The sequence below is a fragment of the Athene cunicularia genome (genome assembly GCF_003259725.1).
Source record: "Athene cunicularia isolate RWA chromosome 13 unlocalized genomic scaffold, athCun1 chr13_part1, whole genome shotgun sequence".
NCBI lineage: Eukaryota > Metazoa > Chordata > Aves > Strigiformes > Strigidae > Athene > Athene cunicularia.
Window position 1 is genome coordinate 2,026,528 of NW_020799117.1, and position 63,271 is coordinate 2,089,798.

At 45.8% G+C, this 63,271-nt stretch overlaps 1 protein-coding gene across 7 annotated transcripts; it reads left to right on the forward strand.

Annotated features, from left to right (window-relative positions):
* The first annotated feature begins 828 nt into the window (after positions 1-828).
* P4HA2 (prolyl 4-hydroxylase subunit alpha 2) lies at positions 829-37,796 on the forward strand. Of its 7 annotated transcripts, none has more exons than XR_003399373.1 (16): positions 829-934; positions 7,774-7,870; positions 9,587-9,683; positions 11,656-11,807; positions 13,358-13,495; positions 14,760-14,999; positions 16,729-16,940; positions 17,726-17,902; positions 21,763-21,833; positions 22,067-22,166; positions 23,306-23,359; positions 25,886-25,951; positions 28,078-28,146; positions 28,570-28,715; positions 28,796-29,186; positions 37,784-37,796. XR_003399373.1 is itself a non-coding variant. In XM_026858221.1 (16 exons), exons 2-16 carry the CDS (start codon positions 7,792-7,794, stop codon positions 29,461-29,463), a joined length of 1,683 nt encoding a protein of 560 aa, XP_026714022.1. In that variant the 5' UTR covers positions 829-934; positions 7,774-7,791; the 3' UTR covers positions 29,464-29,889. The 7 variants fall into 7 exon arrangements, 5 of the variants coding, with proteins under 5 accessions (XP_026714022.1, XP_026714019.1, XP_026714017.1 ...); XM_026858221.1 differs by lacking the exons at positions 28,796-29,186; positions 37,784-37,796 and adding exons at positions 25,758-25,817; positions 29,393-29,889 and having other exon boundaries at positions 28,570-28,666; XR_003399374.1 differs by lacking the exons at positions 28,796-29,186; positions 37,784-37,796 and adding an exon at positions 27,150-27,175 and having other exon boundaries at positions 28,570-28,604.
* The last annotated feature ends 25,475 nt before the right edge of the window (positions 37,797-63,271 follow it).

The window sequence follows — 63,271 nt, forward strand, 5'->3', positions numbered from 1 at the left end:
CCGGGGCAGCGCCGGGTTCCAGGCTCTGACGGCGGGCTGAGCCAATGGCTCCGGCCTGGCTCCCCGCTGCTGGGCGCTGGCGGGGGACTGAGGCTTTGCTGGGGGGGAAAAGCCGAAAATAACACTCCAAAAATATCACTGGGTCCTGGTAAACATGTTAGAAGTGTCATCGTTACAAAAAACCGTGGAAGCGCCGATTCCCCTTTTCCTTTGGGTTTAGAAACAGCTGATATTGCCACTTACTTTACTCTGTGTCAGCTGCTGTATGTATGTGCGCTTCCAGCCTGCTGGAGCCTCGGGATGGAGCCAGTCACGCCTTTAAGCTTCATAAAGGTGTGCAAAACCCCACTGGTTCTGTCTCATTTGGGTTTAACCTGAGATGTGTTTTCCAAAAAAAAAAAAACCCACCAAAAAAAAGAAACCTATTTGGTGAAATCCCGCAGCTGTGCGGCTGAGCTGGGGTGATAAGCCCGGAGAGCGCCGGTGTGCGGAGGCAGAGGAGGGCAGGCTGGTGTGAGAGCTGAAGGCACTCCCTGCAGGGTTACCGCAGCTCAGCTGGGAAACAGGAGCTTGCTGTGGCAGAGTAATGCAAAACATGCTTTTGACCAGACAGGGGTAATTTTATTTTAAGCAGCGAAGCATGTCCTTATAACCTGGCAGCAAGGAGGAGAGAGGCTGTGTGGATACAGGCTGTGTTCGGAGCTCTCTGCCTTTGTGGTGGTTGGTATTCCTGGCCAGTAATCGCCCCTTCCTCAGGGGTAAGTGCTGCAGGTAGGCTTTCCCAAAAGACATTTTTATAACAAAATTCTCTTGTCCCTTAATTTTATAGGCGCTCTGCGAGGCTGAAGCTGAGCTGAAAGGCCACCACAGCCGTGTTTACCAGATTAATACTTAAATTTTCTGGCTTTAAGGACCTAGGAAATAATCCCTGCAGGTATGTTGTAAATATAGCCACTAATAACTGCCACGCACATTTTACAGGCAGAGCATTATTCTACAGTTGTAAATTGGCATTCCTGTGACCCTAACAGACAGGAGTTTTTGCTTCTTTCTTATGCAATAATTTTTTGAGATTAATTTTTCTTAATGTAGCTCATCCCAGTGCAGGAAGTATGAGCCGAGTATGATTATGTATTTCAAAGACAGTAACAGCAGAGGGAGCATGATGTAGCATTTAGTATAAGAAGTTTTTCATTCTAGGTTTAAGTCAAGATTCCAGTCTGTTTATAATTTCCATGCTGTGCATGCTGGCAAACTTCCAAAGCAGCAAGCTGTAAACACAGATATTTTTCCTATGACTAGTTCTGATTTTTGTATATGGCTTTCTATATGTCTGAGAAATGAGACTGTGGAGTATGGTGAGGGGGCACATTCTAGGGTGATCTTAGAATAGAGTCAACCCCCGCACCTCCAAGATAATGTCTGATTTTAATTAAATTGATAATATTAATTGAAAGAAACAATTCACTGACAGTGGACCTTTTTTATACAAACCCGTTATTTTTGACTAGGAAGGTTTTTCAGTGCTGCACAAGCATTCAGAAGGTTATGTTAAGTGTTGTGATAATACTAAAATGATGGACTTTGCACAGTAAAATGCAGTCTAAATTTTGATGCTGAAAAAATAAGCTCTAGTGGAAAAAGAGCATGCAGTCTTGCTGTCTTGACTAACAGTGTGGGATTTGACTCCAGGCTGCTTCATATGGGATTAGTTTGCAGACGCTGCAGAGTAAGATGCAGACAGATTTGCTGTGCCTTAGACTAGCATGAATCTTCTTGCCTGTTGGAGTGCGGAAGAAATATTCTTTTCTATGGGTTTAAAAAAAGCCTGTTGAGAGCTAATCAAGATGATGACAGTTTCTAAGGTTTTTGTTATAATGAAAGATAACACAAGCCATTCTATAGTGGAAGAAACGCATGCAGTTTTGCATGAATGTACTGTGTCCGTGTTAATGTGTGCAAATGAACAGTTTTCCTCCTTTTCTTTTGCCTTGCCTTGAAAAATGCAAGGCAATCATGCTGTATTACTTGCTAGGCAATTATAATTGTTTTCAGATGCGCAGTAAACCCTTTGGCAAAAAAGGTAGTGATGTTGGCATAAGCTGTTTGAGCAGTAAATGCAGCGTGTGCTGGGGGAGGGAGCTGGGAAGCAGTTATTTGATGAGGGAGAGAACTCACTTGATGGAGAGCTTGCTGTTTGTAGTGAGGTAACTAACTGTGTGCTGCCCTGGCAGTGTGTGAGTCCTGTCGTGAGGTTCAGGGTACGACAGCGTGGGCTGTGGGGGGAATTGATAGGCCTTTAAATCCAAAGTTCCTCAAGTCAGAGGGGTGGTTGAACGTTGGAGCGTCTTGAGTTCATGTGGGTAATGAGTTTTGGCCCTGAATTATTGTTTCAGAGGTTTCAGCCAGTGGTGAAGGCTTGCTTTCTTAGGGTAAATGAATGTTTCCTTAATATTTAATCGTTTTTAAATAGTTTTATGGCTGCCACCAGGTGCCAGGCATTTCCTGGCTAATGTGTTAGGCTAATCTGCAGGACCTGAAATACTGCTACAAGCTGGATATTTATGGCTCCTTTTTCTTACAGAGGTATTGAGAGAAGCTGCTCTTGGCAACATCCTGAAAATCTGCTTACTGCTCAGCCCATCTTTTGGCTCTAAATAAGCATGTAAGCAATCTTGCAGGGTTTTTTTTTTTTGTACTCTTTACCACTTAAATATAATCAGCCTTATCCGCAGCCATCAACACTGATAGCAAGTTGTTACCTACTTTTAAAGCTCCATTGTTTATGGAGGGGAAAGGGGATAAAGCCAGCTGCACAGTCAGTTCACTGCTTCTTACTGTGCCTGCAAGCAGTAAGGCAGTGGGTGGAAAGCCCTGGTGTTTGGCAAAGCCCCAGGCACACCTGTCTCATCCAAGAGTCCAACCTCAAATTGCTGTTGGAGGATGGACCATTCTTCAGAGCCTGGCATGTGGGCCTCTCAGCTGTATATGCACCAAGAGCCCATGAGTGGCCTGGGATGACTTTGAAGTAGCGATTTGCTTGGTAGCTTTCACCGTGGTACTTCAAATTTAGGTACATGCAGCAGGGATTTTTCCAGGTGCCTTTAATAGCATAGACAAACACAGAAGAGGAGACGGGCTGTATCAGTTATTTCTGCCATCAGCTTATAAACTGTTGCATTGGGATGGTTCAGAAAAATGGTATATTAATCTGATTTTGACAGTGTCTAGTGATGATACTTTCTCACAAACTTTATTCCCTTGTAGCAAAGTGTGGGTATAGGTCTGTGAGAATGGAACCGAGCCAGGGAATGCCAGTCCATCCTAATTGCTTGGAAGAAAGCATTGCTGTATGTTCTGAACCTTCCCCCCAAAACCCAAATAAAAAAAATCCCAAAGCCCAAAGCAAAAATCTGGAGGAAATAGAAAAGTAGATTTGTTGGGAGTAATTAAAATTTGTCACGAAGGAAAACATGTTGCAGAGAATGTCTGATGACCCGAGCAGTGACTTCTGCTGTGATCTGTGCTCAGTATTGGCAACATTCTGAAGCAGTGAGTTGGCAGTCAGCTGAGCAGTGATGGTACACAAGTTTTCGACTAATTTTGTGTGTCTCAGTGAAGCATTGCACCCTTAGTGCTTTTTTTCTTCACTGTTATACCTGTTGTTATCCAGCTGCATTACTACCTTGGAGTGGCTGTGAGGTAATGTCAACTGAGCTTAGTGGATTGGAGACTGAAATATAGATTTAGAAAGAAATGTGTTCACAGGGGCTGAAAACAACCCCGTGAAACCTTTTCCCCCCCCCACTGAGTCTTTGGAAAGAGATGACCTTGCTGGGAGCAGCTAAATCAAACCCCAGTTCCATACCTCTCGTAGAGAAGCACTATATAGCAAATAGCACTCCCTACAGCAAAGGGAGTGCTGTCATGTTTAAGTGGTGCAGTGGAAGAGTACTGTGGGTTTTTCTGGAGTTCCTGTGATCAAAGTGAGTGTTCACAATACAGCGAGAGTCACATTCTGGCCTGATTTGCCATAATAAGCAATGATAAGGGGTGTGACTTCTTTAAATTACATGGACTGGTCTCCTGTTGGTTCCACTCAGTTTAATTCTATGTAAGAAGCTTGTAGAAATTCAGAGCCTGGATGAAGGACTCGCTTTTGTTGGTCCCTGTTTTTAGTTAGGCTGGTCAGCAATTGAAGGGTTTAGTTCTTCTGAGCACACCCTTATCTGGGAAGGAAAGCTGACAAGAATGAATGATGAGCTGTGAGATAGTGCAACTCGAATCTCCAGTTACCTATCCTGTGTGCTGCTACAGCTCGAATCAAGTCCCCTTGTACACAGTTGTGCCAGCTAAATGGTACTTGCTGAGACTTGTGGGGTGAAGGGGAGAGAGGGCTGCTTTTTTTGTCCTTCTAGCTTGAGCAGTTGTGGGTAGATGTGCTGCCTTCTGTCTAAAGGAAGGCTCTGTGAGGGTCGTGCTCTTGTTCTGTGGAGTGCAAGGCAAACTGCAGCCTATCAGTTTGCTCAGAAGTGGGAGTCCTAAAGGGACTGGATGAGTAATAGATATTTTTTCCCTCTTCTGACCTGAAAAAAGTCATCCCTTTGGCTCATGTGGGAGCTGGCTTGAATCCCCCATGATTAGATATGAAGGTCAGAGTGGGTGAGAAACTGGTAACCCTGGTTGATGTGCAAGCAACTTTTATTTTATAGTTCAGGTCCATGTGTTTATATTTATCTTCTTGATTAAGAATTTTTGGAAAGTTTATTTAATAAAGAATTCTGTTTAACTCGTGAAGAAAAATTCCATCCTGGTCTATTTTGTCTAGAAGAACCTTTTTTTCCTTCTGCCAGCACTCTCTGAAGTCTGACAGCACTCTTTCCAGTGGCAGCAATGATTCATTGAGGTCTTACACTCTAAAGAAAAGTGTTTGTACAATATCCATCTGCTCAGTGCTTCAGCTCTGCTGGCTGGGCATGTTTCAGGGAGTTTAGTTCTATCAATGTTGCTGGGGCAGCTTCTCCAGGTACGTGTGGCCTCCAGACCCCTGTGCTGATGCCACTTGACGTAGCCCAATGAGCCAGGGTGGGCTTGTGCTGGGCCATTGTAGAGCCCATGCTGAGGACAGGGTGAGCTGCCTGCTGCCCCTTCCTGCGCGGGGAGTTCTTGTAGCACAAGGCTGAGCTGAGCCCAGTGGTTCTGCTCAAGCCTTCTCAGTCTGTTGCAGAGGGATTTGCTACTCACTTAAATAAAAGGAGATCTGAAATTCACCTGTCTGGCATGATGTCATTTGAAGATGCTGTTGAAAAAAAGCCAGGAGTGTAGGCAGTATTTGTCCTACAGACTTCTTTTCTTATCTGGTATTTCTATGCAACGGAGTTCTTCCATCCTCTGACTAAAACACACTGGCTTTATAAACATTTGTCTCGGTTATTGAGGTGGGAGGTGCTATTGTCCCTTCTGCCTCTCTTACCCTCTTTGTTAGCAGATGGTTTAGCTGTGGTGGGGTGGGCATGCATACGTGTATGTACGCACACATGCGGGTGCTGTCCAAGAATGTGGTTATAACATTATGTTCAGCCTCCTGTAATTCATTATTTGTGCTGGTTTTCTGAGTAACAGCTGTGAAAAGAATGTGTACAAACACCCTGCAGCCAGGTGTCCTGCTTGTTCAAGCAAGAGCTGATTTCTCTGTTTACTGAGGTTTCTGTTTATTGACTTAAGTGAATCTGAGTAGGATGGCAAAGCTGTTAAAGATCTGCAATAAAGACAAGCTGCTAGCTGTAGTGTTTTTGGCAGATATCCTCAGCCATGAGAGAACATGGTGGGGAGGTGCAGGGCGGAGAATGTAGAGTTGTGTTGTTTTAACTGGAAAGTTCCCTTGTAATTGTTTTGCCAGGCTTTGTGTAGCACATCCAAAAAATCACTCCGTGAAAGAAAGACAGGCTATGCAGATGGACGGTTGTGGCTTAATATATCCAAATTAATGTGCTTCCCAAGTGCTTTTGACTTGCTGTGCTCTCTGCTGCATCGCTTACTGTGGCTTTTAGTATTGGCAGACCTCTGCATGGTACTATTCATTCAGCTTTGCTCAATTCTCAGATTACCCATGTACTAGGTCTGAACTAACTTAAAACAAGCAGTCTGGGAATATGTGGTTTGCAGGGGGGTGAGAAACAGAAGAGGGAAAGGAGAAGACTTATTATGATGCTGTGAGACATTTTCCTGCTTACTCATGCTTGCAAACTGTTGTGGTTAATGTTTCTGATTCCTCATGTAGTCTTTTAAAGTAATCAGAAGGATAATTTAAAACCAATCATCTTGCCATGTGATAATACACAGCAGAGAACAGAGCTACTTCTGATGTTCGTAGGGATGGCAGCATTACTGGCGGTGTGGTTGGTGTTTATGCCCCTGGCACCCGCTGGTGAGCTCAGCTGAGGGTTTCTGTCATGCTGTTCGCTTGAAAAAAACCCAGAAGGGAAAGGCAATACCCACCTTGTGTTGGGCAGGCAGGTATGTGGAGCTCAAGGGAGCAAGGAGCTAGAGTTGTTCCAGAATTATTTTATTAATACCTTCCCACTTGCTGTATTGCTTGAAATTTTAGGGTGTTCCATGTATTTTCCCTTCTCCCTTCTATCCCCCTTTCTTATCAGATTTAAGTGATTTTGTTTTGCCCCAAATAGCTGCATGGTATTTAATGTATTTGGTGTAAGAGTGAGTTGCAAGCGGTGACTTCCAGCCACCAATTTACCCAGTTAGAAGGGGTAGGAAAAAAGAATTGCTCCTTGGATTAAGGTGAGCAGTCATATTCCTTTTGACGCTGCGTGGGTGCTGAGCTCCGGGTCTGCTGAGCAGCAGTCCTTGTACGTGACAGCTCGGTGAACAGGCGGCTCTGGGGTGAGCTGTGGGCTGATCCCAGAGCAGCACAGGCTCCTCATAAATTTCCTGGAAGAGGCAGCCCTGGCTGTCAGATCTACCAGGAGAATTACAGCTCCCAGGAGGATCCTCTCTACAGACCTTGCCTCTCCTTGCTTATCTGTGGGCTCAGACTGGCTTTCCCCTCCGTGCCCCCGTTGGGCTGTGCCCTTAGAGATGTGACAGTCTGCCTTCAGCCTCCGTCTGGAGGAGCTGGGTCTCTAAGCTGTGGCAGCCTTTGAAATACAGAAGTCATACAGGCTGTGCCCGGAGGCATGGTGAATAAGCAGAGTTGGAAATTTCACTTTCAACTTTTCCAACCGTCGCTGCCACCTCCACGCTACAGAAATCTGTATTTCTCTATTTGGCTTTCTCACTATTTGTATTTCTAGACAGTTTTTATATAACTGAGTTTGACAAGTCTGACCATTTAATTTAGGCTTCTGTTATTATTGGAATATAATGCAGCTTTGTATACTCTCCTATTTTCCAGCTGTAATTATGCCTGAGGTGGAAGGCATTGAGCTGCCCTTGCAGAAGATCTTGTTCTCACTGTCTCTGTGGACAGATATGTTGCTTCCATTACTTCTGTCATCTGGGCCTTCCGTGGACTGCAGTGTCCTCCCTGTAAATCCCAAAGAATATACCAGATAGCATTTGAGACCGTTATATAACAGCTTCTGTGGTTGAAAAAGTCTTTTTTTTCAAGCTTTACTTATTAGAATTCAGTGTTTCAAGGATCTAAATAATTTTCATGAGGGTGGAATGACTGAAGATGAAGATTAATGACTTGAGTTTTTTTCCTCACAAATAAGTTAATATTTTTTTCCTCATTTTCCTTTTAATCTGTTACAGGTTTGAGCTATCTGGAAGATGAAGCCCTGGCTGCAGTTGTTCGTTACCTGTATTTTCTTGATCTGGCACACAGAAGCAGAGTTCTTCACCTCCATAGGTATGGAAGGAACCAGTGCATGGTGTTGTGATGGAGTTAATGTGATTGTAAACTGTTAAAGTTTACAGTTGAAGCATATGGCTTTCTTCATATGGCCCTTTCAATCACTGTCTGCAGTAGGAAGAGTTACTCCTCCATGTTCCTGATGCTCTTCTGCATTGCAAGTCTTGTGTCAGTGCAGTTTGTTGGGTGACTTGGTGCATTGTGAACAGCATGATACAAGTTTGGGGGCTCGGTCAGTAAAGTAAGACGGTGCCTGTGTTTTATTAAGAATTGTGCAACTGCTGTAGTCTTGAACACAACACAAACTTTATGCTTAAAAAATGTAGTCCTGACTTTATGATATATGAAGAGAATTTAAGTGATAAAAATGTGAAATATTTTCTTTCACAGAACCTGAAATCGCCTGTCTTAAAAACCTGGAGGTAGTTATCAGAAGGAACAATTAATATCCCCCTTACCTTATGTGTGTTTTGAAAGACCTGAGTAAATCCTGAAGAATTTACAGTGTTATAAATCCTGAAAATAGATTGATTTTTTTTTTTTAATGACAGTTTAATTCTTGTGTTCTAATAGCCATAATACAACCATGTATGATTGTGGCAGAGCCAAAAAAATAAGCACAAACCGAATTTTCTGCTCTGACTTGGTCTAATATTCTCCTGTGGAATAGTGTGAGGAATTTACCCCTGTAAGGATAACAGAGGCTGATTAGCTCTAACTGGCTGTTCTCCAGAACATGCCTCGAGCTCACTGGGGCTGTGTTTCTGAATGATAGACCTCGCAGTGGTTTATCTTGCACCACTGGAACTGCTCAGCCAGAGCAAGGCAGAGTGGTGTTTCACAACCAACCTCCAGCACGTGCTCCCGTGCTCTGGAGTTGGCTAAACAGTGTTTCAATACAGATGTATTATTTCGTTTCTTTTTCTGAAGTTAAACAGCTTTTTTGTGCAAGGTCACTGTGAAAGATCACCTTTTCTTTATGCTTACTTATTCCTGAACCTCTCCTGACTCTGAAAATAGCACAACCTGCTGACTTCCATCTACTTAATCATGCCTCATTAATAATTACTTTGGAATGCTGAAACTAAAGCTGTGGCTGTATTTGTAAAGTTCATCTGGTCTTTCAGTGTTTGGTCTTCGAAAAGTGAAGTTTGTCGCAGCAATTAGGACTGACATGCTAGCACAACTTCCACTAATGCTCATCAGGAAAGAGAGAGTGTGTGTGTCAGTCTATAAACATTTAGTCTGAAATTCCTCTGTAGTTAATAATAGGTTGTGTTTCCATGGTTACCCATATTGAAAAGCTGTAACTTTAAGTGATGCCAATGGTTAGGCCAGTAATTTCTTAGTGTGACCTAATCTGGATCCACATGCAGAACAGATGCTTTGGCAACTATCTGGATCTTTTTCTTGCTTTGACTCAATAGCTGTATTAATGTCGAACCCTTCTTCTGAGTGTCTTGCGTATAATTGTAATACTAAAAGTAATTCAGAGGCAACGGAGGGGTCACAGCAAAACTGAAGTGGGGATTTTAAAAGCCCCTTGAAGAGTCTGAATGCCAGGCCTGTATGTACGACAGCTTTTCTGGTTTACAGGCGTAGAAGTGTGTGCCCTTAATTGTTTTAATAGCCCCAGAGCATCTGAGGTCTGTCTGCTGTTGGAAACTGTTACTTTTTAAGGTCTGATTAACACTTGTCAAACTCTGTTTTTAGGTCAAATGACAGACCTGATTTACGCAGAGAAAGACTTGGTACAGTCTTTAAAGGAATATATCCGAGCAGAAGAGAGCAAGCTCGCTCAGATTAAAAGGTAGGGGGTGGGAGGAGAGGTTTGTATCACGAAGGGTGACAGAGCGGCTGATCTGTTGTGTTGAGTTACGCCACACCTTCCTGTCAAGGCTCTTTGCTGTTAGATCCTGGCAGCATTTCCTCAGTAGATAATCACCATGAGACCACAGGTACTAATGTGGTTGGAATTTGTTCTCATAAACCTGCGGAGAGCTGGCCCTGCTTGAGGCATTGTTCAGGTTTTCTCTGCTTGTTTAGAAACTGTTGTCTGCTGGGTGCTTCCCACTTTTCCCTGTCCTTACGCCATCCCTGTGCCTCTGTGGAGAAGACACTACTTGTGTCATAGGAGCCTTGTTCCTACGAGTGAAATGCCTCTGGGTGCCAGTGCTCTGTGCTACCCGTGCCACAGCACCAGGTCACTGTTTAGCAGAGCACACGCCAATCCCCAGCTTCCTTCTCATGTTGGCTCTGCCCTCAGGGACAGTTCTCCTTCCTCCTCTTCAGTTGTCAACCTGGCTACAGCACATCTCGGACCTTGTCCCAACAGCTTAGATCATTTGACAGGCTGACAACTGATGTTTTCTGTGTCCCTTAAGACTGTTAATACTTATCTAGATGGAAGTAATATCTAATAGGGTGTGACCCTAGAATAGTCTAAATGAAGTCCAGGTTCAGAAATGCTGAGTGCCTCTAAATGGAGCTATGCTTTCCAAAGAATTTCTTAACTCCAGGCTATATGTGGCAGCTTGATCTCCCTTTGGGGGTGTAGGATGCGGATGGGGCTGTGGAGTGGTGAAATAATAGGGATGCCTTGTCACTTCTATGCATAAATGTTCATTTCTTGAAAAGCTGCCCTTCAGAGGAAAAGCAGTCTCCAAGTATTGTTAGTGTGTCAGTTCAATCGATGTATGAACAAGTCTCTTTTTTTTATGGACTGACATGTGCAAGTGCTTTTTTAATTTGTTAAATTTTCACTTGACTCGTATTTTGCTGTATTTGTAAGCAAGAGTATTCTGCCACTGTGCCAGTATTTGAGCCCTCGTGTCCTGCTAGTGTATGAGGCATATGCTTTGCAGCAGAGGTGCCAAATGTTATCATTGGAATGTGGTAACACTTTTCAGTAGTTTGTCTCTTAGTTCTAGAGATATGTTTATGATTCGGAAGCACACTGTGATGTGCATAGAGTCTAGAACTTGACAGTATTTACTGCTTTGCAAAATAAATATTAGAAGTAGTGAAAGTCTCAATTAAAAAGGGAGTGCAGGTGAGACTGGTTTTAATGTATGTTGTTAATCTGATATCCCTGCAAAGGATCTCTGGAAAAGCCATATTATTGTAATTATTTTTATTATTAGTTTAGCTGAGTGCTTTCTTCCTGTTGAGTGCTGGAGAGAGGAACATGCAGTTGGGCCAGACGTTTGTGTCAAGGGATCATATGAAGGACAACAGAAGAAATTGTCACTGTAGCATCAACAGCGTAGCTGGCAGTTCAAATGCAGTGAACCAGAGGAGGAAGCTTCCCCCTGCTGCTGGGAAGCTGACTGGCTGCAGTCTGGGTGACTGAGAGCACTGCCATGGTACTGAGGGCTTCCAGTCTGAAAATCCAGGCTTATGCTTTAGTTACCCTAAAACTGAAAAACTCTTGGGTTATATTTATGCTTGTCTAAAAAGATAGATAAATGACACTCGCCGTGATTGTGCGCTATATATCATTATTTTCTGAAGTGCAGTATGCTGAAAATCTATGGCTAAGACTCGTTACAAGTGAGACGCATGCCTGCTGTCGTAAGGTTTAAAATAGAAAGCAGAGAAACAAAATCCATATAAAGACTATTAAAAAAAAATCAGTTGTACTTTATCCTTGAAGTTGAAAGCTGGTTATGATGGTGAAAGCAGCAATAAATTGATTCTAGCTGTGTCATTAGGGTGACTTAAGCAGGAAGACATGTGTTTGTAAACTGTTGTCAGACTGAGGCATATGCTTCTTGTTCCAGCTGGGCTGAAAAAATGGAGGTACTGACTAGCAAATCAACCTCTGATCCGGAAGGGTACCTAGCACATCCCGTAAATGCGTATAAGCTGGTGAAGCGCTTAAATACTGACTGGCTGGAATTGGAAAACCTGGTTCTTCAGGATACCACAAACGGTAAGGCGCTACAGGGGAGGAGAGAACAGGAGGTGGCCTTACAACACAGTTGCTTATCCTCCTTCTAGTCTGGAGAGTTGCACACTCAGCTGTGGTTTAAATATTATTGCCGAGTTTGTTTGAAAATTAAACCAATAGCTGACCTCTTGTTTACTGGTTACCCAAGTGACAGAAACTTGCTACTGAAACACATCTCAGTCAAGACTTAAGCTCTTGCCTGGCTTAGCCCTGTTATCTTTTGACTTGTCACTTTTGCCCCAAACAGCACAATAGGATATAAAGTTAGCAGCTGTGTTGGCAACTATTGTTTTAGGCTTGGTCTTGAGCTTTATGTTCCTTTCTATGAAAACTTACTTTTCTGCTTTCCCAGTCTGCTGCTTGTCTTGGTGATCATTGTTTTTTTGACCACGTTGATCAGCAGATAAGATTTAAGAGTCAAAATAAGACCCATACACAACTGGTGAGGGATTTGATACCAGCCCCAGCATGAACAGTTGGCAGATGTTGCAGTCAGTCTGATAACAGGGTAATACACAGTGGCTATCTGTAAATCTCTCTTTTTTTTAAAAAAATCAAATGTTTCCAGTACTAATCTTTGCTTTTGCGTCATTGTCAAAGTGTCTGCCCGAATTTGCTTCCATAGCTTAATTTTTTAAAAATGTAGGTTTATTTTTACTGGACCCTTTGAAAGTAAGGCAGAAGAGGCTGTGTTTTTCAGGCAGAACACTGCATGTTTTCCCTTTCTATTCTGCATATGCTGAAGCTTAGATACTTGGAAGCTTTTTCCAGCCAAGATTTTTATTACCTTTTGGAATAGTCATCACAGATGGAAATAAAATACTCAATTTTACTGAGTACTTTTGTCATTAATTCTTTTTCTAAAGGCTTCCTTTTCCAGTTCTGCTTGTGCAGGACGAGTTGGCTGGGTGGTTTGCCTTCAGTTGATTGCCCCTGCTTCTGCCTGACCAACCTGCTGTGTAACCTTGATATGTTTGTGTAGCGCATGTAACTTGATTTCTAGATGTCCCCTGATCTTACTTGTTGGGTTTAAAAGCCTCTTACTGAGGAAGGCCCTACACTTACTTAAGGGATCCTGGATCAGGGTCTCTGTCCTTGGGCTGGGATTTGAAAAGCTCTTACAGCTTCTCAGCTTGAAGTACAGAGTCTGAATTTGTTGTCCAGTGCTGTGATCTGCAGTTGTCTCTGGGGATATTGCAGGAGAACTGAAGAAAGCTTTAAAGTTTTCATGCTAGAAAGAGACATTGCAGGAGAACAAAGATCACTAGATTCACGTTGTACTTTAGTAATTGTTTGGCACAAGAAAACGGAGGGTTTTAATTATTTGTCCTGTATCTTTTGGTTTTGTGCAGCGTTCCTTAAAATGGGAGAAAACAATGTTTTTATAACTTGAGAGCCTAATAAGAGGCTTTAAATCTGGATCATTTGAATCTTAATTCCCAAAACAAAGCAGATGTTTCCTCTTCTGTGTTAATCTGGTACTGGTATTTATTCAAACTTTGGAAGTAACATCTTTCCCTTTTACTGCAAAGGCTTTATTGCAAATCTTACAATTCAGCGCCAGTTTTTTCCAACTGAAGAAGACGAGACTGGAGCTGCGAAGGCTCTGATGCGCCTGCAGGACACGTACAAACTGGATCCTGAAACTCTATCTCGAGGAGATTTACCTGGTAAGTGCACAAAGCTCTCCCGTCCTTTAAAAGGAAGGAGGTAGTAACGTCCTCAAACTCTCTCCAAAAGCCCTTTTCCAATAGCAGAGCAGGACCATGGTGCTGACAGTCTGTGCAGCTTAGATGCTCGAGGATATATTTACTTTGTCACTTTGAGAACAAATTTGAGGTTGTTCCCAACCAAGCCATGGCACTGTGGCCTGCAGTGGCCAGCTCAGTTAGCATTTTTAATTAGTATTAATTTAAAAGAAAATGCTGATTTTTTTAATTTTTTTTTTTTACAATCACTACACTAAAACCACAAAGGGCAACAGACTTCTTGTGCAGGTTCCTGTGTAAGCAAATACTCTGGGTACTTCTGTCCCTGATAAGTTATGGACCAAGGGAAGGAGCTGCTCCATAATTCTTTGCTGTGGTGGCTCTCACAAACCTTGACTTTTGTCTTGTTTGCTCTGGTCTTTCCACGAGGCTTTGGTTGAATCACTTTGCCCCTGTTCTTTCTCTGAAATGGGGACTAAGTTTTTGCCACAAATGTTTTGGTAAGTACATAGATATATTGGGATGCTTCAGTGTTTTGGCAGCTGAGTCCTGATAAATGTTTGCTGATACTTTTGTGAGACTTACTGACACTGGCTATGGTTGCTAGCAACACACTGTTTACAAACTGAATAGGCTTCATTAGAGTGTGAGTAGATGAGCTGATGAAACACTTTTCATTATTATATGTAGGTTATTGACAGTGAATTTAAAATTAAGTCTTATCTGTGCATCTGCTGAGCTGGAGTAAGTGGAAATCAGTGCACAGATAGTCAAATGGATGCCCAATTTGTCTAAATAACAATCAGCTTGCTTGCGTACAAATACACATCTCTAGTAAAGAGCAAACAAGCTAGCTCTGCGTAGTCAGGCTTCTCTGATCATTTAACAGTGTTAATTTGTAGGTTCAGGAAAATTTGTTAAGCTGTTAGCCTGCTCTGCCTTTGTCTGCAGCAGAAAACACAAGAGCTTAACACTGTAATTTCTATGTTGAACTTCTGTTGGTTTCCAAAGGAATTAATGCCGCAGAATTGGGATAGAGTTTAATCCTTAATTCTGAAGGTGATCAGTTTAGTACAGAACCTAAAATATTGTCAAAGCATTGTCTTTTAGAAACTTTTTTGGATGATAAAAGTGTGTATTTACACATACTCCTTACTGTGCCCTATGTATTTGAAGGCAAGGATGCTTCTGTGTGCATTGTTTAAAGCTTTTTTGTTTGTTTTAGGGACAAAATATAGATCCTCTTTGACAGTAGGTGACTGCTTTGGTATGGGGAAGACCGCTTACAATGATGGAGACTACTATCACACCGTGCTCTGGATGGAGCAAGCCTTAAAACAACACGACGAGGGGGAGGATACAACAGTCAGCAAAGTAGAGATCCTAGATTATCTCAGCTATGCTGTTTTCCAATTTGGGGATTTACACAGAGCCATGGAGCTTACCAGACGTCTGATATCCCTCGGTAAGAACAAAAACCCCACAATTCTAGCGCTGGGGAGTGTTGCAAGCAGCAGAGCCAGGAACAGTCATGGCCCGTACGTACTGTGAGCTGACTGGAAGGATCTCCTGCCAGGTGCCTTCCAATAAACATAGGTCCTGGAATAAAAACCTCTACTTATACATGAAATATCTTTAACAAGCTGTCTTACAGTCTGTGCTGTTACTACCCAAAGACCAAATGTGTGTCTGACTGCAGTACTTGTGTGCTTTGCTTCAGCCAGTGTAGATGTTGTGTTTGGTGATGGTTAAAGCTGGGTTGTCTCAGCTGGAGATCAAGGCTACCATGGACTTAGGCAGAGTGCTCTATCTTCTGTAGAGTCCTCCAGGCTTCATGTATTCCTCTTTACTCCTCAGTACAGGTACTCTGATGCCAGAAGAATACTTTGCCGGAGATTAAAGCATTTATTTCTGAATATTCAGAACAGATTGAGTTTCTTAAAAATCTGTTTATCTCTGATCTGTTTCTGACTTAAATGAATAAGCATAGCTTCCTGTGCAGCTTTGCCTACTTCCTGCATTGGAAAGGTTTATCCTCTCCAATTAGAATTAACATTTACTGTGTATGTATTTGTATGGTTTTTTTCAGTGTTGATAATTCTTAGATGTTAGCTGCATCCTGAGAGTGGGTGAAGCTTTTCCATTGAAAAATATGTATCAGTGTAGTTTCTGCAGATGTTAAAATTCATAGATTAAAAATTTTGACAATATGAATGTGTTGAATCTAGCTCCCTCTGCAATAACAGGGTTTAGTACTGATAGCAGAAGGCAGATCCTATCAGCACTAAGCAGTAGAACAGATTTGGCAGTTCCCTCTGGGAGCAGCAGCTTCCTCTGCTCTGGACTCAGGTTTCTTCTCTGGCCACTATTAGCCTGTGCTCTAATGACTTCTGTGGCCTTCTGGCTTGATTAAATAAGATAAGCACAATAAGCTTGGGAAGGTCAGAAGGGGAAGAAACTGCTCTAGGTGCTAGTGTCCAGGAACACTTTGGGGTGAACAGGAAACTGTTTCTGATTATGCTGGGTAGAGGTCTGTTGATGCTTATCAATTCATCATTAGTTTTGAGAATGGTCAGTGTTAGGTTAATGGTTGGACTAGATGATCTTCAAGGTCTTTTCCAACCAAGATGATTCTGGGATTAATAAATCACTAATGATAAGTCCAATGCCACTAGTGATCCAGGATACCTCTGTTCTAGATGTCTAGATGGGCTGTGAGGTAGTGACACACACCTCTGAGCTTCCCAACTTTGGAGAAAGCCTTTGGGACTGAAGTCTGTGGCTGGGACGTCACTGCAGCCCGTGGTTAAAGCGTGTGGATGAGGAGCATGGTGGAGAGGAGGGGTGCAACAGGTGGACTAACTGGATTTCTGCTGATGAGCTCTGTGATCTGCTTATCTTGGGTAGAGCTGGCTAGCAAAGTTGAGAGAAAAGGATGGATATGAAGACCAAAAACTCCTATGCTTTTTTTACTGAAAAACAAGTTTTGTGATGGGTCCTTCCAGAAACAATTCTGTCTTCCTGCAAAGACAAACTTCTCAGCACTGGTTTTCAGTGCGGACTAAAGCCGGTGCCTTTGGTTGCTGATAATGCTTTAGGAAAGGGAGGATTATTGCTGTGATACAAAGACTTGTCTGTATTAACAGTTCCTGCGATTGCATAAATCACTGGTTCTGTCTGTTCTTCTCTCAAAGACAGTGCTCATGAGAGAGCAGGCAGTAATCTGCGGTACTTTGAGAAGTTGGTGGAGAAGGAGAGAGAGGAAGAGGAGAAAGAGAAATCAGTGAACAAGACCAACACAACGACAGAACCAGTGGTGCAAAGTGGTGCCTACGAGAGGCCTCTTGACTATTTGCCAGAACGTGACATCTATGAGGCCCTTTGCAGAGGTGAAGGGGTAAAAATGGTAAGAGGAAGGCAAAGACTCTCCTGACTGTGCTGCCTTTATGTGAGGGTGATCAAGCTTGCTGGGAGGTGATAAGTTTTGCCTTCTGCAAAGATTTTTTTTTTTAAAGAAAAAATTTAAATGTAGGTCTGTCCAGGCTGAGATTTATACCCTTCTGTTCTGGCCTCTCCAGCTGTTAGTCCTAGACAGAAAACGAGCTCTCAACTATACTTCTTAAAAGTTGCTGAAAATTGATTCTCCTCAGCCATTTCAAATGCTGACTGTGCAGCTGTACTAGGAGGCTTTTTCCACTGGGAGCTGGTAATGCTTTGCCACGCTGCTGGAATTGCATTATTCCATCCCTTTTTGCAGTGTAGACATGTCCTTCTGAGGTGATTTTGACCAACCAGTCCCCAGTACCTCTCAACAAACATGGCTTTAATTATCAGTGCAGGGAAAGGAACACATTTGTTCCATCTGCATAGTCTTAATTATAACCACCAGACTTTTTTTTTTATGGCTTGCTGTTTGTGTAGTCACTTGCTTAATCTGTAACCTATTGTGATTTAATTCTTCTGAAGGTTAGTGTTTCAGATGTTGCTCAGTGGGATCTCGAGTGGCATACACTGAGGTGGTTCTATTTGCAGTAAATTGCAGAATCCCTCATGCTTACCTCTTAAACCTGCTAGTCAGCTGAGGGCTTTTCTGGTCTTTGTGGAATGAAGCCCATTTGGATTTTTGTCTTGCCTCTTAATTTCATGACAATTGGTTGAGCAAACGACGTTTTGTTTGGTGTTTTGTTTCAGACACCTCGAAGACAAAAAAGGCTGTTTTGTAGGTACCACGATGGAAACAGAAACCCTCATCTGCTCATAGCTCCCTTCAAGGAGGAAGATGAATGGGACAGCCCTCATATTGTACGATACTATGAAGTCATGTCTGATGAAGAAATTGAGAAAATTAAACAGCTAGCTAAGCCAAGGGTAAGCTTCCCCTCTTCCATCTCGCTAATGACTGCTAATTCCATGCTTTAATCTCTATTAGCAAAGACTAGGCGAAGGATTTGAAAGATCTGGTTTCATACTACAGATGATACACTGCAGCTGTGAGCCTCAGGGGAACGATTTCGAAACTGCCTGGTGATGTAGGACCATAAAGCCCAGGCTCCTGAAGGTATTTATGCATTGTTGCACTTAATTATGCAAAGTTCTCAGTAAATGGCTTAGAAACCTTCTAGGAAACTAGGGACTAGACCTGAAAAGGTAGATGACTGACTGGCTGAGTGATAGGAGTAGGTGTCCAATGTACTTTTAAGTCTGCCTTTTGAGATGGAGCTGAACTTTGAACCAAAATTTAAAAAGCCCAAATCACAACAGAAGTGTGAAGAAACAACGGGGTCTTTAAAGTTGGGCCAGCAGAATATCTTAGAGGTTTGTTTTTATTACTTTGGGTAACCTCGAATCCTCTGCTTCTGTTTTAAACTGTAGTCTAGACCTGCAGAGAGGTGCTTTAAGTGCCACAGTGCATCCTCGAGTGGAACCACGGTGTTCTCCTGCAGCCACGCACAGCTCCTTGGGAATAATGCGATGCAGTTAACACAGAGTGGAGAAATCATTTGTGCTCCGAAGTAATTCCCCATCTGGGACTGGGGAAGGTTGGAGGACTCGTAGGGATGAATGCACAATGCAGTCATTCTCCCAGAGCACTTTAGATCTGACTCTTCCACCTAGACAGCTGTCTAGCAGCAGAGAAACAGATGTGACGGCTTCAGTGTGCCGAGGGTGGATCCAGCTTGAAGGCAGCAGCTTTGAGTGAGAATTCTAGTCTTGGTGCGATACCTGTTGCCCATGGCGTCAATTCTAGTGACTCTGCACACAATAAAAAAGCAGCCACCTAATGTAAAGATAGTAATTATCTCATCTGATTTTTTTTTTCTGGAGGTAAAATTTCCTGTTCCTTTCTGCCAGAAGGATGGCAGTGTGAGGTCAGTAGTAAATGCTACACTTTTCTGTTAGGTCTGTCAAGCATGTAAAACCAAACCACTTCTGTTTTTATAGATGAATGGTTCATTTCAGCACTCTTCTTGCTACTACTATGAAATGTGGTACTAAAATTCCAGTCGGGAAGTACCCTTCTGTGTGTGTTTCCATTTAGAAGGATAAATAGTTAAAAACAGACTGAGAAACTGGTGCTTCCTGAGCACATTAATAATTGGGGATGTTTGTGCAACTGGACTTCTAGGATTTCCAGCCAGCTATGGGAGTGTTGGCAGAACACTCGTGTCTGAGAGGACTCCCACCTCCATAAATGGAGACTTTTCCCTATTACATCATACTATAAAACTTCAGGAGCTTCAGATAAAATGGAAACTTTCAAATAGAGCATATCACTTAATCTACTTTATCAAATCAAGCACATTCTGAATAAGGCAGCTTTCTTTTTTGCTTGGTTTTCCCTTTTTGTTCAGAGTTTTATGGAAAGTCTTAACTCTTGCTCACTGAGTTGTGTCTATTACTAATGTCAGAGGAATTCTTTGTATAATCTGTGGAGTGTAGAACTGGGATCTGTCCCTGTAAGAGGGTAAAAACTGTAGTCTTAAGATTCAGATGAAAGTTTTCAATTCAAAAAACCAACCACTTTCTTGTTTTTGCTAAACCTGTCTATAGCTCATCTGTAGGAACAGCTTTAAGTTCTACTGCGGTCCTACTGAAAGAATGGAAAATAAATCCTGTGATAAGATGGTCCTTAATAATTATAGCTTAATTTCAATCAGGAAATTCTAGTTTATAATCATGGAAGCTTTCAGAGAGAACTCTGAAGTTGTATGTTGGTTTTGGGCTCAAAGATGAGTGCTTCCTTTGTTCTAAAATGAATTTGCAAGAAATTTCTACTTTTGGGTCCAAGCACTTCAACATTATCTGCAGTTTACACTTGCCAATACTTTTTTGTTCTGTAGAGAAACAACATCTGTACGTGATTGAGAGGAGCTGTATTCAAGCTGCTTTTCATGCTTGTTTTGCAAAATGCAATCACTTTCACTCCTGTTCCAGAAAGTAGTTCCAACTTCTCAGGCAATACATCAGAGCTGACTGGGAAGGGGTCAAGATAACTTTTAGCTTTATTGGTGTGGATAGTATTGGGACAGGTCTACTGTGAAAGTAAGAGAAGCTTGTTCCCAAAATTCTGGATGTTACCTGTGATACAGGCATGCCTGAACAGGCAGAAATGTGGTGTGGAGGGGGACAAATTAGTGTCTTTGGATTCAGTGCTATAAGATTTCAGCAATGCAGAACTTCAGAAGGAAAAGCCAACTAAATGCAGGCTCTAAGAGGAAGACTGGAGGAAGCTTCTGACCAATGCAGTGTGTTAGGATTCTTCAAAGCCTAGCAAATGCCTATTATATGGCTGCCTTCTCACCCTGAGAGAGGGAGCCTCGTGTATCAGCTGCTTAGACCAAGTGGGGTATAGATTATATGTCTTAAATGAAGAAGCCTGTCTATCAGAAAGAGGAGTTATGGAATTATATGAATGTAGTCAGGCTTATTTTAGTTCAGATTTATTTAGCTCAAATGCTAGGTGCAGAAATCAAGCAAGCGTACACAAGCTTGAAAGTGGCAGCAGAATGAAAAGTTTGGGAAGCTAAATTATATCCCTAAAGCTATGCTTCATTGCACAAGTGAAGAACAACATCCAGTCAGCCTGGCTCTTCTGTCGTGATTTATGCAGGAGAAATCTAGAACAAAATAACAGTGAGTCAGAATTACAGCAACAGCTGTGCCAAGGACTCTTGTATAGGGACAAGACAGCTGACATGGATTGTAAAGCTGGCTGGAGACTTATTTGAGGAAAAATGAAGGAAATAATGACTGCATGCTCCGAAGAAAATGCAAATAAAAAGGCTTTCTGTGACCTGTAATTAAGTAGAAGGAAGGAGGCATGACTTGAAGTATTTGTGGTTTGTAGGAGTTAAATTTAAATGTGGTCTGAGTTTAGTCAAACAAAGGAGCATCCCAGTTCTTGTTCTCAGCCGCGTGTATAAAACCAAAGCGACCGGTTGTGCCACACTGGTAGGAGTCTATTGCTGACCCCACAGCAAACCTGAGCAGCTTTGCCAACTTCCAGATTTTTTCCAACAGATTTGGGGATGTGTTACTCGCTGTTTAAAATGTGTAGGTGAGCTGTGTTTTTGCAGAGTTACCTTCGTAAGGTAATAACATATCTCAAACTGTCTCTGAATTAGACGTTCCAGGCATCTTCCAACTGGAAAATCTGAGTATGGTAACGCTGAGAGTTGTCCTCAGGAGTTTTCTACCACTGCATTTGCCTGCCCTGTAATTTGTAACTCATCCTATAAAAGTTTTCACTTGTTTTTCATCTGAGAATGAGGTTGGGTTTTTTCAGTTCACATAAGGAGCAGGATGATTAAATTTACAGAGTATCCAATGATTTTTCTCTTTGCCAAGAACTTGGGCTTCATCAGTTGTTAACTTTTGTTTTTGTTCTCTCTTGCTAATGTTGACTCCAGCTGTTGAAAAAAAAAAAAAACCCAAACCTTTTTTCTAAACCTGTTCAGTAAGCAGTACTCATGGATTTAATAAATATCATGGCTTGTGCAGTCAGACTCTTTCCAGGATCAAATGTAGGTGATGGATTGCACTTGTATTTCTGCATGTACTGTTCTAGCATGAAACTGAAACGTGAGTTTGGAGCTGTAACTTTCATCCAGTGATATATCGAAGTTGGACAAATCAGGTGTTGATTTTGGTTAAGATGAGAGAAATTATTTTTTTTTTCTAACCTGTAGTTGATGTGTTTCTTCCCGCTTGGGATTTTTTTGACACAGCTGGCACGAGCCACAGTACGTGATCCCAAAACCGGTGTCCTTACAGTGGCTAGCTACAGGGTATCAAAAAGGTAAGCCCGGAGAAGAGTTTAGCTTTAAGGGTTTTGTGCTTAACAGCTGTCATCTGCTACCTACAACTGAAAACTTGGAACTGCTTTGCATGTAGCAAAAGCTTGCACAACAAATGCGTGATAAATGGCTTTTAGCCATCTGACTGAGGGCAGAACAATCCTTCTGCCTCGGGGTACGGGTGCTTGTGGTTGGTATTCTAAAATAACATGTTTCAATCCTTCCTTTCTGCCAGCTCATGGTTGGAGGAAGATGATGATCCTGTTGTAGCCAAGGTGAATCAACGAATGCAGCAGATCACTGGGTTAACAGTGAAAACAGCTGAACTATTGCAGGTTGGTGCACTTGTCTGAGTTCATCCTGGTAAAATAAGCTGCTGGTCAGGGTGATCTGGTGCTTATGCAGATATAAACCTAGTCTGGCTCTTAGGCAACCCCTCGTAGGGGTTCTGTTGTCTGACTCTGCACACAGGGTAGTTAACTTAAGATGTTTGAGGAGTGTGGGCTGTTCCCAGCTGCTGCTGGGAAGGATCTGGCAGGTAGATGCTTTCCCTTTATGCGCCAGGCAGAGAAGGGTGGAGATATCAAAGAAATAAAAGATAACTATTCAGGAATCTGATTTACCAGTTTATTTTGAGGGGAAATGCCCACTGCTTCTTTTCAAGTTTGCAAAACTTGAGCTTCCTTCCTAGCTGAACCTTTGAAAGACTCATACTTCTCATAGCCCTGCTGTATTCTCATGTGAATTCTGATCTTTGGCTGTCTGTTGGGGAGAGGCAGGTGAGTGGGACAGCACTGCCAGAATAGCTGTACTTTAGCCTATTTACTGCTTCTCTTCCTCCGTGCTCCTTGAATTCCTGTTTAGAGCCTGATTGAAGTACTGCTAGTACTGGCTATCCACAGAAACCAGGTGCAGTTATCTCGGAGACATGTTAAGTGCAGCCTCAGAGTAACTAAAATTGGATGTTATGTGATCCTCAGATTAAGCAAAGTGATGCTTTTAAGCTTCTTTGAGCCTTCCGTGTTCCGGGATGGACGTGTCTATAACGGATTGTACATATGTAACACAGAATCTGCGTCAGTCTCCTAGTTTGGACGCACGTACTAGAGAACTGTGTACACAGCTCCCTCTTCAGAGGAGGGAGCAAGAGTGGTAAATATATTGCTGCTAATTCATGTTAAACAGGGTTTTGTAGTGATCAGTAGAGTACTGCCCTTGAGAAACGTTTGGCCCCGAGAAATATTCTCAGCAAAACCCTTAAACTATGAAAAGAAAGGGGCACTTAATATTTTTTTTTTCTCCTCTGCATACCTCATTTCTGGCAATATAAAAAGAAATAAACTGTGCTGTAGATAAGTCTTGCCACAGAGTGCTGTTTCTCAAAGCACGTCTTGGATTTAAGAGTGAGCGTTACCTTCTGCAGCAGTCGCTTGCAGTTCAATGGATGCTTATGCTTTCTTCTTCCACACTGTAGGTGGCCAACTATGGAATGGGAGGGCAGTATGAGCCACACTTTGATTTTTCTAGGGTAAGATCACACTTTCAGTTGTTTCTCAGTGGGGTGGGGGGAACGGTTTGTTTTGAGAGAACTGTTTTCTATTAAAACACTTAACGTATAGCCCTGTTGCATGGGTGGATGATGACTTTTGAAAAGCCTTCGCGCTGCCTTCTCTGCTGAAAGTTCAAGAGAACAGTGGACAAACCTGCCTGCTTATCTTTGTCACCTTGGTTCTCTGCACAGCGTAGAGACACTAAAGGGTAGTCATGCAGAACTTGAATATGCTCTTTCCATTTCTTTCTTTGAAAATTGAGGTCTGCAAGCCCTGCGTTGTGAGTCTGTGTTGTTCTGTCCAGCTTTTGAGTTCAGCAAGGTTGTCCGAGTCCTCCTTTGGATATAGGAGCTGGTTGGGGAGGAGACATCCTTCCACCTCCCTCCAAAAACGTAGCCGTTATGGAAATTTTCGTGGATCATCCAGCCCTTCTGGCAAAAACCCTCGGTGTGGCTGTAGCTGTAGGGTCCAAAGAGGGTTTGGGTTGGTGTTTGGGAGGGCAGAACTTGCTGGTGGGTGCTGGATCCACACTAGGCACTAGAGGGCTCTACCTGGCAGATAACTGGGAGGAACAGAATCTTCACTTCTACCCTAACCCCGGGTTTATGAATGTGCTAATCCTACTGAAGAGCTATGGTGGCTGGTCATTTCAAATCTAAAATCCATCTGATGCCTTGGTTTTCAGTAGAACTGCAGCATTTCAGTGGAATCTGGCTTAATTCAGGCTGGTCCCGGTGGTTTTACCTGGTAGAAGGGATTGCCACAGCCGGAGTGCAACCCAATAATTGAGTGCAGAATTGGAGCCACCCAACTTAGCACTCTTTAAAAAAAAACAAAAACAAAAACAAAAAACAAACACAAACAACCAAAAAAACCCCAAAAACCAAAACCCAAGCCCTAAAAAAAAAAAATCCTGACCTTCCACACTGTGGAAGCTCATATTCGTTAGCTTTGGCCCGTTAAGAGAATTTTCCTGTTAACTTTAAGACTGCTTCGTTTCCTGAGTCAAGCAAATGCTCTTAAATTCTCTTCAGAGCCTTTGAACTCGAGGACTTGAGCCATCAGATTGGCCAGGGTGGACTTTACTTTTGGATCAGGCAGCTGGGGCAGAGCTCCACTTGGAACATAACCTTGGCTGCACTCACCAGTTAAGGCAAGGCAGTCGCAGGATTTGCCATGGGTTTGGACTGGTCCTCCAGGCTCTCTGTGCATCACAGATCTCAGTACTGAAATACAGGTTCTATCTCCCCATCTCCTGATCAGCCTCCCAGCTTTTTATTCCCCTCAGTTCTCAAATAGGGCCACAAAAATGGTTGCGTATTACAATTTTGAGGTTTTATTGGTTGCTCAGAAGTCAGAGAAATCTATTGATGTTCAGAAATGCTTGGCTGGACCTGGAGTTGACAGCGGGGGCAGAAACCAGGGAAAACCCCTCTCAGTGCTCTTACGGTGGCTCTTTTGGACTGATTTTGCATATGCGGACACAAGAGTTGTCTTTCCTGAAATGGGTTCATAAAAAGTATATTTCAAGAAATAAATTTTAAGTAGATTGAACGATAACGTCTTTGAGATGGTGGCTGTGGTTTTTCTTTTCTAATGCTGATTTTTTTTCTTTTCTTTCAAATGTTAAAGATTATTGGCTTTGTGTAGAAGAGTGCACCTTAATATCTCCTGGGTGAAATTACTTCCTGACAATTAGCAATGTAAATAAACTTTTAATTACATTTTTTTTTAAGGGAGGAGAGACATTAGTAATCTAGATGTTTTTTCCACTTCTAAACTGACACCAGTGCAATCTCATACTTCAACAAAACTCAGTGTTTCCTAGAGAGTAAAGGCAATTTGATCTTTTTGATGTGGTCCTTAGTCCTAGACAGGCAACCACCTGAAAGCAGTTGATTGTTGCTATTCTGCAATTTTGCCTGCTGGCAAAAATGGCATTATTTTTTTTTCTTTTCGGTATTTCTTTGAGTCAATAGTACATTTATGAGAATCTAATGTGTTATCCAAAGCCCACTGAAGACAAGTTGTTCGTATTTGCCCCAGCTGTTGACGTTGGATCAGTGTCTAGTATAGTAATAGTGCATTGTTAACTTTACTTGGACAACTTCAATGCCACAGGCCCTGAAAACATTGCTTCTACTCTGCACTACGAATTGCTTCAGTGCTCCTTCTCCTTATAGCCTCCGAGCGCTGTGTGCATGCAGTTATGCACCCTGGCTGCAACTTGTAATGGCTTCAATGTCACCCTGTATTGATGTGTCCCTTTTCTATCCCAACTCTTTAAATTGGGCTTAAGGATCTTTCTGCAGAGCTACACATCTGTAACTCTAGTGTGAGCCTGTTAACTTGGGTTAAAGTTGTTGTCTGTTACAGCGACCCTTTGACAGCACACTCAAATCGGAAGGAAATAGGCTAGCGACGTTTCTTAACTATGTAAGTACCTCTGTTTGTCTGCTGTCCGTGAGCTTGAAGTTTGCAGTTACTCTCATTTAATTTTATAGAAAGATGAGCCAGATGCTTTCAAGCGGTTAGGGACTGGAAATCGTGTGGCCACTTTTTTAAACTATGTAAGTATGATGATCCTTTATGCATTGAGTGTAACTTTAGCAGCATTTTGTTTACAGCTTGTGCAGTTGGTTATTTGTAGAGATTCCCTGGCATCTGGAAGTAGGGGTTTCATTATTCTTGCAGCATCAGGTGCTGTCCCATCTGAGTTGGCAGAATTCTGGTGGTATTTAACCTCAGAGCAGAAAATTGGAATGTAGGGCTCAGCTTCCCCTTTTGGCCACTCTACTATGAAATCTTTGACTTCATTGGATTCCTGTTGGTGGGAGAGGATAATTTGGCTTATTTCTCAAAGGCGAGTGCTTGGGGTACTCCTGTGGTACACTGAGAACTTGACTATCAGCCACGTACTGTCAGATAGTCATGTTCTTCCACCACTGTTTGACGGCACTTGATGTTGTGGTCTGTCAGCCTCCATTTACCTGTTTGTTGAAGCTAGAGTTACTCTGGCATAGCTGTTGCTTCAGCAGATGGAGGAGACATGGCTAATAAAGTTGGCACAACTGGGTTACGAATGGAGGATTGAAAAGATTCATTAGTTGCATGCGTTACACAGCCTACAGATCATGTACACTGGAATCGAACGTAACTGATACTAGTGGCCTATTGTTTCCACAGTGGTCTTCTGACAATATTTTATCTATCAGCCTATATATATATATATATATATATATATATATCTATCTCAGTAATTACCTAATCTGTGTTTAACTTTTGAGTGATACAACTTCAAATTTAAAACTCTGTGGTGAAATATTTCTGGCTGGGCTAGTATTCTGGGTGTGAGATGCGGCTCAAACCAGAACCAGAAATACTTTCCACTTGATACGGCAGGGGGAGGAAGCAATCTCCAAAACAAGAATCAAACTAAGAAAGGTAGCTGTGAAATAGTCTGCTCATAAGAGGCTTTAATTTTAAATTGTCTCAATCTGTATTTTGTTTTTCTCAGGCTTTTGGGCAAGCCTTGATTTAGAGCGAATGATATGCACCTTATTCTCTGCCAGCTGTACATGGTCAAAGGCAATTTCACCCTTGTATGTCCTGTGTAGAACACATACATGTACCAACACACTTACTAAAAAAAAAGTGGTGGTGTTGCTAAGACGTAGGTATTAACTTGAAAAGTTGCATGCACACGCTTTCTAGTTGGAAGGGGCAAAAACCTGTGCACCCGTGGCATCTTATGCCCTTTTATTGTACGTATCAAGCAAGAGGACACCAGAGGGGTAACAATATCTGCTTTAAACAGAAATCCAAGTTACAGTGGAGACTGTGGGGACTCGGGGAGTGTGTTAATAGTAGCTCTGCTGTTTAAATTTGGTGGGAGCTGGATCTGACTCTTTTAATTAGAATCTGATCAAAAACCTACTGAAATCAGTGGAAAGACTTTCTGTTCCTAACTGGGAGTGTTTCCAGTAATTTTGGTGGGTTTGGGATCAAGTCTAGAATTCATAGCGAATTTGTTGTTGCTGATGAATTCAGTGGGGTTAAATTCATTGCAGTGCAGAAAGGCAAAGCATAAAGACGCATGCTTTTCTCTAGAGCCACGTAGCTGTCTGTGTTAAAGCTTGAAGTGGCGTAACATCGCTGATGAACAGCTCAAACACTGCAGAAAGTGAGGGTTTTCTAATAGTTTGTATAGTGGTTTTTTTTTGAAGTGGTTGACCAAGATGCATAAACTAAATTACGAAAATCGGTTCCAAAGACATGGTTTCAATTTATGAGGAAACATGTGGTTTAACAAGACGCTTGTTTTCCTAATTGGATCATAAACTGGAATGAAATTCTTGAAACTGATTTTACTCTGAAGTCCTCTCCCTTGTTCTAGAGCACTGGCTTATTAACACTGCAGGTACGCAACTCTGTATGGCCAACTGTTTGTGCACTAGGTTGTATATAATCTAGATGAAGTGCTGAATAAAAGCCTTCAGCTAAAGTGAAAGCCTTCAGTAGCAGGTACTGTTACCCTGTGGTTTGTGCTGGCTGAAGTTGCACCTTTTCCTCCTCAGTGCCTCGTGCAGGGGTGCGAGGAGAAATCTCTGTTAGGGCTTGGGGCACTTCAGCTTGTGGGACTGCATGTACAAAATGTGTTGTGAAGGGACAGAGTTTGTGGACTTTGTTTTCTCAGATGAGTGATGTAGAAGCTGGAGGAGCTACAGTTTTCCCAGATTTCGGGGCAGCAATATGGCCCAAGAAGGTAAAGTCTGTTTTGCTTGATTTCTCCTCTCTACTGTTACTGTCTCTTCCTCAGTACACTCCTGCATCTCTTTCTGTCAGCTGAGGTGACAAAGTGCTGTTCATTGCAGCTTCATTATGTATCGGGGCAGCTGGGCCTGATCTTGTAGCCTGCAGGGCTGCTTCCTCGGTTTCACAGTGTGTAATGTGAATGGTTTCTGTGCCGAGCTCTTGTAACGTGTTCAGTTAGAACTCCTCTCTCCTCTGAACACAGCTGAATTAGAGTGGGACTGAGGTGTTTTTTTTTCCCATGCTGTCAGTGGTGGCCTATGTGTAAGTGCTTCAAAAGAGCCTGCAGCTAAATTCATAGACATTTCCCCCCTTACTCTAACCTGAATAACACTGCCTAGGTTCTGACTAACCCAGATCCAATTTCGCTTTTCAGGGAACAGCAGTGTTTTGGTACAATCTTTTCAGAAGTGGTGAGGGCGATTATAGAACGAGGCATGCAGCTTGTCCAGTACTAGTAGGATGTAAATGGGGTAAGTAATACTCCTTTAGGAACAAAACCTGAAGGAAGCTTCATGTGTGAGAGAACTGGTCATATACTGAACTCTTACAACAGCGTTTTAAAACCTGGTGTTATTTCAACTACTGGAGTCATTTGGCCTTAATAAAACCTCCCACCATCAACATTATGTAGTATTAAGCACCTGTGTTGTTCAGCTGTAGCTTTTCTAGTGGGTTTGGGTTTTTTGTCAATGACAGCACAAAATGTTTAAGAATGTCACCGGGTTTGTGTAGTGTATCAGCATCAGGGTGACTTGAATTATCACTCGACTAGAATCGGGTCTGTTCCTACAAAGACTTGTGCGTCATTTTAACTGCAGAAGGAGGGGAGCTCCTTGTAGGGTAAATGTGAATGTCTGGACACAGATTTCTGCTAACTGCTGAAAGCTGCTCAAGCTTTGTCCTTTCCCATAGCCACCTCCCCCAGGCTCCAAGGTGTTCCCTTGAAGCACCAGAGGGTGCTGATCTGTAAATGATCACTGCCCCATCACTGTTAGCCCCAGAACGATGCAACTTGAAAGATTCTTTCTTCCCTGGCCCTTTGCATCTTCCCATGTCTTTCCGACTGGATGGGTAGAGGTGTAAGCAGGGATGCTCAGACAGAGAGAAGAGATTTTACTTGAGGTGACCATCTGGGTTGTGGTGATACGTGCACTGGCTATGTGGCGGGTAACTAATTTCACATCCTTGTTCCACAGTTTCAAACAAATGGTTTCATGAAAGAGGAAATGAATTCTTAAGACCTTGTGGGAGAACAGAGGTTGACTGAAACCCAACCTGCTGCAGGCCTTTGTTTCTGTCTCCTTTTCTACTGTTGGTTGTTCCAGTTCATTTCTAAGAAATGATCCATCTTTTTCTCCAAGAGTCCTGGCACTTTATCATAAAAGGACAACGAAATATGTAACACTTGTGAAAGAAAGTAAATGGCATTGTACACATACTTGTGTTTTGGTTGCTGTTATTTCCATGGTCCCCACACACCTGCCATCCTCCTCTGACTTGCTTCCACCATCCCAACTTTCTCTGTACTAGTGGTGCAAACAGTGCTGTGGGTGATTCCGTATGTTTGGGTGCCTGGTCTTGTGCCTTCTGTACCTCAGAAGATTTAGATGTTAAATATTTCTTTGAACCAAAGTTTGTTGGTTTTAAAGTTTTGTGTACATGTTGATTTTTATTGTATTTCTATGGATCACAAGTTTTAAAACAAAAATAAATGTTCTTTCCATAAAGTGATTCTCTCTATTGTGTCCTTAACAGGTTTTAGGGAGCAGTGGGCCTTCACCTTTTTCTTTGTTGCAAGTCTGTTGCTTTGTTGCCCCTTTTTCTGTGGAAAATGTCATGGGTTTGGGCAGTGTTTTATTTAAGGCTCCAGCATGTGACACAGAGCTGTTGCCCTCTCTACTGAGGTTGGAAAGGTTTAATTTGTGTATTGAAACTCTAATATATCCTGGGAGCAGGCAGGCTGCACATCTTGCACCAGTAGCAACTGTGATCTCAGTATTGCACTTGAGAAGCCTTTCCTTGTGGTGGTAACTCTTCTCTTGTGGGGTACTATATCTGGTTTTGATGCAGTTAAAAAAAAAAAAATCGGAAGCCTTTCAAGGTTTTTGACAGTCTTGATTCTTAAAAGTAGACACCTTGGCTGATAAAACTGTGGTTTTACCACAGGAACACCTGATCTGGCAGAGCTCAACACCTACTGAAGTCAGGATGGCTCGCAAGGAAATCTTCATCTACTTTTGTGGACTGGAGAAGGGTTTTGTCTTGCCCTTCAGACAGGTGGGGTGAAATCGTGCCCCTTGAATGCAGGGGTTCAGATTCTCCTTTGTGTTTTTGCTTTGTTAGCATGTGCATAATGGCCACAAGCCAACACATGGAGGACAGTGTTGTCCACAGTCGAAAGGAAATCGTATTTCTGAGTTATGGTTCAGAAGAAATGACAGTTAATTGCTAAAAAAATTAAAATGAGTAAAGGTATGGAGAAATAGGCAAGCGTTTCAGAAATGTAGAGACCTGCTGTTAGTACCAAACTGTTGTATCGATATGCCCATGTGGAGGGAGGAGTGACTTCAGATCTCACTGGCCACTTTTGGTGTGGGCATGACTTTGTGGGAATAGGGGTGACTGCAGGGGAACCTAAAGCCAAAAATCATGGTAGTTTTACAGCCACGAGTTACTGCTTAAAGACCAGCTTGGGCAATTGTTAATATCCCAACATAGGAAACTGGCCTGAGAAAGTGAAAGAAACTTCAAGTACACTGAAATACCCAGTTGCAGTCATGACTGTCACGTGGCAAACGTTGGGTTCCTTGGCACTTGGCCATCGCCTGATGTTGTGTGAGGATGCTGGAGTGAGGCAGTGCTTAAACCTGCTGTCAGGCAGGACTAGAAGCAAGGCCCCTGCTGTCCTCCTAGGAAAGACTTGTGGAGCAGGAGGGGTTTACGTATGAGATACAGTAAACTGATGATGTCTGCTGTGTTGCTATAAAAGCAGTGGGACTTAGGTTCATGTGCTCCTGAATTTTACTTGTGAGGAGTTTATGGACTTAATGGTTATTGCTTTGTTTAGTTCTTTTTAGATGCAGCATCTAAGTACGCGTCTTCACTAAAGTCTTAATTTTTGTTAAACATACACAACTGCTTGGAGGAGAGGTCTTGAGTTGCCCAGACAGAGGCTTGTAGAGCTCCAGTTGTTGTTTATACCAAAATGAGAGGAGCATTTTGTCTGGTAAATCAGCTTTGTGTGAACAGTTACAGCAGGTAGCTACAGGAATTGTAAGGGATTTTTTTTTTTTCCCCTCTAAAAGCTTTAATGACCTAGCACAGCATAGCTCAATAGCTGCTCTCTAATCTCTCACAGGGCTCCTCCACTTGCCATGAATGTTGTGGTTGTTGGCTGGCTGTTCAGAATATTTCATTGTTGACCTCTAGTTTTCTTAGTAAAATCTCTCAGCGCAACATAAACTTAGGAAACAAGGAGGTTTGCTTTATAACAAAGCACTCGGCATATGACAGCCTCAACGATGTGAAGAACAACTGATGATGAGCCAAAGCCACAGTCTCTGGTTGGAACACTTTGGATTTCAGGGGGAGGAAGAGGAATCTACTTAGACTGTATGTTGACAGATAAAGTTCATATCAGGACTCTAGCCAAAAATCTCCACATCCCACTTCTGAAATAGAGTAGTTGGCTGGGAAATACCGTTGTGAGCTGTGTTATATCGTACTGAACTTCTAAGATAATTTTACTTGCTTGTTTTCTCTGGGAAAAACACCATCCCATTCTCTGAGTTGTTGTCTTCCACCTCGTTCCAGTCTATGCCTAAAGTAGGATGTGATGAGTGTGGTTGCAAAACTGCTCGAGTGGCTAAGCTGCTTCTTGCCCTGTGTGCAGGATTCACTTACTGTTAATCCGATATGAAGGATAATAGTTATTTTAGACAAAAGATAGTGTGGTTTATGGGCCTGCAAGTAACCTCCCGGGCGTGTTTGTGAAGTCTGGCAGATTATATTCTCTATTCTGCCTCCTGTCATTCTAGAGGATGAACACAATATGGCTATTCGTCTAAAATTAAGCCTATGGGATAGTTTTTAGACTTAAAAAGATTTTTATGCCTTCTGCCATCTAGGCATAGAGTTTCTGCCAGTGTATCACTGGTACTGTAAGTACTTACGCCTTGTTTAGACTGAAATGTTTTTTCAGATGCACTGCTGACTTATTTCACAGGCTTTAGGCACCGAGTTCGGATATTCATACACACCACAAAGGTTTACTGTGGACAAGTGGCTGCCAGACACTTCGAAGTGCTTTGGGACCTTTCAGAGGGGTCTTCAGGTCATGTCTGTTAGAGTCAGCCTGCTGATGGTCACTGAAGCACTGCTCTGCCTGCCAGCACTGCTGAAAGCAGGCGCTGTGTGAACTCTCATGGAAAGGTTAATCTCTTAGTGCGGCTTAGGTAGTCATAAGAAGAACAACCACCCCCAGCCCATGCCAGTAATCCACATCCAGTTTGAGCGTGTGGTTTCTTAACCCCTGGCCTGAATGCTGCTGGTTGGATGTGGTGAACGTGAAGGCCTCTTCCACCCCAAAGGGTTCTCTGGTTCTGTGCTGTGTCACCGAGCCGTTATCGCAGCCCTCCAACTGGGTTAGGAAATCACCTAAAGCATTGATGCTCGGCTGCCTGGTCTCTGAAGTACTTAATCCTCTTTCTGTCTGCATTACAAGTTACTTCTCTTTCCTGTTTCAGTGGAAAAAATGTGAGAAATCATCTATCTGATCACATTAGAGGGGAAAACTGGCATCCAGACTAAAAGGTGAAGTGTGAGTGGAGAAGTTTGGCCGCGATGGACAAGGGCCCCTGCACAAACCGTGGTGGAGAGCACTGGGGTGTTGTGCTGGGAGCAGGGCCATGTCTGTATTGTACAAGTGATGTGTGTACCTCAGCTGAGCTATAAAATCCCTAATGCGGGCAAGAGGAAGGGCCTGTTTTCAGTGATGCCAAGTTTTCTTTGAGGCGAGGACGGGGTGTGTGCGCTGGGGCACGGTTCAGCAGTACAGTGTGCTCCTTTGGCTCAGGACAGAGGGACCCCTCGCAGGGTCTCTGGAAAGAGCCAGAACCTGGCACCTGTGCGCTCTAGGTGATGGGAATTTAGGGGCTCATTTCACATGTTTAGTCCTGAATCTGTCTTGTGCTGCAGGGAAAACGCTACCTTAGCCTGTGTGTGTTGAGGATGCGTTTGTTTAACCCGAGGTCAGCAGTTGTCCTCTGTAGGGATTCAGATAATCCCTCGGCGCTCCGGTTGTGGCCTGTCCCGCCGAGCTGGAGGTGAACCAGAAAGGGAAGATGGTTCCAGTTAAGTGCTTCCAGACTGGTGCAGCCCCAGGAGCCCTTATGTTTGATGCAATTCCAGCTTCCCTTCTCCCTCTTTGCACCACCACCTTAACCCTGCAGAGGCCCTGAGCTGCCGGCAGCACGGGGTGGGGGTGGACACCTCCTGCGCTGCTTGTCACCATCTTTCTGGTGCCTGTCATGGGACACGCTGCCCAAGAAGAAAGCATGTTCTGGTGTCTGTGGGCAACAGCATGGAGGTCGCACAAGTGACTAGTAATGCTATGGTTTAATTAACATGTACCGTGCACCTCAGATGAACGGGGATAGCTGCCTGCTGGCTCTTGCACCCCTTAATTTTTCAATAATTGTAGGGTGGAGTTTTCATCACCCATAGCTGGGAAGTGTTTGTGCATTTACCTGCTCTGGGAAGAGAGGGAGTAAAGCGCCTTAAGGAAGAATAATGAAAGTGAGAATTCGTATAAGGGGTGCAGGAGGGATGCTGGGTGTCTTGGGCTGTGTGAAGACACGAGGCTAAGGCCAGGGCTCTGTGCATGCCTCTGGCAGCTTGTGCAGGGGAGGGGGGAATCTCACCTGTGCTCTGCGGGGCTGTGTGGAAGCTGACCTTTCAGAGCTGGGCTGTCCTCACCCCAAAATTTACCTCTGCGTGCCCTTTTCTGCACAGAATTGCCCCGAAGGCAGGCTTTGTTTGCAAAGCCCTGAGGGAAACAGCCTCCCAGGTGTTCCCAGCTCTGAGACTTGCCTGTGGCTTGAGCACATGCTTCAGAGTGTTTCTTCTGAAATTCCTAGAGAGGTCTTGAAAGAAAGTCAAGGATAAAACCAAGCTGCTCGTTTAATGTTAAGCATCAACTGGGTTAAAACTCGCTACACAGCCAAAGAATTATTTTTCCTTGAAATCTGGTTTTCTCCCGCAGCCCGAGGGCTCACAACTGCATCAGTTATTTTATGAGAAACCCGTGTCGGGGTGAGCTGAGCTCTCCCTGCAGGGCCTGGTTCTGTGTGGGCAGGTTAACCAGAGCACCAGCTCTGATGGGAGGAAGGAGTATGGTGGCAGTTTTAGTTTCCAGATGCTGGGGCAGGTGGGAAGCAGCAGCAGCACTGCAGAGATGTGGTCGTGGCCGCAGGATGGAGACACGGGCCCTGTGGCCACAGCTCGCATCTGTGATTAAGCTCCTGCCCATGGTGTGCTGGGCTGTGGGTCCTGGTGCAGCTGTGTAGAGCCCTTTGCTGGCAAATGAGAGCACAGGTGAATCTGGTTTGCAACATGTTGGTTTGGGGCTAGAAATAGACTTTGCCAGGTGGTTTGGATCAGGGAGTGCATTGGAAATGGCAGACTTGGACGTGCCCTCAGCGTAACCCCATGTGTTTCTAACTCCTTGTTTGTTCTGGGGTGCCTCTGAGTAGGGTTTATGTAATGATCCTATTTTTCCCCTCCTGTGACCTGAGGAGGGTAGAGCACTGCCCTTTCCCTTGCGCTGCAGTAAGGGATGGGCTTTGGGTGTCGTGGTGCTGCTGGCTTGGCTGAGCTCTCTCCCGAACATCCTCTTCCTCCTCCTGCTTCCCGGTGTTTCTGCTCCCAGGAGCTGAGGAGGACCAGAAGAGTTTCACTGCAGGGACATTTTGGTGCACTTTTGTCATAAAAGAGGATACTTGAATCTAGGAGAGTTCACCTCTGACCACAGACTCACGTGTGGTTTTTCCTTCAACACTTGCTGCGTCAGGCCCCCACCTGCAAAACAGGGCCTGGATTCAAAGATGCACTTTTAGCCTCACACTCCAGCGTGGAGGTGGGAGCCCACAACAGCTGAAGTCTGATGGTGATGTAAAATTAAACAGGAGTGAGCTGAGCAAATGTCAACAGCCTCTTGTGGAGGTGCTGATCTTTTAGGGCCTCGGGGCACTTAATCTGCTGCAGCTATAGGGAATGATAGTGCTGGTGGTGGCTGTAACCTGTATCTGCCAGGACGATGGAAGGTTGGACGTAGCACCTCCGCATCCAGACTACCAGAGGACAGACCTGATGAACTTTCTGGACCTTCTCTGCTTGTCTGGGCCAGGGTGGGGGGACTGGCCCAGCCCTGCTCTCCCGAGGCTCAGCGATCCTCCAGCCATGTCCGTTTGTAGAGCAGGACCAAGTCTCCCCATGACTCATGGCCTGGCCCAGGAGCAGGAGCTGGGGCTCATCCTGGCACGTGTCCTGTCTTCCAGAGGAGTCAAGTTGGGCCCGTGGGACTACTTGTTCCTTTGGCCAGGGAGCGGTTGGCTGGGGTTTCACTTGAGCGTGGCAGGCGCACCCCAGGCACGCTGGCAGCGCGATCTCACCCGGGTCCTACCGCAGTATGATGTTTTTTGCTTGGTTCCGCAGTGATTTCCTCTGCTTTAATCTTCTTGAATGAGGGTGAACAAATGAAACATTTCTGACTCAGTGAGGTATATGAATTTGTAAGCCTTAATACCACATGTGGCCTTAGACTGTCACTTCCTAACAAGTGTTAATTTATTCACATGCTCTGGTCTCGCTTTGCTTCCACGTGTATATTTGGGAGAAACGCTGCAAAATGTGCAACATATGGCTGCAGCCCCTGTCCCGGGGGGAGCGCTCACTGCCTGGGCCTGTGGGATGTCACCCTGTCAGTGAAGAGCCACATCTGACTCCTGGAGGTGTTTTCCTTTACCACGCAAAGACTTCATCTGCTTCCAGCGCAGCTCCCCCCGTTCCTCCACGTGCTTTTTCTCTGGATGAGTTGGATCCCACCTTCTCTGCAGCTCAGCTGAGGGAGGGAGCTGTTTCGAATTACCAGACAAAGCAGCTGAGGTCATGGAGCTCTTGTACAGCCTTGCCAAGATAAATGATGGAAATGTCTCCCCAAGGCTGTCAGCCCAGCCAAGGCTCTGCTCCCCAACCAGCCTCCCCGTGAGCTCTGCTTGTGAAAACCCGTGTGATCTTCTGCGTGGCTGGATCCCGGGGACACCCCCGGGCTGGGCAGCACCCTGCCTTGTGCTCGTGGCAGCTTACTGGGTGTTCCTGGCTCAGAGCAGCCCCTCAGCCGTGGCAGTGGGCTAGCAGGAGCTGGTGAAGGGCACAAGAGGGTCTGGGAGGGCTGGTGCTCAGCGTGGCAGATGCTGATCTCCTCTACTGCAGGAGCAGGGTTGCTGCTGAATCTTCCCGATGACCATCAGGCTCTGGCTGGGGGTGCTGAGTCCTGCAAGTGGGCTCCCCCATGCCCTGGGCCAAGCGCCTTCCCTGTGCTTCCCCCCTAAAGCTGTTGAAGACCCAGTCGAGCTGCTTTTCCATGGTATAAAAGAGCACCCCAAGGAGGAGGCTGCTGGCGGTGATGGGCCGTGGGCTCTTCTGTCTCTGAGTGCAGCACCAGAGGGTTTTGGTGTGCGTTTGGGGCTGAGAGCAGAGTGAGGTGGAAGGGCAGGGGTGCTTCGCCTCCCTCGCTTACAACCCTTATAAGACCCTCATCTTTTGCATCCAAACAGAATGTATAAAAAAAAAAATCTGTATTTTAGTCTCATTTTGGGCAACATTATGGACACCAAATAAGCAAGAGTGTGCATCAATGTGGTATAGGCACCTGTTGGATTTATCTGAGAAAAAATTAATAAGAACCTTAATGAGAATTGCTCCTGTGAGTAAGGAGAGGCTGAGAAGGCATTGGCACAAATGCTCAAAACCTTTTTTTATTTGATGTGGTCTTTTAACAACGCTAAGAAAGCGTGTCTGTTTAACCAACTTTGCTCAGCTTGTAATGAAATATCTGTCTCCCTGGGGGGTACATTTTATATTTGAAAGGCCGGATCTTGCTTCCTGCCTGTTTAATGTTGGTTTAGTATCATTTGCATCCAGTAGAGTTTTATTTACCATTGCTGCGGACTGGGAGGACACGGGGAGCTCGGGGCCACCACCTATGCAGAGGAAAGCATCTGATACGCTTTCAGGCACTGTCGCTGGATGGAAGCATCCTTCTGTGTCACCTTCAAGCAAGAAAGAGTTTGTGCATCGTGTAAAGCATTTAAAAAAAACCAATTTCTGTATTAACCCATTGCATAGAAGTTCAGATTTCTCAATGACTCGGAATTGTACCCAAGTAAGCGGTGAGTATCTGAATTGTTACCTGCTGCTGTGTTTGAGTATTCCTTCCCAGAAGAGCTCACTTGTAATTGTACTGCCTGTGGTAGAAAAAAAAAACAGCTGCCCCCCCTCCAGCACTTTTAGTCAGAAGCTTTGCAGAGGCTCTGTCACTGTGGTTTTTCGTCTCTGTGTTTTGCTCTGAGTAAACGATACCTTGGATTTTCTAGATAACTAGCATGGGTTTACTCACAAGAAGGAGGAAACGGCAAGCTGTAGTTGGTTTTGAAGTGGTACAGAAGAAACATTTGTACAACTTGGGGTGCGTTTAGAGGTGGAGGAGGGCGGCTGGAGGCCGCAGGCTGTGCTTGCTCCACCTGCCTCCTCGGCGGGCAGAGCCGAGCCACGTCTCGCAGCACCCGGAGCACGGCAGCACCCACCTGGTCCCTGAGCTGCGGGGGACGGAGCTGGGGCCCGTGGGTGCTTTCACGTGATTCACAGTAATCTCTCCATCCTCGCTAGTTCTGATTTGGCCCCGATGGCCACAGGCTGGGCAGGGTGCTGGTCCCTGGCCGTGTCTGGGGGGTGATGATGGCGGTGGCGGGCAGGAGGGTGCTGGGGGTGCACCAGCGTGGTTAATGCATGAACCGCTGCTCTCTGGGGGACTGAGGAGTGTGCGAGCAGCATTAACTGGCAATATTGGGATGATCTGCTTCTGGGAGGTGGATTTCTGCTTCGTGCCACTGGATCTTACAGTTAAATCATTTTTTTGTAAGATGAGAAGAAATGATCGTAGCTGAATAACTGTTATATACTTCTCAAAAGCAAGTAACAGCACCAGGGAGAATCGCCCCTGTGAGTACCGGACCTCTGTTTCTGTGACAATTTGCAGTCAGGAGGATAAATCAGCACATTCTTCCCTTTTGCTGTTGCCTGTGCTGGCCTCGACAGCTGCTGCTGCTGATTGCGCTTGTCTCCACCTGGGCTCTGAGCTACGACAGCTGATTTTGTTCCTCGCAATGTGTGAGCCTCTTGTAAAAACAGGGGCAGAGAAAGCGTATACATTGTGAACTGATTCTGAAAAAACCTCAAGAAATCCCGGGACCAACAGCAGCGTTTCCCTTCTTGGTTAGAATAGACGAGGGGAGAGCTGCAAGACACAGCCGTGGCCAACAGAGGCGGGGTCCAGGGGAGCTCAATGCGCTGTTCCAGGGCAATTTTGGGGTGCACCAGCACCAGGAATCAAACTCTACCCAGTTCTTACCAGGTGCTCTCTGAAGCACAGGGACACAAGCCCACACCAACGCCCTCAGGAGTGGGATTCCTCTTGTCAGGAATCTCATCACTTCTGTTTGGTCCTTACCCTGCCAACCCTTGGGAAGCTGCCAAAGCCATGAGCAGGTCCAAGATTTACACGAGTGTTTGCATGATGAAGTTTTGCCTGTGTTGGTCAATAAAAGACTGGGAGAGCAGTTAGGAGAAAATGATTTAATGATTAAAAGCCATTTTTAGCTCATACCTGGGAAACCACAGACTTGTAGCTTCACACAGATGAGAAGCTGCTTACTAACCATCTTGTAATCAATGCCTTTTTTTTTTTTTACACTTGGTGTTCTGCTCCTGCCACGGCACCGCTCTGCCTGCGGTTACACTTTCATGTCTTTCAGAAGCAGCAGCTCCAAGTTCAGCAAGTCAGAAAGTTTTGTACCCGGCTGGGAGGATGGGTTTTTAAAAACCCGCTGCCCGGAGTGCTCCTCTCCTGGTGGTTTTAGACAAGGTGTGGTGGGATGGAGCCGGGAGGATCCATCTCGGTGCCTGGGGCCTCGTTGCAGCCGGAGGAGGAAAGCGGGCACTGCTGAGCACGCAGGGCGTGTGTCTCCGGTCAGCAGTGGCCACATCCTGGTGGTGTCTGCCTCTTGGCTACAGAGGAGTATGGACAACGAGTCCCAGCACATTGGCTTGAGTCAAGGCATGGATTCAAGGCTGAGGTGAGGGCAGAGCAGGTAACTCCCGGCTCTCACTGGAGTCACTGGCTGAATCTGACCCTTCCTTGCCATACAGAAGCTGTAGGGAACAGCAAATAGCTTGTAAAATACCCTTCCCTCTAGTTAGATCAGAAATGACACTGTCAGGCTGGGGTGACCACGTGCTTAATGTTCCTGCCTAACCTGTGAATAAATAATTCCCTCCATTTCCATACCCGTTCAGCGGCAGCTGTCTCGTTTTTACCAAGCTGCCACAAAAATTATTGCAAGAGATGAGAACAGATAAAAACAGGCAAAGAGGCTTTTTGTCTCTAAGAAATATTGCCTGAAGGCAGCTCAAAACAAGATGTTCAAAGCAACCACCAATAGTCATTGAATGTTCTCTAAGAAATGCCCTAGCATGGCTCTTGGGCTTGATACACAGATAGGGGCAGGAGATGCGGTTGCCTCTATCAGTTAAATGTGGGAAAACTCAGCGTTTCTCAGTATCAGGCTCCAGGTGTGCAGAGCTGAGAGTGCAAACGGAGCGATTTTGGGGGTGAGGTAACCCCTGTGACCCAGCACTAACCTGGAGGGGCTGAGCAGCTTCCCCACACCCTTTGGAAGGAGTTAGAGGCTCCGTCCTGTAAAGGTGCCCAGAGTTACCCCAGCAGTGCTCTGCTAATTCCACTTCCCTTCTCAATATTTGTCAGATCAAATCCTTCATGTGTCTTAGAACAGATGGGTGGCCAAGAACTCTTTTTGCTCAAAGTAAAGATTTGCCCAACCCTGTTAGTGTCATAAAAGCTTCCTGGGCTGCTAATATGTAAGTCACATCCCCTGATAGCTGAACACGTGAACTCTGTATGTAAAGTTGCAATTTGGGTTTAATTCTTAAAGAACTTTTAATTGGGGAAATTCCTCGAAGCCATCACTGTCAAACCTTCCCAGGCTCGACTGCAGGTGGCTCTGAGGTGATCCTTGTGTGCGGGCTGTCCCCTGCTCGGTGCCCTCCCTAAGCACAAGTGCCACGGGCCCGTGCTCGGGGTGCCACGTAAACACCAGCACAGCTCCAGAGCCTCCCGGGGAGTGGCGAGCCTGATCACATCCAGCTGGGCGAGCTGTCGGCCAGAGCATCGGCTGCGGGTTGTGACTCGAAGCGTGTGAGAAAGAGCCTCCAGTGCTTGGGAGGGAGGAATTAGTAGAATGGTTCAGCTGGAAGGGACCTGCCGGGATCATCTGGTCCAGCTGCCTGGCCACTTCAGGGCTGAGCTGTTTCCTAGAAACCAGCTTTACTTTGTTTAAAGTGCTTTTATTTAAAACCAAAATTCTTTAAAATACGCCAAAACAAATTGTTAAGAAAATCCTGACTTCTTACCTGTGACTGATTCTCATCCCTCCAGTGTTCTTGAGGAGCCAGAGCAGCCCTCGGGAGTGAGAGCGGCGGATCAGTGTGTCGGGATGCCCCCGAGCCACGGCTGGGGTGAAAGGACTCGATGACAGTTGTGACTCGCACAGCACAAAGATATTTTTCCATACAACAAGCCAAAGCGTCAAGTAATCACACTCTGTCTACCCAGTAAGTTGATGCGATATCCTTCTGGAGAGGGGCCGGCGGGGGGAATAGAAGTGACCTTGTCTCCTTGGCGTGTTCCCTGTGGTAAATTTAGGACAGTTTGCCCACTTCTAGCAGCTTTAATCACTCACAGTAGGGATGCCCTGAGCCGAACAGGCTGTGGGGTGTGATCTGAGTCATCCTGTCGTGGAAGCGCCTGAAACCTGCAGCATCCAGCACATCAAAGCAAGACCTACCCAAGTCTGACTTTTACTGATGTTTTCCCCTGAGAGCATCGCTCACCTTAAGCCTTGCCCTGTTTCGCCGTTCCTGGAATACGGGGGTAATGAGAACCTTGCACTTGCATTGGCTTGTTAGCAGCAAGATGCTGCTTCATGCTTCTGACAAAACCGGATCCTTGAGGGGGAAGGTGGCCCGGTGCAGCCGGGGCCAGGGGACGGTGTCGGAGCTTTCCGTGGGGCTGGCCAAGGCCGTGGCAGAGGAAACTGCTCTTCTCCAAGGATTTAGGCCTGCCCTTGCCCAGCAGCTGTGCTCCTGCTCTTTCCCGCAGGCCTGCAGCTGAATTTCTAACCCGTTCTGGGTTTTACATGCAGAAATCGGTACGAAAATTCCATTAGAATGGGATGGAAATTAAAAATGGAATTTTGCTACCAAGAGCTACCGTTTTGTTAGTATGAAATAGATCTGTGCCAGCTGCGAACCAGCGCTTGTCGAAGGTACTTGGAACCAGCTACAACGCTTGTTAAAACCGTGTCTTGGAGCAGGGGGGTTCTGTGGCAGAGCAGCCCTGGCCTCCGCGAGCGTGGCCGTGAGCAGAGCTCCTCGGGCGATGTGCGCGGCCACCCGGCACGCTGCCTCGGTAAATGGACCAGCTGTAGCTTCCGTGGCCTTCAAATGAATAATTCTGCCTGCGGTGTGCAGTTAGTACCTGGCGTTGCATTTTAATGTGTTTTAACTCAAGTAAAGAGGTGCTGCTGTCACTGGGAAGCCGCAGAAGCAGGGGAGCTGGCACCTAAGGATGTGTTTCTGCAGAACCGAGAAGCTCGGTGAGTAACAACTGGAGAAGAGATGTTTCTGATGATTGATTTGGATCCTGGCAAGATGACAGGACTAAAAACTCATCTGAGCTGCTGGAAGTTGCCTCGCACGTTCTGCTGGCTCGCCAGCCCAGCCCCGAGGCTCCCGGACCGACCCTCCCCGCGTTGGGGCGAGGAGCGGGCGGGCGTTGGGCGAGATCTGCGGCAGCGGAATCAGGACCCGTCCCTGGGACCCAGGATTTATCCATCCCGAAGCCTTCAGCAGCACCGCGTTCGCCTCGGAAGCTGCAGTAAGTTCATTTTCATTTCATTTTAGGGTGCTTTTCCGGGAATGAAGACTGGACGGCACAGGAAGCTGAGCAGAGCAGTGACCACTGCCTGCGCGCTCAGCTCCTGCTGCTCTTCAACCACAACCTTATCGTGTGCTTCTATCTGAGGGAGGGCTCTCTCAGTGCATCACACCTCTTTCTTTTTTTTTTTTTTTATTTTCTAGCTAATAAGCCTTCCTTTATAACTTCTTAAAAGCTAAAATACTGTTTAAACCTCTCCCGTCATACGTTTTTCAGTAAACGGTCACAAGTGGCTCTGTTCTGCCTAGCGTCTTGCCCCCCAAAATGAAGCAGAAAGGTAAGCTAATTTCTGTGGCGTAACTTGGAGATTGGTAGATGCACCCGGTAGCCCTTTGGCCACCGGGGAAACAGTGCACCTGTGGCTTTAGCTGTGGAATTTTTTCACAACTGATTTGAAATTCGCAGTTTTTTTGAAGCTGAGGAAGAGCGACCGTTAATTTTGTTAGGGTTGAAATTGCAGGACAGGTTCTGGGGGGACTGTGGCCGTTCAAGGGTAACGTGTCTGGATTGACGGAAGGTGGATGCGCGTTGTCTGCGCCCAAAGGTGTGGGTTAGTGCTGACTTAGCAGCGAGTTCAGCAGGGTGAGCCTCGTGCTTATCTGAGAGAGGGATTGCTACCAGCCCAGGTCGGAGAGATAACACGGATGATGCTTTCACAGATAGCTGAGGGGGAGGGAGGCAGGGACAGGACTTTCCCGTTATTTCTGTGTTATTTGTTTGCTCATGGTAGGTGGTGAAAACACACTCAGTCACGGAGGTCCCTGCTGAGTCCTGCACTGAGAGCTTAGACCCTGTCATGAGGACGGGGTAGGAACATTTATTTGCAAGTAATAAAAATTAAAAACCTTGTGTATCACAGATAAAATATGCTTCAAGGCCTGAGAGCCTGGTACTTATGGAAGTTGTTAGAATAAAGATTGTGCTGCTGCCAAGAACATTAGCTCCAGATTTATTTTTTTTTTCCATTGCCTTTGAGAATATTCAGGGCATTGTACTTAAAAAGCTTCAAAGTCTGGATGAAGATTAAATAACTTAGGAAATTGGATATAGAGAAAGGGGGTTGGTTCGGGATTGTTTCTGGCATTGGGTTTCTGTGGATCTCAAGTCTTTGGGAAATAAATTCATTTAAACTTTTACATAAAGCTACTGCCAGTGGTAACTGTACTTCTAGTCTATGGATTCCTGATGGCCTGTTAGCTCAGACAAATGATTAAATACTTGCCATTTCTTCCACTGACTTTTTTAATACGGTATTTTGAAATTATTTTTCTATTCTGTCCCATAGTTAGTGCTATTATTATTATTAGAGAAGGGTGTTGCTTCTTTTAATAAAAATATATTCTTTGCCCACTACAGCTCATAGCACTTGTGACTCAAGGACGTGTCTAACAGCTCTGTGCATCTTTAAAAAAAAATAAATGCTTAAAATATTTCAGCTGTGATAAACAGGTACAGTAACCTCAGTGCCTGTTGTATTTCCCCACCCTTCAATAAAGTCACGGGAAGAAATAATTCCTATGCTGAAGGTATCTGACTGTGTTTCCTTTGGGTCAAGTTCTGGGGGTGAGGGTTGTGCGAGTCTTCTCTAAAGTGACTGAGAGCAGGAGGGCTTCAGCGGGCAATTTCCGATTGCTGGATGGTGTCAGTAATCATCCTAAATTATGCTTCCTCCTTTTTCTGTAAACACCGATGTTAGGTATGACCTGCATCACTCTCTATTTTTAAAAACTTTGCCCAGCTTTAGTTGTTTTATCATGATACACACCGATGTCTTAAAAGACACCAAGGCACTGGGCAGTACTGATTTTTTTGCTTGTTTGCTAAGATTTGCTCGGTGGTTTTGCTGTAGAGAAAGATGAGGAATAACCAGCTGTGGCTTTGATCTTGAGGAGTTTGTGGATGACTTGAGGCTTGGGGGACACAACCATCTCGGCCCCACCGTCGGGAGGGGTGAATCTTCCCCACCACCCCCTCCCTTCCCGGGGGCCGTGCGGCCAGGCTCAGTGAAAGTCTTACTTGGGCACCATTTACCCGTTTGTTTTTTTTTGAGGCGACGTGGGAAAGCAGCAAAGGAAAGGAAGGCCCAGTTGTCCTGCCGATTGCCGTGGTTTGCGATGCTCATCCGACAGGCGTTGGAAGTGCAGGAAGTGAAGGTCGATGTATAATCTGCACCCAGGTTCTGATTCGTCCGTCAGACCAGAAACCTGCAATGCTGCTTGTTTCCCCTAAAAACCTCCTGCGCTCTTTTCTGAATGTGATATTCCACTCGTGTTTCAGCTGCTGTTGCTCGTGCTTGTCAGGGTTGGAGCAAGGCAGGCGCTGGCTGTGGGGGGATGGAGGGAACCGCACGAGCGTGTTGGGAGCTGGTGGATGTGGGGGGATGCAACTTGCATCCTGCCCCCAGACCCCCAACCTGGGCACCCACTCCGTGTCAAACGGGGAAATAGACGCCAGCAGGGCTTCCCATTGAGTATCAGAAACTTCCCTCATGTGCTCTGAAAACCTCTGGAAAGAAGGTGGTGATGAAACAGGACCGGTTTGCAGGTAAGGGGCGAGATCCCCTTCCATTCCTCCTTCAGTTCTGACAAGTATCAGTTCGCAAGCTGAGGTTAAATTATTGAGTGTTTTATCCGTAAGCCTTGTGCGATGAGCTGGGATGTCGCCGTTCTCCCTGTCCAGAGTTGCAGAGTTTTTCTGTGCACTGGAACCATGGTGGTCTAAGAGCAAAGCCAAGGCCCGGTTTTCAGACAGAAGTAGTATTTTTCATTACGCAAAGAATTTGAGATCATGAGGGAAACAGACTCGGTAAACAAACATTGACAGTCATGATCTGGAGTTACCCAGGTCGTGGCAGAGGTGGCCTGGCCCTGCTGGGCGCTGTGAAGGGGAAACGTGTGTGTACAGAAAACACGCGTGGGCAACGCTGCAAATTCACAATAGACGCGTTCATAAACCTGGTGAGGAAAATGCTGCTCCCTGCCTAACTTGAACGGTCAAGATTTAATTCTCAGTTGGTTTCTTTTTCGGCGTTTGCTTGATGCAAGGGCTGAAGGTAGATGTATTGGAAAGTAAACATCTCTACAGGGGCAATGACCCAGAGTTACGAGTGGGTGTAGCAGGAGTGAGAGTAGGTGGTTGGGGTTTTTCCCCCTTTTAATGAACTTAAAAACCCAGATATGAATCACACTGGGGGTGCTGCAGGACTTTCTGATCAAGTCAGTGAGATACCACAGTTTCCGAGGTAAGCCTAAGTGTCATGCTCAGAATTTTAAGTTAGATCGAATTATGTTAAACTTAATACTTTGGAGGAGCTGCTGCTGCAGGCTGGGGACTCAGTGAAAAAAAACCAAATGTATCTCAGCAAACCTGATCACAGGAGGTAACAGAAATACGTTCTCTGCTAAGAACTCCTTAAAATGATGGAGTCCGGCAGAATAAAGTGTCTTTTGGGTGATAACACTACTCTTCTGTCAACCGTCCCATTCATACAGTGACTGGTGGAGTTGTCTCTGTGAGATTCTGCCAATACAGATCAGCCCTGAAGGTCTGTGTTTGAACAGGACAGCCCCAGAAAATGTTGTGGTTTGGTCTGTTCTTTCTCAGGGTTGGACCGGACCACTTTTGTTCATCTTTAGGGTGTGTGAAGCTAAACTAAGTGCTCTTCAGTTGCTTGCTGTTTTTTTTTTTTTTAAACTGAATTCTTCTTGGAAATGGCTGGGCTGGGTGGATGAGGGAGCTGCATCCCCTCGCGTAAAACCCGGGGACTAAGGGAAAATCATGGATAAGTAACATTAAAGTGGCTTCAAGAATGAAAAATACTGGAAGATATCCAGCTTAAAAATGGTTTGTTTTAAGCCCGGTGCATTTTAAAGTCTTCTGGAAGGTGATGCTGGAGTTGAGTGTATGAGCAAATTCAGGTATTACTCAGCAGCTGCTCCGAGGGGAAGCTTAGGAGTTGGTTGCATTTGCTGTATGTGCTGTGCATAATTCCAGCACAGTAACTCAGCAGGTTTGTTTCTTTGTGTAGGTCCCGTCCTTCCGTGCACAACCACAGAAACTCATCCTTTACCTGGTTGTTGGAATACGGCACGTCGGAACCCAGCTGCAACTCAAATCATGTTGGTGCTTTTGGATGTTTTCACAGGCTCTGAGCTTTGTTTCATTTAAATTTTCAGGGGTCGCTGCGATGTGGGTGTTTCCAAAGCTCTCAACTTGCATGGGCTGCAGAAGGATGCAGATGGGTGTAAACCGAGACCCGTTCCACCCCGTCTCCACTGGGGATGCCTGATGGCCGGGAGCCTTCTGAGCATCCTGGAAAACCACTCCTGTGGTTTTGGACTGAAGCCTGAAAATAGGACAGGTTCTTCTTCTCCGTGTGACTTATAAATGCTGTGTCCCTTTCTCCCTCTTACCACCTTTTAGCTGCAAAAACCAGTTCCGACATCCAGCTCTGGACTAGGTGTTGGTTAGTGATTAAGGCATTATGGGAAGTGGTGCAAACCTTCTGGTTTGTGTGTGTATATGAATTATATCTGGGTTTACGTGTGTGGTAAATCCTCCTTCCATGACAAGTCGTTTCCGTGTTTGTTAGTGACTTCACAAATCCTTGTCCAGACCCCACAGACATTAGGTAGGTGGGGAGAACCAGAGTGGTGAAGGGTGTTGAGCGGCAGCAAAGGTCTAAGAAAAGATTTATCTTGCAAACAGCTATCTGTGATATTTCTGCGTTAGAAGACCATTTGATGACTCCATTGTATTTTATCGCAGTAGTTTCAAATTCCTGTCTCAGCCTTTTGCTGGGCTTAGAGGAGCGACAGATTTTTAACTGGCACCAGCTAGATTTGTTCTGGTACACGCCAACTGTCTTTTGGCAAATTATATTTCTATCTGTATTTAGAGAAGTCTGGGTTCCCTCATCTCTAGGTCTTGAGGGCAAACCCCTTGGAATCCACAGTGCCTGTGAATCCCACCGTCACTGCTGCCTCTGCACGTGGAGAGAGGCATTGGGCACTGGGAGATCCGTCATCCGTGACCTCGTAGCTTGGCATTAGTACTGCAGACTGGGAGTACTGGTATTGCCGTGACCAGAATTGCTAATTTGTGATAGTATGTGTTTTTTTAAAAACTTCTTCCCCTTTATGTCTCTGCCTAAGACTTGACTGGTTTGCAAAGGCACAAATATGTATCAGAAAAAACAGCGTCTGGCACCTGGTTTGTACTGATTTAGGCAGAGCGACGCGAGGTCTCATGCAAGGAATATTATGTTCTGTGTCTTTTTTAAAGCGTGTGATTCAGCACCTGTTTGTATCTAGTCTTAAACTGCATAAATGCTGCATACTGGAAAGATCTGACAAATTCAAAGTAAAAGCTATGCGGTGTGCTGGGAGAAGATCCTGCGGCCACAGTGGTAGGCACATGAAACCTCAAGATTTATTTGGTCAGGTTCACGTTAAAGCTCATTGTAAACCAGTAGAAATGAAAAGCGAGGAGTTCAGCGCTGGGGGGGTTAAAGGAGATGGTGTGAACGGTGGGTGCCAGGTCTCTTCCCTCCCCAGGGGTGGCTCGTCCTGAGTCCCGTAACTCCCCGCTGGACACCTCGCCCCTGGAGCCGCCCGGCAGCACCCGCCTGCGGGGGCCCTTCCCCAGCCCCAGTCCCCGAAGCGCTCGCGTGGTCTCACGGTCTGTGGGTCAGGGTTGGGTTTTCTGTCCCTTTGTGCAAGCCCCCCACGAACTTCAAGCCTTGCTACGTTATCTCTGGTGACGTAACGACGCTCCGCATCCGATAACAGCGCGATACAAACGACGATACTTGGCTGCGCTCGTTATATGGAGATTTAATTGCTGTGTACAGTTTTAATTCGCCTGCTTGCGTTGTTAACGTTTAGCAAAGATTCTGATTTCTAACAGCCGTTTCTTGCCCCCCCCTTCCCACCCACCCTCCTCGCTGCCCGGGCAGCTCCTCCCTAGAGCAAGCCTTTGCTGTATTTCCACAGGTCAGGGCAGGTGCACTTGTTGTCCGGATACAAACCCGACTCGCTTCTCACGATGAAGTTGCACTCCTGCTTATGGTTGACCCATTTCAAGAATTCTTTCAGACTCTCTTTAAATTTTGAGAAATTTGTGTTTGTCATCACTAAGCAGCTTTCGTGATTGGATGAAGATTTCTAAGGGAAAAGAGTAGATACTGATGCATGAGTTACGGAGGAATTCCACCCAAACGCTGCCCATTCTCTGCGGCTTCCTCAGCTCACTGGGGTGGAGGATGGAGCCGACGAGCTGCCCTTCCCCAGCCCCAAACCATTTCACACAATTCCTACATATCATGAGTCATAATAAATTCATCTTTGGCTGTCATGGTACTACACATTTTTCTACGGGTGGGTTTTTTTTTTTTTTGCGGGGTGGAGGAGTTATCTGCCAAACCAAAGGAGGGAAGTGAGGTCGAAACGTTTCCCCCATGCGATCCAAACCCTGGGGACGGAGCGGGAGGCGCCGGGGGGGTCCCAGCAGCGTTACCCTGCGGCAGAGGAGCCAGGTGCAGCGGGGCAGAGCTCTGCCTTTGCTTAGGGGATGGAGCTGGACGGGGCTTCTTCCGCACCGTGCAAGTAATTAGAAAATGGATGCAAATCTGGTTTTCTTCCTAAAGCCTGCTTCTCTGTTCCAGGGAAAGGTCTGAGCGCAGTCACTGCTGCGAGTACAGCCGCTGGGACAACACACACAAACCCTATTTTCTGTCCCCTTAATTTCTCTTGTCTTTTTCTCTTTTGAATTCAAAAGTTTCCTTTCTCTGCGGTATTCCTGGTCTGTATCTGTTCTGCTGCTAACTGCCCTGTTCTTCCTGAAGGACAAGGTGTGCAGGTCATTATGAATTGCACCTAATAAATAATCTTCGTTACTGCAGGTCTAAATTAATTATATTAATATAGTCCATATAAGGGTTAACTTCTGCATGATAGACAACCCTCTGCATCCTTCCTTGAGGCTGCAGCTGGTCCAGAATTAAAAAGGAGGAGGAACAATTTATTTGCTAACAAATCTCAACACTTTGAGAATTTACTGAGAAGTTAAGTGACAGGTGAAGTCTGACTGAGCAATTTCTGCTGATGTGTCTGTAATTACCTCCAGGGAAATTAACTTTCAGGGAAGCTTGATGGTTTCTTTTCGATCAGCTCCTGACGTTTTCTCAGCTTATCTAGGGATTCATTTAAAGGTTCTGCCTTACCCTCCCTTTTATGCAAAACTGAAAGTGCAATCCAGTAGCTGCAGCAGCACTGCCCAGCTGGAGAAGGGGCTGTGGCAGGTGTCAAGAACCTGGCGAAATGCGTAACTGTAAGAAAATATTTGAAATAAAAAAAATAGTAAAAGCTTACCTTCAAAATGGAACAGTTTTTTTCTAGCTTTTTCATGTCTTCTTCAACCCTATTCATGCAAGTGCATGTGGCTATCTTTTCTAGTTCGTGAATAAATTTTTTGGTGTTAAAATGTGCACAACCTTGGATCTAGGAGAAGAAGAGAAAGTAGATAGTCTTCTAGTTTACGAGCAGAAAGCTTTTCTTAGAAGAACAGTTGATAAATCATACTGAATATGCCTATTGTTATTTTTCTCCAGAAAACTTCTTGTATCTGATTTCCTTTTTATATCTTCTTCTAAGCAGTTGTAAGTGCAGCCTTCGTAACTGTTATAACCAGAAACTTTGCGGTAAAAATGGTCCCATTTGTGCACGTGACAACACTGGGGATTTGATTCAATTCCATATAAATTGGAGGGTGATTTTGCCTTGGAAGCAGGACACTTACAGAGAGCTGCTTCAACCGTTTTCTTTATGTCATTTGGAGACCAAGCTTTACAATCACTAACACAAATGTCTCTGGAAACGCATTAAAAAGAACCGATAACAACGGAGGAAGGGACTGGGTATTAGCCACATTCACCCCATCTTTTAAAAGCGCGATGTGGCATCGGTATTTCGGGACAGCAAGAGGAGCACAGTTGCCTCTAAGGGGACAGGGATGAGGTGTGGGAGCTGCCTCCCCCCTCCCCAGCTGGCAGTCCCATCTCAGCCAGTGTTTTACGTCTTGCCTTTAAATGTCCTCAGACCTGCTGTACCGGGGGTTACGCTTTAGGTTCCCTTTGGAGACTCTGACTGATAATAATAGAATAGGAAACAGCAGCTTCTTACCTTTATGTCAAGCGGTTTGGAGAACAGCCTCTGGAAACGACAGAAATCCGTTAGTTACAGATCAGAAATCATCTCAAAAAGCAGATCTGGGGTGGGGGAAGGGGAAAAGGATTTACTTCTATGGGGTCATTTTCGGCTTCAAGCAAGCAAAGCATTTCGTCGATTATGGAGTATTTAGTCTTGTTCTGCAGCTGCGGTGCTTCCTTCGGAGGAAGAAAGTAACTGGATGCCCCAGAGCTAAATAGTAACAAGAAGAAGTGAAGGTACATTTTGAAGGTGTTATATATTTGGGAGCTTGAACCTTTTTATCTGAAATAGGCTTTGAATTCAAGCTCGTCTCAGCAGATACGGAGCTGGCTTATATAGAGAAGCTGAGTAAGTGCAGGATGTGATTGCTATCTTATCTCCTTCATAAATCATGAAAATAGGAAAGAGGCAACAACTTGAGCCGCCGAATTAGCAGCATATCTAGTTTGAGAAACATTAAAGGTTCCGTTAAACTTCCTAAAGCCTGTAACTCCAGATCAAGGCTCGGATGCAGGCAAGAGCAACGTGCAAGGGCACTGATGATGTACAGGAGACTGTGAAAGAACATAATTCATATCTGAGGAAACTACTTGTAATATCACAGCCACGAAGCTGATTGTTTCCTGCCAGACGAGACTACAGCCTGTATGGCTGTAAGTTATTGCAGTTTAAAGGTTTCAGCACCTCTGGAGCTAATATCAGCCGAAGAGGGAGCCTGCAGGACCGAATCCATCATCGGCATCTCTGCTGGGTGATTCGGGCGGGCGTGTGGGAGCGGAGTGGTGCACAGACGTGTACAGCAGCCTTGCAAAACCCACTGCTTTTCTATGGCAAATATATTTTCTTTGACCTGAAAAGAAAACAAAAGGTTGTTTGTTCATCGTAGTAAGCGTGAGGGCTGGATCTTACCCCGACGTAATTAATTTTTATGACAGTGCTGTGCAAATGTTCGGTCTCAGCCGACAAGTGCGGCTTCTCGTTCTCGGGGGAAGTGTTTGTCTTTTCATTAATGATACTTGGGGCCTTGTGTAGCACTTCACAGAGGTAATGGGGTGCTTTGTGTGACGTGCACATGGGAACGTGCGAGTGAGTGGGGAGAAGGGCTTCAGGACAGCGGAGCATTGTGCGGCAGCGTGGTCGGGGGTGTTTTAGGCTGGGACCCTGATGTGCCCCCAGGAGGGGAGCCAGGTTTTCCCCAGCTTTTGGAGGACTGTGGCTCTCCCCAGCTCAATCGGCTAACAGCAGAGCAAACACACGAGGGAGTTCCCTTCTAGATAATTCTGTATTTGAAGAGCGACATTGCCAGAGCGATTGCAGAGATAATGCAGCTCTAAAGGAAAAAAAAAAAAAAAAGTCTGATTTGTTCCATGATAAGTGGCAATTAATATTACAGTTAATAAAAGGAGTGTCAGCAGAGGAGCTCTCAGTGAGGAATTATTTCTGGCCACCATGAAAAGGGAAATCACTAGCGGTCAGCGTTGGTGCCAATCGCACCTGGCAGCGCGGTGGGAGGTTTTGTAACCTGCCCCGGGGCTGCGGGTGCAGCCGGTGCTGCCTCCCCTGGCTCCGTCCTCGCCCGCAGCCCTGGCTCCGGCAGAGAGCTCCGAGGGAGCCCTTTCCCAGCACCAGGAGAGATACCCTTGGCAAATGCTGTTTGGAAAGGGTTAGTGAGGAGCCAGACTCTCAGCTGGAGCACATCAGCACAGAGCTTTGCAAATATCAACCCATGCCAGCCGGGGGTCTGGAGTAAATATTTCCCATATGGTCCAGTTTCTATTCTAAATCTATATTTGGTTTTTAGATAATGGTATTGCCTAGAAAATGTCTGACAAAGTGCAGAAGGGGCAGATGGGTTTTACCAGATTCAGTGAGGGAAATTTTTGCTGTTGATTCAGGGATACGTTTCACTTTGGATAATCTTCTAAATTAAAATCTGAGACTGGGTGATTTTAAGTTCTTTGTCTAGCTACGTTTTGGGTTGTGCCTACTAGAAAATACAAGCCTGCATGTTAGCCGTGGCCATGTTCGTTTAACTTCTCCGGTTTATTCACCTTTTCCAGTGCTGTGTGAAAGGTTCTTGTAGCGACAATCACGTGGGAAATGATGGTCACGGCTGCACTTTCCAGCTCTGCTTTGGTTCACCTCTCTGGTGAAAGGCCTGAATCATTCTCTCAAAGGGCAAAATTTTAGTAGCAAACTAAAATTTTAGTATCTTGGTTCTCTGGTGTCCAGGCCCCCTCATTTCCCAGCCAAGCTGTTAGGAGACCAAGTAGCATTTGGCATCTGCAAACTCTTCTTGATCAACAACCTGAGGTAGAGTTGATTAACTAAAATGAATGTTTGAATGTGCTAAACTGGCACCTCGGAAGATGTAAAAAACCCGACCAAGACATCTCTGTGCTTTCTCCTATGTAAACTTCAGGGTTTCGTGGTGACACTAGGGAGTCTGTTCTGCTCCTCGCCTCCAGAGGTGGGAGAGGACAGGACAGGACAGTCTGTCTCCTTTACCTTCTCCCACTTCTCTCTGCGTCACTTATCCCAGGGAAAGCTGCTGACTAGAGGTTCAACCGCCATCTGATTCTGTACGGGGATTTAATAACCAGCTCCACTAGAAGCAAACCGCTGTGTAGGCTGTATGTTCATCTAAGCCATTAGGCAAATACTGACACCTACTAAATCCATTTATTGAATGATTTTCACACCAGATACCACTTGGAACAACATTGCTCCTTTTAATACTCACCCACCTGGAAAACATACCCTGGCTGAACGTCAAATAGTTTTAAAACTGCTGGAGAGAAGTAGTGAGATGTTATCAAGGGGCTGAAGGTTGAGGGGGGCGGCGCGGTGCACAGGATGCGTCTCGGTGATGCGGCGGGTGCCGGATGCAGGGACCGAGCCCTCGTGGCCCTGCGCCGACTCCTGCTTGCTGCTTTGCTTTCAACTCCTCCTGCAACGAGAGGCAAGAGTCTGTTGTCCTTCAAGCCCTTTTGATGGACAGCCTTTTGGTAACAAGGAGGTGGTTTGTAAGAGTGATGTTACAAACAAGACTGTTCGCATTTGTAACCGGCTGAGGAGTTTCCAAGGGTGGGAGAGGGAGTTCCCGAGAGGGAGTTCTGAGAACCTGGGATAAGCAAGCACACAGAATTCCCCAAAGTACTGAAAAATGATGAATGTTAAAGGCTGGGAGCTTGCCCGAAGAGGAGGCGCCTTTCTCAGTTGGTCTACCTGGGGCGCTGCAGGTGCGCTCGAGGCACAAGAGCCCCTTTTTTCAGGTTTGTTCAGAAAACAGCTAGTCTGGAGTCTTCCCTCACCTTTCTGTGACACTCCCGAGCTCTTTGGAGTCATACTGAGAAAAGCTGATTAAAAACCCAAGCGAGTCCCAAACTGGTAGCCCTTCTTTTCCTCCTGTGGCTCTGGAGGGACGTGCAGCAGGCAAGAGCTGCCACCTAGAGAAGGCCACTGCTAGTTGCAGACAGATCTTTTATTTTCTCCTTTTTGGAGAAGAAACACTTGCCAAACCTCAGCACATCCTGAGAGCGGGCAGTAACTGGAGCAAGGTGAGCCGCCTGCTCTGCGATTTACCCCAGCCTGGAGATGCCTGGCGGGAGATGAGCTGGTTTCTAGTGGTAGCAGTTTTATTTGTATTTGCATTTCAGCAAGCGATAGGGAAGGTAGTGCCTGGGCTGTATGTACCTGCCGTTCCCCGAGCACCCGGTGATGATGCCGGTGGGTTCAGCCCACTCTCAGGGAGCCACTTCCCAACCATCCTTCCCCACCAGGAGCAATGATCCGCAGCATCTCCTTGGGATCCTGGCCAGCTGCTCTGTCTCCGTCTCAGGTTTGCGCTAAGAAATGTAAAATTCACTTTGGAAGCAAACCGAGCCTTTTCCCACTGTCTCCCCTCACGTCCCTCAGCTCCCTTCCCAGCAGCGTTTCCCTCTGTGGAAAGTTATAACTGCTCCTCTCTTTTGCACCTAATTCTGGACGACAGGGCAGCTTTGGATGCAGAATGTTGGTCTGTCAGCTTTCAGCCTCTGAGCCGGGGGTCAATGACCACCCTTTAAGAGCAGCTTTTCAGCTGGCTGTGACCAGTCTTGGGGAGAAGGGGCTAGAACATCCCCTCGGGTCTCTAACAGGCAGCACAGGCCCCGTCCCAAAGCGCAGATGTACCCGGTGTCCCCCTCCTGCCCTCTCACCAGAGGAGCTGCTTTGGCCTAAAGCCACTAAAAATGTTGAACCTCCTTTTCTGTGCACCCTCTGCTTTTGTAGGTGGTGGTTGATGCTTTATTCTTGACTGTCTGGGGGAGGCAGGGTGATGATGACTGAACCTGCTGTTATTTTGGGTTTTTCCTCCCCCTTCATACAATGACTACCGTGTCTGCCTTCTCCCCACCCTCAAGAACCTCCTCTTCAGGTGCAATTAAAAATATTAGCTAATTCATCAAATATGTTAGTTGCCTTAAGTAATCTCTGCAGATTCCAGCATGGATTTCCCTGCCCCTTCAGCCTGCCCTTTCCTGCAGGCAGTGTGGTGTTTGGGGGATCCCACAGGCACACCACGGCTTGCACAAGCACCACACTCTGCTAACTTCTCAGTGAATCATGGTATTAAGGGAAATTTTCTCCAGGTGCTCAATGACGCCTGCAAAACTAGATAAAGAGGATGGGCTGGGCTGGGTTTGCTTCCTGAAGGTGAAATTCTGGTGGGAGAATCCCCTTGCAGGGGAGGGTGTGTGCCCGCTGACCTTGACGGTCCACGGAGTTACAGGTGCAGCTGTGGGCAGCGCTGCTCCCCCATCCCGCCCCCAAATAGGGTTTTTTATGGCTGTTTGCTAAATGTTTGTTTCCTTTCTTCCGTATGGGCGAATCTTCCTGAAATCAGAATATCCAGCCGGGTGGGGAAGGGGAGATGCTGCAGTGAGATGTCCGCTGTGAAGTGAGAGCAAAGAAAGAAACAAAATCCTGACTCTCTGTTTCAAGTGCTACTTTTACCCAAATTTGAAAACACAAGTGGTCTTAGGTGGTATCTGGACCTCGTGGTGATCCTCTACACAGGGGTATCGGTCATCTATAGCCTATATAATCAACTTGTGTATTTTTGACTATAATGCCCTCCCAAAACTGCCAAAACGTCACTGGTAGAAGACCTTGATTCATTCAATCCAATTGCTTTTAGATAGAATATTCCTGAAATGGCCATAAAACATCACAATATAAAAAGCTGTAAGGGCTACGCCTTTGTGCAAGAGATTTATTTGGCAGAGATTCTGTTAGAGTTTGGTTACATTTCATGGAGTTCTGCATACAGGTTTCCCAAAATTTAACTGTAAAAAAAAAAATAAATGTACAAGCAATGTGTCAGCAGCACACAGCTGTCAGAAGAACGGTCACGTTTCTACAATTTGCCCTTCACGTTTTTTATATTTTAAAATTATTGTAACTGCCTTCAGAGCGTAATAATATTTTTTGGTTGATGTAAGTCCTTAAGCATAATTTGAAAAGTAAGAGCTGCATCCTTTGACAAGACTCTCCTCAGAAAATGCCCCAAACTTCCTAAAGAGATGTGAAACTGCTCTGCAGGCATCTGGAAACTTCAGCTGCAGGAACAAAATGCATTAAAAGCGTGTTTTCTGAAGGCTTCATTTGGTTGAAAATAAAGGAATATGGTATGTACCAGGCCCTTAGTCATCGGGTTTTAGTCAGGCGGTTTGTCCCCACAGGGCACGTGTAAGACTCGGTGACAGTCGCTGGTACGTTCAGGCGCTCTAAGCGGGGCTGAGCTCTGCTCTAGGTGTGCAGGGCGTCCTGCCAAAGGTTGGCCAAGGGTTGGTGTCTGAGAGCCACCGTTGGCCGTGTCTGGTGGCGGCTCCAGGGAGCCAAAGGCAGTGCCACGGGCTGCGTCCCAGCCCTGGGGCTGGTCCCGGGGGACCGAGAGGGAGGCGAAGGTGCTGGGTGGCATCGATGGTCCCCGGCCACTTGTCACAGGGTGGCTCTGCCCCGGCTTTGCGAGCACTCGGGGGATGCGGAGCCGAGCCCTGGGGCTGTGGCTCGGGGTAGTGTGCTAGAGAAATAGTGTGGCTGCAGAGCCCAAACTGGGTCTGCAGAGCTCCTCCTCACACAGCGTGAAATAGCGGTTCCCTAAAGTAAATAATTATTTAATATCTTCATTGTAAAAATAAATAGCTTCAAGTTTCTGCAAATAAATAGAATAAATAAAAATTAATAATATAAGACTAAATAGTAGCTCCCAGTAGCGTTGCTTGTTGGAGTAAGGATTCACAAATGAGGATATGCAAAACTCAGGTCTCCCAGCAGGCTAGACCAGGGGTGTTCAAACTTCTTTGAAGATTATGCTGTTTCCTCTGGAAGGGCATAGTGATTCAGGAACCTTAATAAATATTCCAAATTAGTGAAAAAGTCATCCTCTTTCTCTGGCTTCCAGTCCTGTTCCTTGAGGGTAGATGGAAAGGAGAAGAATTATAAGTACAGGATCTGGACACACAGGTTACGTTCTGTTCCCTGACTGTAGTTTTTGTCTTAATAATTAATTTTAAGACCACGAAGGCTCTGAGGGTGATAGAGGGGTAGGCAAGCACAAGGAACGTATCACAAGTGTCACCTCGTGCAGCCATCCCGCAGTGAGAGCAGCCTGGGGCTGGGACAGCAGCCAGGGGCTCTACTCCCCATCTGCACTGGGGCACCTCCACCAAATGATGGATTTTCTCTTAGTGAGGAGACATCTGAGGAAAGCAGAGCAGAGGAGGCACCAGGGCCATGGCCAAGAGACAGATGGAAACTGCTCCCATCACCCACCTGACCGGGAGGGAGCTGCGAGCTTTAGTCAGGTGCTTGCTCTCAGCAACATAAAACAGCCAGTGGAAAACCCAAACGTACCGTCCACCCGTGGCAGGACTTCCCAGCAGCCTGAATTTTCTGCAGCTTCCAGGCTATCTGTCTCTCCGACCTTTCTAGGGCTTCAATAGATCTTTGCAGATAGGTGTTTACATCCCCTCCTGCCTCCATCGTGTTGTTCTGGAATAAGAGAGTTTAGTCATTTTCTGCCCTTTCTGCCCTGTATTGCTGCCACGGGTTGGATCACGTTAACGCAGACAGAATGCCTACTACAAGAAATAACGTTGCGCAATAATTTGAGACCAACATTTTGTAGTAACTTAGAGTAGGGAACCAACTCTGCAACCCAGTGCTTTCCTCCTGGTGAAGGCTGACCTTACCTTGGCTGCAGAGCGAGACGGCAGAGGTGGAGCCGGGCAGGATCAGGCCCCTTTGTCTTTTTAATTGCCTCCTTAGCAGCACTCGGGCACTGGAAGGCACCTCCAACCCTACTAAATGCTCTTTGCCTCTCCTGAGCTTCCCCCATGAAGAACTTTGCTGGTGCTGTTGCTGGTCTTAGTCTCCGACAATGCAGGGAAAGGTGGGGGGACAGCCTGTCCCTCCTCTTTCCAAGGGCAGAAAGACATCTGCCTCCACCTGACTTCAGAAAAAGGCCGGTTCTGACTATCTAACCCAGAAAAAAAGGGTAACCAGCGCTGGCTGGGAGCAAGCTGTGCTGGAAGCAGTGGTCCCGAGCACCGTTTTCTGGGGGAGATGAGATAACTTTGTGTTAATATCTACAGACAGAGAAGGGTTCAGCTCGGGAGAGCCGAGCCCTGCACATCACCTCTCAGCACAGCCAAGCTCAGCTCCCGCCAGCACAGCGCTCCCACAAAGCCCAGCAATGACTTGGTGGCCACCGAAGACTTATCTTAAAAGTGTAAGAGCTTGCAGATGTCCTGAATGGGCTTTGACAATAGCTGCTTTCCCCTTCTGTCTCACAAAGCACGCAAGCCACACCACAAGCACCCAACACTGCAACGCGAGCCAGAACGTGATCTTACCGGAGGTGCAACTGTGCTGCTGTCCTGAAAGAGACCGATAAAAATCACGTTAGCAGGTTCTCCACTAGCACAAAGAGTCAGACACGGGGCACAAATTAAATGGCACAACCTTAGAGTTTAGTCTCTGAATGTCTCTGAGGGTTTCCTGGATGAGGGAGCTGACGGTGCAGCCCCTGCCCGTGGCGGGCGGCGCGGGGGACGCGAGGCGCAGCACCCCGCAGGACAGCAAAACCCCGACCAGGAGCAGCATCGTGGCCAAGGCGCTGCACTCCCCTCCTTGGACTGGCTACGGCTGGCTCCTGTCTTGCTTTTATATGTGCTTTGTTGCAAGGAAATGATTAATACCTTACCACAAATATGCCTAAACTGAAGGCGAGTAGTCACCTGTAGAATGGAAGCTGTTAGTTTCTTATCTGATGGAGGAAACTACATGTTTCTAAAATAAGGGTTCCCCAATAAGTTCAGTAGGAACTACGTAATTCAGATGTTTGAGCCTATTCTGATTTTAGATGCTGAAGCACTTTTATGAACTGGTATTGCCTAAAGATTGGTGCAGGGTCAACCAGGGCTACCTAAATGTCTCTCAGACCTTTACATTCACATTTACCCTACTTAATATTCCAACTGCACTAAATAACACTCTCATCTGTACTAATTAATGCTCCTGCCTTGTTCTGTTGTCATAAGGAACCCCAGGAGTAACTCAGTGGTACCATATGAATGACAGATTTGAGAGCCCTCCTGAGACCTTGCGGTCCACGTGTGAGCCCGGTGGCAAGCTGGGCAGAGGGACCAGCCAAGGGCTGCTGGGGCAGCTCGGCACCTCGGCTGGGGCAGAAAAGCTGCTCCTTTGCTCCGGTTGAAGGAGCATTTGCCCAGTTTCTGTGCTCTCCTGAGGAGGTTGAAACCACTTGGCCAGTACCTCCATATACTTCATCTGCAGGAAGGTTGGGGCGTGGGGGTGCATCCTACTGACGGTGGGTCTGGCAGAACTGATCCCCAAGCTCAGGGTGGGCTCTGGCGTGGCCATGGTGGGTCCTGGGTGTGCAGAGCCCTCTCCTGCCCCCTGACCCTGCAGAACCTGCTGGGGAGGAGAACGGGGCTGCCCCTGGCCTCTGGGCCTGTGCACTGCTCCTCTGCGCTCACACCAAGAGGAATGGAAACTGCCAGGGTTACACCTGCAGGACGTTGCTTCTTCGCTATCCAGAAGCTCAGAAATTTTTGTTTGCATGTTTTTGGTGTAATTTAAATGTTGCTATTTCAATACTTCAGGAGTTTTACTCTGATTGACATTCTCTAATGCGCATTAGGTTTTTCTACCCTTAAAAAAAAAAAAAAAAAAAAAAAAAAAAATGGTGCACAGCTGTAGTGACTGTTTTGGCTGGGGTGCTCCTTCTCCCCTAAGGCGGAGGCAGGAGAGCCACTCGCACGTGTGCCAGCCAAGCTGATGAAAGTCCAGATGCTGCTTTTCCTGCGCTCACGTGGCATTTTCCTACTTGTCCCTGAGCTGACGTTTCACAGGACATTTATTGGAACTCTTTTTCCCTGTGTGGTATTAATCACATCAGAAGCTACCATTGTGTTAGCTACAGATCGGGTCTTGGAGATGCTTCCGAGCTGGAGGAACCACCCTGGAAACAAGTGGGTGCACACTGGACCGTGCTCCCTTGCCCCTGTGCCCCGACTCCGCTGGTGCAGGAACTGGGGTAGTTTCCTGCCTTGCTGGAGTCACCCTGATATTCCCAGTGTTTGTCAGTCATCAGCACATCAGTTTTACTCCAGAGCTGAGGCTAAACCGCCGTGTGTTCCCTCGGTGGGGCAGTGTCCCCTGAAATGCCTCTTTGCCTTGTGCCATCGAGGGATTCGCATCGATTCAGACGGCAGGCGAGCAGCGGTGATACCCATCACCACGGTGCTCAGCTGATCTCTTTTAAGAAAACCCTGTTCTTCGTCTGATTTTAATGAGTTCAGGAATAGTGTGGACCCTTCCAGTGGTACCTTGCACCCTGGGAAGCAGAACTGCACCCGAGACACAGACGCTCGCCCCATCTCTGCTGCCGTTATGGTGAATGGGTGGCTCAGGACACATCCCTGGCAGCGCTGTGCCTGCTGGAGATAAACCAGGGTGCAGTATTAAAGGTTTAAATCCACGGATCATACGTATCATGTGGATGAGTGTACCCTCTGGTACCATATATTGCAGCCGGGTTCAAATTGCAGGGAGGAATTTCTTCCCTTGGAAGAGGCAGCAGGATCGGGGCTGCAGCTAAACTGATCACTGAGCGTCAGGGATTTTGTTTCTATCTCAAAGCCAGCCGAAGAAATGAGAGTCCCTGCGGAAAGGTGTGGGCAGGGTGGACTTTTACTGCTGGAAAGAACAGAATTGTGAAGTTGGGACTCCACCTTGTTCTCTTTAATCTTTTTATAGCCGCTAATGACATGCAAATACATTCTTAGATTGCAGCCAGGGTGGAAAAAAAAAAAAAAAAAAAAAAAAAAAAGAGCTGATAAAATCAGAAAGGAAGATGGAACTTGCGGTATGTTCGTGTACGTACACTGATCAGTTGGTCTCTCACATACTGACTCATTTGTAAATATTCACTCAGAAATGAAACCGCTGTGACCACTCTGCTCCTCTCAGGGTAGGATCAGCGTTGGCCTTTCTTGCCTGTTCTGCATCTAGGGGATAGTTTCTGCGGGATGCTGAGATGGCAGGAGGGAGTTTCCAGCGAGGGCTTATGCTGCAACACCTCCGTCCAACTCCACCTCCGCCAAAAAATCCGAGGAGGATTTGCACTAATGAGATGTAAATCGCTGATATGATTTCACTCCTAGGCAGAGCCATCTGAAATACCCATATCCCAGTCAGACACGGAATTAAATTAATGAGCAGAAAATGGCCTAGCCTATTAGGAATTAACTGAAAGCTTAACGGAAAATTAACTGAGAAACTGAAAAGATAACATAAAATTAACTGAAAGCTAACATAAATTTTAACTTTTCTAAGCCTGGAGAGATGATGGGCTTCATTGCTGCGAGCCACGCTCTATAGAAATAGAGCAGAAACCCTGGTGAAAAGTCTCAGTATAGCGATGGTGCAGAGACTGTTCCTTCGGAGCAAAATTCACTCCCTGAGAAGGATTTGCCGGAGAACTTCTGGGTCACCGCCACGTGTGTGAGCAGTGTCTGACCATCGCCACGTATAAACCACCGGAATGGAAGTTCAGCCAGCTGAGGGGTGACACGAGCATCTCTTGTGAGGCTTCCTGTTGTATTAGGGGGGAAAGCAGACAGTTTGGGGGGTGGTTTTACTGATTTATGACACTCCATCTTAAAGTTATCTTCTTGCTCTCATTCCTCTGTGAAAAGATTAATTGACGCCCCCTTTGACTCCCCTGAACATCCTCTTCGCACTTGTGTCAAGTTCACATCTATTCATTCTTGTGCAACCTTGAAAGGTTTTTAATTTCTCCCCACATATTTGCCCCTGCCACGTTTTCAGCTGGCAGTTGCACACTCCAGAGCAGACCAAACCCTGAGGCTTCTCAGAGTGATGGGCTCCTTGGCCCTTCTCTCTCCGTCTTCCAGAGTGAATTGATCTTGAATGTGGGAAGCTGAAAGGCTTTACAACGTTCTTCACACGACAGCATCGATACCTTCTTGTCTCGGGGCTGGAAGGAGTTAAGCGGTGTTGTACCTCTGTGGTCTGCCTCTGCAGAAGGAAGGAAACCATGCTGCTCTGTGCGCTGCAGGGTAATTTGAAATGCTGTTCAGAAGCAGTAGAAACTGAAATCGTCGTCACTGGTGACTGTGGTCAGTCAGGGCATCTGCAGCAGATGTGCAGCTCCGCTCCCCAGCCCAAGGACATTCCTTCTGCATTTCGTGCGCTGGCTGTGGTCACTGGGCCGTGGCCAGCTGTCTGGACAGTGGGCTGTCATCTTTGGAAAGTGGCCCTTGGAGCATGGGTCCAAGTCAGGCTCATTGGAGAGGAGAGGCCGAGCGTTTTGAAATAGGCTCTAGGCACAGAAAGACTTTTTATTTCATCAAAAGATATTCTGCATGGTTCGTATGTCTTCCTCTGTAGCTGCTCGCAAAAAAAAAAAAAAAAAAAAAAAAAAAAAAAAAAAAAGCCTGTGAGTCACAGAGACATTGCCCTTCCTTTGCAGGACCAGGGGAGAGCTGTACAGACTAATGAAATCAGGAATTAGCCCAAAGCCAGCTCATTCTGCACATCTCAACCTCCTGCCCCCTGCCCTCCATTGCAATCCCTTTGTCTTTTGAGGCTCTGCCGGGGTCTCTCTCTCTGATGGGGGTTGACAGGGTCTGGATGCTTCAGGACTCACAGACTTCTTTTGTAGGTACCCAACTTTGGGGAACCACGGGAAATCTCCCTGCTCGCACGGAGAGACGTTGTCCTGGAGAGCCACTATGAATTCTTCACCTTTCAGGCAAAATTTGAGATGAGATATGTTCTGGAATTTGGTGTTGAATTCTAAGAAATGAGATGCCTGTTCTGTCACAGGAGATTTCACAGGCAGCCTCCGCACCTCTCCAGCCCCGGTGCCGGCAGGTTGGTGCACATGGGCCAACAGGTGTTACCACACGCACACACCCACCCCT

Excerpts from the sequence above, each read along its gene's own strand:
- P4HA2 (XM_026858221.1), top strand. The coding sequence starts at position 7,792 with ATGAAGCCCTGGCTGCAGTTGTTCGTTACCTGTATTTTCTTGATCTGG. Across the intron at positions 9,684-11,655 it reads AAGCTCGCTCAGATTAAAAG|CTGGGCTGAAAAAATGGAGG; the intron begins GTAGGGGGTGGG and ends TTCTTGTTCCAG. Across the intron at positions 25,818-25,885 it reads TAGCGACGTTTCTTAACTAT|AAAGATGAGCCAGATGCTTT; the intron begins GTAAGTACCTCT and ends TTAATTTTATAG.